The following is a 70768-nucleotide window of genomic DNA, read 5'->3' as shown; positions in this document are numbered from 1 at the left end:
AACAAAAGCCCCCGTTGACAACAATTAACAGTACACCACCACAAGGAAAACAGCATGGCGGCGACAAAAGCCCAAAACCCCCCAGGCCCCATAACCAACAGCGCACAACCCAGTCAACTGCGAAACACCCCCATCAAGGCTGCCAACCTACCGGGGAAAGGTAAAGAAAACAGCATGGCAAAGCAGAGCAGCGGCAAACCTCTCACCCACCGTGACTGCATGAGGGCAGATGACCCCATTGTCCGAGAACCAAAATTTCGACCACAAGCACAGAGAATGCGGTCTGTTAAGGATGAGTTAGTTGATTTGAGCTGGAAACATTTGATGCAATGGTGTCCTGTGGTTGGTTAGTTCAGTTGGTCAGAGCGTGGTGCTAATAACGCCAAGGTCACGGGTTCAACCCCTGTACTGACCATCCATCTTTATGTGCTCCAGGAACAACAAAAGCCCACGGCGACAACCCACTGGTCTCCATAACCAACATCACCCCACCCACCTGTGAAACACCCTCGACAAGACTGCCGAAAGACCGGGGAAAGGTAAAGAAAACAGCACGTCAAAGCAGAGCGGCAACAAACCTCTTGGTCACCAAGACTGCAAGGAGCAGATCAAAGGTGGCAGTGGACCCTATTATCCTCTACCCAAAATTTTACATCACAAGTGCGGAGAATGCGGACCGTGAAGGAACAAAAAAGCCCTCGTCCACAACACCCCGCCCCTCATAACCCCCCCGGTCCCCATAACCAACAGCGCACAACCCAGTCAACTGCGAAAACACCCGCATCATGGCCGCCAACTGACCGGGGAAAGGTAAGTATTTGCCCAAGCAGGGGCTTGTTGGTCTAGTGGTATGATTCTTGCTTAGGGTGCAAGAGGTCCCGAGTTCAATTCTCGGACAAGCCCTCCCTCCGTGGTGTAATGTTTAGCACCCCAGACTTTGAATCCAGTGGTCTAAGTTCAAGTCTTGGTGGAACCAAGGGATTGTCCTGTTGCCCTTGTATTTTGAGGGCAAAAAAGAGGCGTTTGCAAGTGGACCTGAGACCCTGTCACTGGTCACCTGAACAGGGACTTGAATCCGGGACACTCAGATCAAAAATCTAACCTTCAGGTGACTGGCTCAACCTTTGCTGATATTTGGCTTGTCCATGTGGGCAGTTTAAGACCTCATTCGATCTTGGAGGTGTCAATTTCGGGACCTGCCTCTTTCATTCCACTTCTTCTTCCTCCTCCAGTCATCCCCACCCACCGCGGCTGAAGCAGTGGCAATACAGCCTGGACAACAGTGTCAGTGTGAGCCCATAGAGGGTTACCTGAATCCCTCTTTGACAGAGCCCCTCTTGAAATTGATTTTTTTTTTTTTGGTCCGTCCAGCCATTGGGGCAGATAGTATTGTTGATCTAAATGCCCTTACATGCTAAACAGATTTGCTCTGTGTCAGGAAAGGTGTTGGCTACAACTTTCCTGCACCATGAAATTTTATTTGCCGTTATTTGATGTTTTTGTTATGCGCATTTGGAGCGACCGGACCGGAGCAAGAAGAAACACAGAAAAGAAGAAGAGAAGGTGGGGTGGGGGGGGGAGGCAGTAGAGAGAGAGACAAAAACAGCAGCAACAAGAATTCCCATAACAACAACAGTGACAAACAGAACAGTTAAATGTCAATGATGGCTAAGGGTCACAATAGAGATGATATCAGTGAAGTGAAACAGTCCAACTTACCAGCAGCAATAGTAACAATGAAGACATGAACCATGATAGTGAACACAATTACAGCCATACAGTTACAGTAATTAAAATCTCACTGCTTGACATCATTTTTACTGTAATAATAGCATACCAATAGCATATAGACATCAGGGATAAGATGGTAGATTGTGTAGAGAAGCACCCATGTGCTGTGAGTGTCCATATGGAGGTGTGTACTTCTGTGTATATATTCATATATGTGTGCGTAAGCGTGCTTGTGTATGTGAATGCGAGTGTGTGAATGTGTAATTGTCACTGAGAATGACAAAAGGAGAGAGACTGCCTTCTACCACCCAGCAAACCCCGCCCCGCGCAGCCAGGTCAAGCCCCCACCACCAGAGATCCTCCGGCCCCGTGGGTGTGGGCAAAGCCAGGGCCGACTCCCCAAGACCCGCCCCCGAAGCATCTCCCTGAAGAGACCAGCAAGAGGCCATGGAGGAGCAATCCCAACCGGCAACAGGGCGCCAGCAGGCCGGAGGAGAGCTGCACCCCCGAGACCAGCGGGAGACCATACCCCACTAGGGCAGAAGGGCATCGAGGGCCACACACCGGTGGGCACAGGGGCACCCTCGCCAACCGGGAGGGAGCCCATCCACGGCCGGAGGCGCCGCCCCCCACACACCCCCAGGAAGCAGAACCCGGCCCGCCCCAGGTAACCCCAGGCCTGACTACCGAAACAGGACCGCCCCGGCCAGGACAGAAGAGGCCCGGGCACACTGCCCCATGGAGGACCGGGCGGTAGAGATGGAACGCCCTGCGCCAGACCCCCGCAGAGCCCCCCCGTATATCTATATAGCCATATACACACACGCACACCCACACATATATATATAATTATAATAAAACTAATCATTATTTATCTAAGTATTTAAAACAATAAATACATAAAATAATCTCAGACACACACAAGCACACACTGTGGACGTCCCCGGGTTGGGCGTCCGGGGCATCACAGGGCGGGGCACCCAGGGGTCCCAGACCCACAACCATGCCCCGAGCCCAGGGAGGTACGGACCGCCAAGGCATAGCACCCCCAGACTCCCCTCGACCACGGCATCGGGGCTACGGCAGTGTGGCAGACAAAGGAGCGGGCGAGGGGAGGAGGCCCGCACATGAGCAAGCAGAGGGGGCGTGCAGGCGAGTGGTAAGGCGCTCCACCGCGCCGGCCGACACCCGCCGGGCAGCTCACCCCCGTGAGGGAGAGCCATAGCTCCAAGTCATGGGGAGGCCAAGCACCAGAGCCGAGGAGTTAAGACCAGGGCAAGGCCACCGACGGACCCCACCATCCACCGGGAGGGCCGACCTCCCCCCCGCCCCCAGAACCAGCAGCGCTCCACCCACGTACCGGAGAACCATCCCTGACGAGCCCTAAGGCAAGACTGGGGATGGGCAAAGACAGGGACAGCGATGCAGCAGAGCATAGGACCAGTGGCAGCAGACACCCAAACGCCCAGAAGAGCACCTTCCCCCCAGCAGGCCCCACTCCAAGGAGCATGTCCCCCATCCCCACACGCCACCCAGGCCCCTGTCCCCATGAGCAGGATCAGGCCCCCTCCCAACACACAGCCCGGTCCCCGCAGCAGCCACCACAGCACAGCAATGCCAAGCCACCACCGTAGACTTCAGGCCACCAGCAGCGCGGACCCCACTGCCTGGAGGCCGGTGAACGACCCCCAAGGGCACGTTGGTGCCCGCGACCCAGGACAGACCCAGGGAGGTAGCGCCAACCATGACCCTAGGGCAAGCCCCGGCATCAGCTGGTTTGAAATTGACTTTTAATTACTGAAGTGTGTGTGAGGGTTGCCTTGCTTTTATGCTTTTAAGGATGTTCTTTTTCGTTGGCAGGTGCTGAGGGCCCAGAGCGGCAGCGGTTTCCCTGTTGGTCCCCTTTTTTCCCATTTTTGGTTTACTGAGTCACGGGTGCAGTGTGGTTTGGATCCCTCCCATTATGTTACCGCTGTCGTGCTAAGCCCCAGCCCAGGCCTCTTTTCTTTTTGACTCCTCCCATCACCACTTTATTTGTATTATTCATGGTTTGTCACTCAATTTAAGATAATCGTTTAATAAAATAACTATTTTTATCATTGTAAATCACAATCTTGTTCTGTGGGATTTTGGGGATTAATGTAGAGTTTGTGATTGATCAAACCTGTTACATCCTGGGGTGAAAGTCCCCATGTGGCGTTGTCAGCAAACTACCTACCCCGCTCGCTTTGCCACACACGCAATGACACCACAGCCCCTCCATGCAGGCCAGTGATGCACCCAATCAGTCATCTGGGAAATATGGATTGTGTGTCCAAACTGGGGACAGATGCTTGTGTATACACCTTCAGAGATCAAGCACATGTCCTTGTTCCCATGTTTTTGTAAAAGTAGGAATTGAACGGCCATGTTTCACCCAGTTTCGAACCGGGGATCTTTTACATGTGAATGGGGATCAATGGGGAATGGGCTGTGAAGAGGACTGGCGAGGTCACAAAGCAGTTGCCAAACAATGAATCACGACGATGTGTCCAAAGTGGGGGCAGAATGACAATTGTCCAAATGGACTTCTCCTTTGTAGGGAAAATTGTAGTTCATATAACATGTTCCAGAAATAATGGGCTTTTTTTCAACAAAACAAGAAATCACAATTGGAAATGAGGCTTGAAAGGTTTAAAAGCCAGCTGTGAAGAAAGCACCTGAGCCAACCTCAGGCTCACCTTAATGTCTTAGTGAACTCAAGGTTGGCTGGATGGGCGGGATTTTGAAGTTAAGGTCCTTTTTCCAAACTATTTGCCAAGTCACAATGCAAATCAGGATTATGCTGAAAACCGTGCTTGAAACAGGGACCTTTAGATCTTCAGTATAACGCCCTCCCACCTGAGATATTTCAGCTGCTAAAGTGGCTCTCAGTCTGGGCTAAAAGTAGGGCAGTGTGACACTGGGTCTGTGCCACATAAGTTGCTGTGTACCTGGTCCAGTATGTTGTCATCTTGGGTTGGAATGTCCCCATGCTGGTAACGGGTGGGGAATACAGTCCGTTGATGAGAATAAGTGGTGCAGAAAATGGATGGATTTCATTGGTTGAAGTCTCCAGCTACCATAAAATTGTTCATGGTCCACAAGCCTCTGTTTTGAATTCCCCTTTGGCCAATTGACACCACATCAAAGATGGCGGCGCGCACAGACGCAGCGGCTCACGGCTCTCCCTTTCAGTGCTTTTTTGCTTATTTGTGTGTTTGTCTATGGACTCTATCCACGTATACATCGGCATTACTGTTGGAATAAAGCTGTATATATCATGTAATCACATTCAATAAGCTTGCTTCATATTATCCAAGTTACTATTACATGCACATAGATCACACGTTTGCATAACTCATCACATTCCTTTAGACACTCAATAACAGGATGTCTCCTTGAGACATTCTGCTTTCTCAAAATAAGCTTGATGTCTCCTATCTGTCTTTGCTTTCTCAAAATATGCTTGATGTTGAAACCAGTCTCAACCGTGTGAACTGTTCCCCCTCCCTTGATTGAGACCTATGTAATAGGGCACACCTAAACTCTAATTAATAAAAAGAAGGAGAGCAGAGACTGTTTTCAGAGTAGGTTGGATGAATGTTACTGAACAGTCTCTGATCACTCTCCTTGCAAGCCTATATCTCACGTCTTTGTGTCTTCTTTCACAGTTAGTGATAATGTTCTGGGTTTAACCCTAACAATTACACCACTACACCCGACAGGACCTTGACCGACCAACACAAACTGGCAGTTTGCAGAGACTTTCATCGTCGACACAACATCCCAGACGAACTAGCGAGACCACCGGGCGCCCCGTGGATTGTTGTCGGGTCTGGAAAGAGGCGCAGGCGGCGTCGGGAGCGCAAGCAGAAGCGGGGTCGCAGGTCCGGCCTACTGCTACGGCTACGAAACAACCCACATAAGCCACCCCTGCCCAGCCTGTACCTCACCAACGCCAGAGCCATTACCCACAAAAAGGACGACCTGGAGTTACAGCTCGAGGGAAACCGCTACATTCGTGACTGTTGTGTTCTAATCATCACGGAGACCTGGCTCAAACCGACGATCCCCGATGCTAGCGTGCAGCTAGCCGGCCGCTCTCTACACCGCTGGGATCGAACAGAGAACTCCGGTAAGAGCAGAGGTGGGGGGGTCTGTATTTACGTGCATGAGGATTGGTGCAACAACAGCAAGATCATAGAGACTCACTGCTCCCCTGACATTGAGTACATGTCCGTAAGATGCCGGCCGTATTTTCTCCCGAGGGAGCTAACTGTTGTGATCGTCACCGCTGTTTACATCCCACCGGATGCTATCGCTAGCACGGCACTCTCTCTCCTGTTGAACGTCATCAATGAACATCAGCGGGCCCACCCTGATGGCGTTCATATTATAGCCGGGGACTTTAATAAGGCCAATTTAAAGACTGTACTCCCGAAGTTTCATCAGCATGTCAAGTGTCCAACGCGAGGAGCAAACACTCTTGATCATGTTTGCTCAAACATAAAGCACGGCTACAGAGCAACACCACTCCCCCACCTCGGACAGTCAGACCATCTCTCCCTGCTGCTCACTCCTGTATACACCCCCCTCAGACGCAGATCCAGACCCACCAAAAAGATCATCACCACATTGCCAGAAAATGCACTCAGTGAACTTCAGGACTGCCTCCAACACACAGACTGGGACCTATTTCAACATCAGGACCTGGAAACATACACAGTGACAGTACTAGACTATATCAAGTTTTGTATGGGAACTGTGTCTGTGGACAAAGTCATCCGGATTCTTCCAAACCAGAAACCCTGGATGACCAGCCAGGTCTGCTCCCTCCCCAAAGCCTGCAACTCTGCCTTCAGGTCAGGCGACAGAGCTCTGTACAGTACGGCTCGAGCTGACCTGAGAAGAGGAATAAAAACAGCCAAAGCGGACTGCAACAGGAGGATAGAGTCCCACCTCTCCAGCAATAGACCACGAGAGGTGTGGCAGGGACTGCAGAGCATCACTAACTTCAGAGGACGTGATGTGATGTCAGGAGACCTGAGCGTGTCTCTGGCAGAGGAACTCAACAGTTTCTTTGCCCGCTTTGAAACACCACAGCCACACTCATCTTCTCCAGGCCTGCCCCCAGCCCCTCCCCCCCCCTCCCCCATTAACTGTAGGAGAGCATGACGTGACTTTCGCCCTGTTGCCCTCACATCCATAATCATGAAGTGCTTTGAGAGACTGGTCCTCCAGCACATAAAAGGCTGTCTCCTCCCCCCCACTTGACCCCCACCAGTTTGCATACCGGGCGAACAGATCCACAGAGGACGCCATTGCCATAGCCCTGCACGCGGTGCTGAACCACCTGGAACAACAGCACAGCTATGCCAGGATGTATATATATATATATATATATATATATATATATATATATATATATATATATATATATATATATATATAGTATATGATTTTTTTAAAATAATAATTTAAAAAAAACGCAGATCTGTGATGTACTGTTGTAAGTTCTATAATAAAAAAATAAAAAAACGTCCGATCTCAGACGCTAAGCAGGGGCCGGCCTGGTTAGTACTTGGATGGGAGACCGCCTGGGAATACCAGGTGCTGTAAGCTTTTTATGGTTTCTGCTCTTGCCTGACAGCAGAGGGCGCTGTTTGACACTTTTTGCTGGAGTCTAGTTTGGCCTGCGTCGCCTTCAAATAGGATCTTTTCAGTTGACCTGGTAGCTTATGGCCATGCTACCCTGAAAACGCCCGATCTCGTCCGATCTCGGAAGCTAAGCAGGGGCGGGCCTGGTTACTACTTGGATGGGAGACCGCCTGGGAATACCAGGTGCTGTAAGCCTAAAAAAAAAAAAAACAATCTCGGAAATTAAACAGGGGCGGGCCTGGTTAGTACTTGGATGGGAGACCGCCTGGGAATACCAGGTGCTTTAAGCTTTTTATGGTTTCTGCTCTTGCCTGACAGCAGAGGGCGCTCTTTGACACTTTTTTCTGGAGTCTAGCCTGCATCGCCTTCAAATAGAATCTTTTCAGTTGACCTGGCACCTTACGGCCATACTACCCTGAAAAAAACGGTGAGAGCAGTTGCAGAGTAGATCACAGAGAGATATTTTTTGAGTTATATTCAGTTTTTTCTTTTCTATTGAAAGTGTTTTTTTTTCTTAAAAATTCTCTTTTGTGAATGTCCTCCCCCACCCCCCAAATTTGTGGCTGGTGGGGGGAGGGGCACTTTTTGTTTTAAACAAGGAGCACAAGTCAAGCTGGTAGCCAGGGAGCCATCAGACAAGGCTGCTGCCTATCCTAGGCAATTAGCTGTGGCAGTGGAAGTCGTGGGTGAGGGGGCCATTGCACCACTGGACAAGGGAATTGTTCTAAACTGTGGAACCATGACAGGATGCAGAATTAAAGGAAGAAATAGATACGAAGTCACAATGAAGGATATGGAGGGTAAAAAGAAGCTCTTGGATGGTCTAAGAATCCAGAATTGCATGTTAATTGCCTCTGAACCATGCAGAGATGAACTGACTGTTTCTTTTTTAAGTCACCCGGTATATATTGTTGGAATTTGACCACCTGTTCTTAGGTCAGTGATTCCTGTGGGTGTCGTGTTGGAGGCAAGAGATGACAACGAACTTGTCAGTTATATGGTTTACTCTCAGACCAGTCAGATTACATATTATCCGCTCCGGGCTCATAAGTCTTTCCCTAACACCTGCAGAGACGTAGGCTTTACTTACAGGTCAGAACAAATGAGTACAGCTAACTGTCCCTGCCCAGCTTTTATTATGCTAAGAAATGTTGGTAGATCTCTGGCGCATCACAGTTGGCCCCCCTCCTCTCCTCGTCCGACGTCTTCTCACCAACGCAGGGCGGGCGGGGTGGAGCGGTGGAGCCAGCCGTTATCGACAGGCCGTGGCTGCCGACGTCATGCTCTCCCGTTCAATACTGAAGACAGTGAAATAATTAAGAAACTGGAGGACTGGGGAGTGACAGTTGTGTCACCAATAAAGAGGAGAAAGTGGCCAGGAATGGACATTTTGGATGGCACGCGCTTCTGCCGCGTCAAATGAAAGGGTCCGCTCACTCCCCTTCGCAACCGAATTCTCAACACTTGAAGGGGAAGAATATTTCAAGGTGATGCACGATAGGCAGGTCAAGGTGTGCAGGCTGTGTATTCAACCTGGGCACATCCTAAGAGAGTGCCCGGAATTCAAGTGCTTCAGCTGCGGTGCACAGGGCCACTACGCCAGGGAGTGCCGTCAATCAAGCGACCCAGCGGGAGATGAGGAGATGCCGGAAGCCAGAATCCAAGCAGAGGCGGTCAGCATGGAGGAGGAAGAGGGGCAAAGGCCTCAGAACGTCAAGATCACTGCAGCAGCAAGGATGGAAGACGAGGAATAGAGTCCGTGAGGGTTCGTGAGGACGGCGCAAATGAGACAGCAGAGCTGAAGCGCAAAAGGAGCGACGGGAATGAAGAGAGTGTGGAAGAGCTAACAGCAGGACGAGAAGACGAGACAACAGGAGAGGACACGGTCAACGAAAGTAAGAATGACATTGCTGACAAGAGGCATAATCATGGGGAGGAAAGAGGGAGGAGAGTGATTGATGGGTTCAAGGTGATTGAGGGAATCTGGGGAGAGGAAAGGGAGCTGGAAGTGTGTGGGGCAACAACGAGTAAAACTAGAGAGAGTCTTAAAGATGTATCGAGTGAGGGAGAAAAGGGTAACGAGGAAGAGACGAAGGGGACATTACATCATTCCCAAGTGAGGAGTCGGATAAGGGGCAGGAGGGTTTGACAGTGCAAGAGGAGATCAAGGGGAGAACAGCTGATCGGAAGGAGACAAAGAAACTGATCAGATTAATGTAGAATTAAAAGTGGGGGGTGTCAGACTTTTCTCCTTCTCACATGAAGTCAATGCTGACGCTTTCCTCATTCAATGGGAACGGACTAAGAAATAAAGAGAGACTGCTTTATGCAATGCAAATATGTAAAGAGGACATTGTTTGTCTGCAAGAGACTAACTGGGATGGGGGGGTTATAGATTATATTGAGAAAGAGTGGATTGGGGAAATATTTGTTAATAATGGAGAGAAGAATGCGAGGGGTGTGGCAATATTAGTTAGGAAGGGAGTGGTGGATGATGTAAAGGAGTGTGGGAAGGATGGGAAGGGGAGGGTTTTAGGGATTGAGTTTCATTATGGTGGCAAAACATATCAGCTATGGAACATCTATGAGAGGGAAAGGAAGGTTTTTTGGGAGTTTGAAGGAGTTCATGGAAGAGAACTGTGTGATGGTCTGGGATTTCAATGTGTGGTGTGGGAGGTTGGATGTGTGCACAGGGATGAGGTTCAGAGATGACAGCTTAGGGGGGTTCTACTGCAAAATATGAGAGCAAATGGAATGGTGGATGTATGGCGGGAACGAAACCCAGCAGGGAAGGTGTTCACAAGGAAACAAGTGGTAGGGGGGGGTGCTCAAACAAAGCAGAATAGATTTGGTTTGGGCAAAAGAAAACATCTTAAACAAGATAGGATCAATCAAATACAAGATGACTGCAATCAGCGATCATGCAATTGTGTGTTTGACTTTATCACAAGGGAGGGAGGGGAGGGGAGGCGGGGTGTGGTGTTTGAATGGAAGCTTACTGCACGACACTAAATATAAAAATCAAGTGGAGACATGCATTGCAATATGGATGAATGATAGTATGTATGAGGATAATGTTGGGGAATGGTGGGAAAGGGTCAAAAGAGCAATTAAAATATTGAGCATAAAATATGGGAGAGATAAGAGCAGGAGAGAGAAAGAAAGAGAAAGGTGGCTGAGGGATGAGCTGGACAAGGAGAATGAAAAAATAGACAATGGGGGAAGTGATCTAACGAAATACATAGCCCTAAAATATGAATTAGAGGATATAGAGGAGAGGAAGTGTAGAGGGGCGATGGTGAGAAGTAGAGCAAGATATGTGATTGAGGGAGAAAAATGTAGTGGATATTTTCTGGGCTTGGAAAAAACAAACCAGAAAAGGAGCTTCATAGGGGAGATAGAGGATGGGGACGGGGGGATCATCACAGATGGATTTGGAATAGTGGAGAGGGTAGAGCAGTTTTATAGGGACCTATTTAAAGAGGAAAAGGTCGACAAAAGAGTCATAGAACAGCTTCTAGAAAAGGTGAGGGTCAAGGTCAGCGAAGGAGATAAATTAATAAGTGAAAGAGAAATAGACAGAAGAGAGATAGATGGAGCAATTAGCGAATTAAAAAGGAATAAAAGTCCAGGTTCGGATGGACTGATAGGAGAATTTTACATTGAGTTTAAAACCATACTAACTCCAGTACTATATAGATTATTTAAGTGGATGGAGGAGACAGGGGAGATGCCAAATAGTATAAGAATGGGGGTTATAAGTTTAGTATATAAAAAGGGTGGGAGGGAAAAATTAGAAAACTATAGACCAATTAGTATGTTGAATAATGATTATAAAATACTGGCAAAAGTAATCACAAACAGGTTGAAGAGAGTCATAGGGAAAATTATAGGAAAAACACAATCTTACGGCATACCTGGGAGGGACATCACAGACACAATATGTACGTAGTATTAAGGATGTAATTGATTATATGAAAAAAGGCGGTGGAGGGATTATCATGAGCATAGATTTAAATAAGGCTTTTGACAGGGTGAATCACGAATATTTATTTACATTACTTAAAAGAATAGGGTTTGGAGATAGGCTGGTAGGCTGGATTAAAAGAATGTATAAAAATGCCGTAAGCGTTACAAAAGTTAACGGCGTTCTAACAGGGTTAATAAGATTAGAAAGGTCTGTCAGACATGGCTGCCCGATGTCGGCCTTATTATACTCTCTATCAGCCGAACCGCTGGCATGGCTATTGCAAGGGAACAATAATATTAGAGGGATAAATATACCAGGAGGACAGAGGAGCTTAGTATACCAATATGCAGATGACACAACTATCACAGTAAAAGATGAGGAGAATGTAGGAGAAGTACTGGAAAGTATAAAAGCCTATGGTAGGGCATCGGGGGCAAAGGTCAACATTGGGAAGTCGGAGATGATGTATATAGGAGTAAGTGAATCAGGGAAGAATGAGATGGGGTTAAAGGTGAAGAAGGACTATATATATGAAGATCTTAGGGATAAATGTGGGGATAGAGGGAGTAGAAGGAAGGGATAGAAAGTACGAAGGAATAACAAACAGTATGAAGAATACATTGAAATTTTGGAAAAAGAGAGGACTAAAATTAAAAGGGAAAGTGGTGGTGGTGAATGCACTGCTAATGAGTAAAATGATCTACGCAATGAGAGTGTTGGATGTGCCTGACAGAGTGGTGAAAGAAGTGGAGGGGTTGGTGAATGACTTTTTGTGGGACGGGAAAGGGGCCAGAATAGCACGGGAGGTTTTAGAGAACGAATACAAGGATGGTGGATTAAAACTAGTAAGTCTAGAATGCAAAAAGAAGGCAATGAGGGTGAAGACAATGGTGAACTATTTAGCTGCTAAGAATGATCACGTGTGGAAGGCTTTTCTGAAGGAAGCAATCAGTCAATGTGGGGGGTGCGGAGAGAGTGGTGTATACATGAAAATGAAAAAAGGAATGTTGAATGGAGTGAGTGAGTTTTACAAAGAGGTGTTGAGTGCATGGGGGGAGTTTGTAAAGAACATAAGCTATGAATGTCAAAATCTAAAACAAATATGGGAACAACCTCTCTTCTTAAATCCAAAAATCACAAGCGACGGAAGAATGATGGACAATATGCTGATCAGGAGGGCAGGTATAAGGAAAGTTAGAGATATAGTGTATGAATATGTACCTGGTTTCATGTCAGCACAGGTGATGGTGGATGAAGTGAAATTGAGGGGGGATGACATTGGGGTGGGAGAGGTGGAAAAAGTGATTATAAAATGAAAGATGGGATGCCGAGGGAGTGGAGAATGATGATTGAAAGAGGGCATAAGGTGGGGGATGACTGTGAGCTGGAACTCTATGTGGGAGAAGGGAAAAGTAAGAAAAGACTGGAGAATGTAAAAACTAAGATATTGTATGCATATTTTAAAGGAGAGAATGTTAGAAGGCCGGCATCGGAAAGAGTGTGGGAAAAAGCAATAGAAGGAATGGATGTAAAGAAAATATGGGCAAATATGAGAGTGAAATGGAACACCAGTGAATGTGAGCACATGGACTTCATGCTAAGACACAATAGAATATTCAATAATCTAATTATAAGCAAATTTGATGAGAATGTAAGCAAAGAATGTGAAGTATGTGAAAAGAAGGTAGAAACATTTATGCATGAGTTCATAGAATGTGAAGGGTTAATAACATATTTTGACAAAATGAGAAAGCTCATAATGAGTTGTTGGGGGGGTAGATTTGTAAGGGACATGGACTGGAAAGAACTGTGGGTATTTGGTGTAAATAAAAGGGTGGGAGAATGTAATGCAAATCTGTTGAATTATACATTGAGCCATGCAAGATATGCTGTTAAGGTACGAAGAAATATGATTCACTATGACAAGACAAATGTGGATGTATGGCAAATTTTTAAAAGTATAATGAAAAAAGACATTTCTATTTTGTATTATTACTTGGAGGAGGGGGAATTCTATCATGCTATTGTCAAAGGGAATACAATGGTGTATATAAATGAAGAAATGGGACTGAAATTCAGAATTGATGTGTAAAGTATGTTGAATGTATGAAAATAATAATAATAATTAAAAAAAAAGCATTCAGTGCTCTCACCGCCGCAGCCCGGTTTCGATTCCCGGTCAGGGAATTGACATTTGGATAGGTTTTTACTGGACATAGGATTTGTCTTGGGCCTCGGTGGAATGGTTGGGGTCACCTTGAAGCGCTACTTGGGAACAATAAATCACGAACTGGGTTTCTTCACTATTACATGACAAGAGACTGGATTAGGTTTGGGGGATTTGTCTGACACTGATGGATAGATCCTGGACTCATTTCCGATACCACATCTCTTTTACAAAATACAAAGGATTCCTTGGAGAATGCGGGTATCGATTCGGTGAGAGCACCAAGTCTTAGCCACTAGACAACCAGGGACTGCATCATGGCTGCACTCTGAAAGGCAGAGACTGTGTCGCTTTGACGTACTCCAGCAAAGGAACCAAAATAGTTCTGAGACTGGACCTTCTCTGCCAACATTGCAGCAGCAGGGGAATTACCTCAGATAGTAGAGCGCTTGCTTAGCATGTGAGAGGTAGCAGGATCAATTCCCACATTCTCCAAGGAGTCCTTTGTAATTTGTAAAAGAGGTGTGGGATCGGAAATGAGTCCAAGATCTTTCCCTTCGGCATCAGACAAATACCCCAAACCTCTTCCTGGTTGCGTTCTCTAGACCAGTCTCTTGTCCTGTAGTGAAGAAAACCAGTCTGTGATTTATTGTTCCCAAGTATCTCTTCATGGTGACCTCAACCATTCCACCGAGGCCGAAGACAAATCCTATCTCCAGTCAAAACCTATCCAAATGTCCTGACCGGGAATGGAACCCAGGCCGCGGCGGTGAGAGCACCGAATCCACACCACCAGACCACCAGGCACTGCTTTAGGTCTGCACTCAGAAAGGCAGAGACTGTGTCGCTTCTCTTTGTGTTGAGGATGAGAGAGGAGGAATCTTCTGGCATTCTGGACTTGACCACAGTAGGAGGATAAAAGAGGTTGGTTTCCTCCTTGATAGATGAGGACAACTCAATGAAGACAAAATGAAAACAAAATCTTCTGGACTACTGTACTTCTCCTTGCAGAGATGAAGAAGCCCCGGTCCCGAAATGTCCACCTCCAAGATGGACTGAGGTCTTAAACTACCCACATGGACAAGCCAAATATCTTCCGGAAAAAAAAGAGTTCATGGTCAGACAAGACAAAGGTTGAGCCGGTCACCCGAAATGGAAACTTTTGATCTGAGTGTCCACGATTCAAGTCCCTGTTCAGGTGACCAGGTCTGAGGTCCACTTGCAAACGCAAACTTTTTGCCCTCAAAATACAAGGGCAAAAGGACAAAAGGCCTTGGTACTTTATGGAAACTACATTTGGAGCCTGGCTTTTAAGTGGAACTGGAAAGACTTGTGGCCTTCGAACCCACGCCTCATTAGAGACTGCAACCTGAATGCAGCGCCTTCGACTGCTCGGCCATCCTGACCGTGCAGGTCTCGCTCCTTCTGTTCCCTTAGAAACGAGGTCAACTGTGGAATTAATCAAACATCAGGATGGCCACATCAATTAAAACAGAAAAAGGTCCGACTAGCTCAGTCGGTAGAGCATGAGACGCTTAAGCTCATATTGGGCGATTCAGCAGTTATATTGATACATCTGAAAGATATCTTTCCTGTTGAAAATTGTTCAACATGCTGAAAACATTTCATTCCAAATACACAAAAACAAATCTTCTGACCAAAGGCCTGGGGGCTCACTTCGTAGGGCATCAGACTCTGAGTATCAAGAGTTCAAGTCCCTGCAGAGATCAAGCACATGTCCTTGTTCCTATTTGTCACCTTGACTTTTTTTGTAAAAGAAGGACTTGAAAGGCCATCTTTCCACCCAGTTTCGAACTGGGGACCATTTGCGTGTTAGGCAAATGTGATAACCATTACACTATGGAAACCTGAAGGAAGGGGCTTTTAAGGGGACTGGTGAAGTCACAAAGCAGTTGCCAACCAATGAAACACGACGATGTGTCCAAAGTGGGGGCAGATTGACAATTGTCCAAATGGACAAAGATGTCTCCTTTGTAAGGAAAATTGTTCCAGAAATAATGGGCTTTTCTTCAACAAAACAAGACATCACAATCGCGGCTTGAAAGAAACACCTTAGCCACCCTTGGGGTCACTTTGATATCTCAACTTGTGCCCTTGGAGTCAATGGTTTGTAAATAGGCTTGTAACCTCCTCTAACCTTGTCTGGATGGCTGGATGTCTGGCCTTTTGAAGAATGAAGTTAAGGTCCTTTCAGCCAGCCAATAAGCATTTTCAAACTATTTGCCAAGTCACAAAATAAATAGGGATTGTTCTGAAAACCGGGCTTGAACCAGGGACCTTTAGAACTTCAGTCTAACGTTCTCCTAAGTGAGTATTTCAGCTTCTGAGGTGGTGTTCTGCTTTTTCAGTCGTGGGTAAATGTGGGGGCAGGGTGAAGCTGTGTCTGTGCCACGTATGTTGCTGTGTACCTGGTCCAGTGTGTTCTCATCTTGAGTTGGAATGTCCCCATGCTGGTAACGAGTGGGGAATACAGTCCGTTGATGAGGATAAGAGCTACAGAAAATGGGAAGGATTTCACTGGTTGAAGTCTCCAGCTACCATAAAAACGGTCATGGGCCACAAGCCTGTTCTGAATCCCGCTTTGGCCAATCAACACTACATCGACTCAGCTGCATTCCTTGTTAGTATAGTGGCCAGTATCTCCGCCTGTCACATGGAAGAGTGCGTGGTTCGATTCCCAGAAGGGGAGTTCCTATTTTGTATGTCACGTTGAACCTTGAGCAGGGTTGCGGTTGCAACAACCAGTCCGGGAGAACAAGACCTCTATTCAACTTCTTCTACAAGTGCTCAGCTGTGTTGTACAATCTGACAGTCCTTTGCTACCAAATACTTTCCAGTCGTGGATAATGGACCTGACCAGGAAAATGACAGCTGTGGGATTTCAACCAGTGGCTCCTGAGCGAAAGGAGCCTTAATCTGGTGCTCTAGACCACTCATCCACACAACCCAAAACGGTGCCCTGATCAGGAAAAAACTGTGACCTTGTGAGGTTCGCTGACAACGGAGGACACTGAAATGGAGCCACACAAAGGAGGGTACCTGCACTGTTTATGTGTCCGTTGACCAGGTTGCAGATGGATTGCCTTTGTTCCTTTTGAAAATCCACATTTTAACACCCCATTTATGAAAGACGTAAAGACCATCAGGAGGTAGACTGGGATTCGATTGGCAGACTTGGAATTGTTTTTATGTGCAGTGACAGCAGTTCACAGATAGCGCTGAAAGATGACCCGAACCGTTCGACCGAGGACCAAGAAAAATCCTATCTCCACTCAAAACCTAACCAAATGTCAGTTCCCTGACCGGGAATCGAACAACAGCCGCGGTGGTGAGAGCACCAAGTCCCAGCCACTAGACAACCAGGGACTGCATCATGGCTGCACTCTGAAAGGTAGAGACTTTGTCGCTTTGACGTACTCCAGCAAAGGAACCAAAATAGTTCTGAGACTGGACCTTCTCTGCCAACGCTGCAACAGCAGGGGAATTAGCTCAAATGGTAGAGCGCTTGCTTAGCATGTGAGAGGTAGCGGGATCAATGCCTGCATTCTCCATAAACTCCTTTGTTTTTTGGATGAAATGTTCCCAAGTAGCGAATACTAATCCGGGCCCCAATCCCGATATCTAGGCCAAACACAGCCATAGGTATCACCCTAAACCCAGTCCTAACTGCATTCTCCCCTCTAGCACCTTGTCTTATCTTGTTGTGGGATCAATGCCCACAGTCTCCAAGGAGTTCTTTGCCCTCTGTAGAAGAGTTGTTGGGATTGGATCTACCCCTTAGCATCCGACAAATACCCCAAACCAGGGGAATTACCTCAAATGGTAAAGTGCTTGCTGAGCATGCGAGAAGTAGCAGAGTCGATACCCGCATTCTCCAAGGACTCCTTTGTATTTTGTAAAAGAGATGTGGGATCGGAAATGAGTCCAGGATCTATCCCTCAGCGTCAGACAAATACCCCAAACCTAATCTTGGCCGCGTTCTCTAGATTGGTTTCTTATCATGGAATAGTGAAGAAACTCAGTACGTGATTTATTGTTCTCAAGTAGCGCATCAAGGTGACCCCAACCATTCCACCAAGGCCTTGCAGAGATGAAGAGGCCCCGGTCCCGAAATGTCCACCTCCAAGATGGACTGAGGTCTTAAACTACCCGCATGGACAATCCAAATATCTTCTGGACAAAAAGAGTTCATGGCCAGACACGACAAAGGTTGAGCCGGTCACCCGAACATGAAACTTTTGATCTGAGTGTCCGGGATTCAAGTCCCTGTTCAGGTGACCAGGTCTGAGGTCCACTTGCAAACGCCTCCTTTTTGCCCTCAATATACGAGGGCAACAGGACAATCCCTTGGTACTCTATGGAAACTATTTGAGGAGCCTGGCTTTTAACTGGAACTGGAAAGACTTGATGCCCCGCACACAAACCAAGTATCTTCTGATCAGCTGATCCTTGACATCAGCTGTCACAGACATTGGCGTCGTTTGGGGACCTCATCCTGATCCACGGTTACCACTAATTTGTAGAGTAAGTCAATAAGTCATCATACTCTTACTGTTAAAGGAAGACACAGTCCAAACACTCGATTGCTGCAAGGCAAGGAGGTTCCACCAAGACTTGAACTTGGATCACTGGATTCAGAGTCCAGAGTGCTAACCATTGCACCATGGAAGCCTGTGACTGGCACCTTCTGGCGTAACAATGGAGGCTTTGCAAACCAGGACACCAACTTTCCTCTTTGATGAGCACAAAGTATTTTTGGGTACAATCCAGGGGTCTTGTGCTCTCACGGAAATGGCTGTCCTTTTCCAACAGGAGTTGAGATGAAATGTATTCAAATAGACAAACTGCATTGATCACTCTATCAGAATTTCTCAGTTTGCCAATTTCAGACTGCGTGACAAAGACTCAAGTCCAACTCCATCGACAGGGAAGCGGAGGTCCTTCAGACAAGACGGTATTGCCATTTTTTCCTGGCAGACATAACATGAGCAAAGGGATTGTCCTTCGAGCCAGACTTGAACCAGCTACATAAGGATGCCAGCTTGAACCACTTCAGTACGCCGCTCTTCCAACTGAGCTATCGAAGGTCTTGCTGTTCTGAGGCTAGTGAGTACGGCCGAGCGTTCTACGGCGTCTCATTGAGGTTGTGGCTGAGAATGCCACTATTGACAGAATTTGGATTAGATAATCAAGTCTTGTGGTGGAGAGTCTCACGTGGAGAGTCTCAGGTCGAGAGGTGTGACGTTTCTGATCGAATTCAGAGGTCATCAGTTGGTCCTGAAAATGGTCTTGGCACTTTTTTTCACGATGAAAGGTATGAAAACAGCCCTGTTGCATTGGCCGGGAATCGGACGCGGGTCTACCACGTGGATCGATCCTGGACTCATTTCCGATCGTAACATCGCTTTTACAAAAGGCAAAGAACTCCTAGAAGACTGCGGGCATTGATCCCACAGCAAGACAAGACAAGGTGATACCTATGGCTGTATTTGGCCTAGATATCGGGATTGGGGCCCGGAGTAGTGTTTGGTACTTGCGAACATTTAATCACAAAAAACAAAAGCGATTTTGGAGAATGCGGGCATTGATCCCGCTCCCTCTCACATGCGAAGCGAGCGCTCTACCATTTGAGCTAATTCCGCTGCTGTTGCAGCATTGGCAGAGAAGGTCCAGTCTTATAACTATTTTGGTTCCTTTGCTGGACTACGTCAAAGCGACACAGACTCTGCCTTTCTGAGTGCAAGCCTAACGCAGTCCCTGGTGGTCTAGTGGCTAGGGTTCAGCGCTTTCACCGCTGCGGCCGGGGTTCGATTCCCGGTCAGGGAATTGACATTTGGCTAGGTTTTGACTGGAGATAGAGTCGCCAGATCGTCAACCTCCCACCTGGAGGCGAACTCGTCGCCCACAGTACCGAGGCCATGTCGGCGAAGACGGCAGTACATGGCACAGACACGGCTTCACTCTTCCCCCACTTTAGGCCCCGACTGAAAAAGCAGAACCCCCCCATCGCAGCTAAAATAGCCCACTTGGGAGAGCGTTGGACTGGAGTTCTAAAGGTCCTCACAATAAACCTCACTCCTCCTGATGGTCGTTACGTCTTTCAATAATGGGGTGTTAAAATGTGGATTGTCAAAAGGAACAAAGACAATCCATCTGCAACCTGGTCAACGGACACGTAAACAGTGCAGGTACCCTGCTTTGTGCGGCTCCTTTTCAGTGTCCTCCATTGTCAGCGAACCTCACAAGGTCACAGTTTTTTCCTGATCAGGGCACCGTTTTAGGTTGTGTGGATGAGTGGTCTAAAGCACCAGATGAAGGCTCCTTTTGCTCAGCGGGCACTGGTTGAAATCCCACAGCTGGCATTTTCCTGGTCAGGTCCATTATCCACGACTGGAATGATTTGGCAGCAAAGGACTGTCAGATTGTACAACACACCCGAGCACCTCATGAGCAGAGTTATCCTTTTCCGGGAAAGAACCAAAAACTCTGACTCGAAGGTGCTGATTGCTGCTCCCAGTTCCTTCTAATTCGTCTGCGAGCAAAAATTGAATTTTAGAGTCTGGTTAATTGAAAAGATTTGCTAGCTAGCCAGGAGTTGAAACTTGAATCTTCTGAGATGAGTTATCCTTTGCCCCACTATTCGTACAACAAAAGGACCTGTCATTTAAGGTTAGCTTCTGGATTGTCACTGTTTCGCCAAGACTACAATTGGGTTGAGAGAAAAGTACTTTTTAGACAAGACAATAACAAAAGCAACACACACCTGCCATGACCCAGGGTTGGTGCGGACACAACAATGAGTACGAACCACGATATGATTACAGCTGTCTAACCCGTAGACAACACGTCATCCACTGCGCCACTAGCCATTCAACAAAATAACCTGGAGTTTAAGGTTGGGTTCTAACTAGGCTACCACAGTTTCTGCATTACCAAACACTAATTCAGATGTTGGGACTCATTTTCAGTCAACAAGACCATGTCAACAAAGGTCCTGCAGGAGATGAGGTGACCGAGAGGTTAAGGTGCTGGACTGCTAATCCATTGTGTTCTGCGTGCATGGGTTTGAATCCCATCCTCATGGGACTATACCAATGCAGTAGTTTTGACACCACCTGTGTTTTTAGGAAACATCATTAGAATGCAATTAATCAAAGTATCAGGTACGATGTTGGAGATGGAGAATGCTTTTTTAGCAGGAAAAAGACACAATATACCATTTGGAGAATGCAGGCATCGATTCCACTTCATCAATGAAATGTTTTCCGCATGTTGCACAATTTTCCACAGGAAAGAAATCTTGACGATGTATCACCAAAAGTGCTGCACCGCCCAATGTGGGGCTGAAACTAGTTAAGTAAACCCTTTGGACCTTGATGACCCATCAAGAAGTCAACCTTTGTTGGTTCAGAACAGGCACAGAACATTCCTGCCTCCCTCTGAATATTGCAGGTCACTGGGAAGATATTCGGCTCGAAGGACCATTTGGTCCCGAACATGAAACTTTTGATCTGAGTGTCCGGGATTCAAGTCCCTGTTCAGGTGACCAGGTCTGAGGTCCACTTGCAAACGCCTCCTTTTGCTCTCAAAATACAAGGACAACACCTCGGTACTTTATGGAGAATTCATGAGGAGCCGGGCTTTTAACTGGAACTGGAAAGACTTGCAGCCCCGCACTGTCTGAAGTGGGATTTGAACCCACGCCTCATTAGAGACTGCAACCTGAATGCAGCGCCTTCGACCGCTCGGCCATCCTTCTGTTACCTGAGAAAATAGGTCAGCTGTGGAATTGATCAAACATCAGGATGGCCACGTCAATAAAAACAGAACAAAAAATGATATCGAGAGCAGCAAAAGGCCTGATTAGCTCAGTGGGTAGAGCTTGAGACTCTTAATCTCATGGTCGTGAGTTCGAGCCCCGTGTTGGGCGATTTAGCAGTTTTATTGATACATCTGTAAGATATCTTTCCTGTTGAAAATTGTTCAACATGCTGAAAACATTTCATTCCAAATACATAAAAACAAGTCTTTTGACCAAAGGCCTGGGGGCTCACTTCGTAGGGCATCAGACTTTAAATCTGAGTGTTCAAGTCCCTTCAGAGATCAAGCACATGTCATTGTTCCTATTTGTCACCTTGACTTTTTTTGTAAAAGAAGGACTTGAAAGGCCATGTTTCCACCCAGTTTCGAACTGGGGACCTTTTGCTTGTTAGGCAAACGGGATAACCACTACACTATGGAAACCTGAAAGCAGGGGCTTTTAAGGGGACTGGTGAAGTCACAAAGTAGTTGCCAAACAATGAAACATGACGATGTGTCCAAAGTGGGGGCAGATTGACAATTGTCCAAATGGACAAAGATGTCTCCTTTGTAGAGAAAATTGTTCCAGAAATAATGGGCTTTTCTTCAACAAAACAAGACATCACAATCGCGGCTTGAAAGAAACACCTTAGCCACCCTCGGGGTCACTTTGATATCTCCGTGGACTCAACTTGTGCCCTTGGAGTCAATGGTTTGTAAATAGGCTTGTAACCTCCTCTAACCTTGTCTGGATGGCTGGATGTCTGGCCTTTTGAAGAATGAAGTTAAGGTCCTTTCAGCCAGCCAATAAGCATTTTCAAACTATTTGCCAAGTCACAAAATAAATAGGGATTGTTCTGAAAACCGGGCTTGAACCAGGGACCTTTAGAACTTCAGTCTAACGTTCTCCAAAGTGAGTATTTCAGCTTCTTAGGTGGTGTTCTGCTTTTTCAGTCGTGGGTAAAAGTGGGGGCAGGGTGAAGCTGTGTCTGTGCCACGTATGTTGCTGTGTACCTGGTCCAGTGTGTTCTCATCTTGGGTTGGAATGTCCCCATGCTGGTAACGGGTGGGGAATACAGTCCGTTGATGAGGATAAGAGCTACAGAAAATGGGAAGGATTTCACTGGTTGAAGTCTCCAGCTACCATAAAAACGGTCATGGGCCACAAGCCTGTTCTGAATCCCGCTTTGGCCAATCGACACGACATCGACTCAGCAGCAGTCCTTGTTAGTATAGTGGCCAGTATCTCCGCCTGTCACATGGAAGATTGCGCGGTTTGATTCCCAGACGGGGAGTTCCTTTTTTGTATGTCACGTTGAACCTTGAGCAGGGTTGCGGTTGCAACAACCAGTCCGGGAGAACAAGACCTCTATCCATCTTCTTCTCCAAGTGCTCAGCTGTGTTGTACAATCTGACAGTCCTTTGCTACCAAATCATTCCAGTCGTGGATAATGGACCTGACCAGGAAAATGACAGCTGTGGGATTTCAACCAGTGGCTCCTGAGCGAAAGGAGCCTTAATCTGGTTCTTTAGACCACTCATCCACACAACCCAAAACGGTGCCCTGATCAGGAAAAAACCGAGGACTAAGACAAATCCTATCTCCACTCAAAACCTAACCAAATGTCAGTTCCCTGACCGGGAATCAAACAACGGCCGCGGCGGTGAGAGCACCAAGTCCCAGCCACTAGACCACCAGGGACTGCATCATGGCTGCACTCTGATAGGTAGAGACTGTGTCGCTTTGACGTACTCCAGCAAAGGAACCAAAATAGTTCTGAGACTGGACCGTCTCTGCCAACGCTGCATCTGCAGGGGAATTAGCTCAAATGGTAGAGCGCTCGCTTAGCATGTGAGAGGTAGCGGGATCAATGCCTGCAATCTCCATAAACTCTTTTGTTTTTTTGATGAAATGTTCCCAAGTAGCGAATACTAATCCGGGCCCCAATCCTGATATCTAGGCCAAACACAGCCATCGGTATCACCCTAAACCCAGTCCTAACTGCATTCTCCCCTCTAGCACCTTGTCTTGTCTTGTTGTGGGATCAATGCCCGCAGTCTCCAAGGAGCTCTTTGCCTTTTGTAGAAGAGATGTTGGGATTGGATGTACCCCTTAGCATCCGACAAATACCCCAAACCAGGGGAATTACCTCAAATGGTAAAGTGCTTGCTTAGCATGCGAGAAGTAGCAGAGTCGATACCTGCATTCTCCAAGGAATCCTTTGTATTTTGTAAAAGAGATGTGGGATCGGAAATGAGTCCAGGATCTATCCCCCAGCGTCAGACAAATACACCAAACCTAATCCTGGCCGCGTTCTCTAGATTGGTCTCTTATCATGGAATAGTGAAGAAACCCAGTACGTGATTTATTGTTCTCAAGTAGCGCATCAAGGTGACCCCGACAATTCCACCGAGGGCTTGCAGAGATGAAGAGGCCCCAGTCCCGAAATGTCCACCCCCAAGATGGACTGAGGTCTTAAACTACCCGCATGGACAATCCAAATATCTTCTGGACAAAAAAAGTTTGTGGTCAGACAAGACAAAGGTTGAGCCGGTCACCTGAACATGAAACGTTTGATCTGAGTGTCCGGGATTCAAGTCCCTGTTCAGGTGACCAGGTCTGAGGTCCACTTGCAAACGCCTCCTTTTTGCCCTCAAAATACGAGGGCAACAGGACAATCCCTTGGTACTTTGTGGAAACTACATGAGGAGCCTGGCTTTTAACTGGAACTGGAAAGACTTGTGGCCCCGCACACAAACCAAGTATCTTCTGATCAGCTGATCCTTAACATCAGCTGTCACAGACATTGGCGTCGTTTGGGGACCTCATCCTGATCCACGGTTACCACTGATTTGTAGAGTAAGTGTCAGGTTCAAACTCCTGTGACACTTGTAAAAACACTTAAATACAGAAATACAGAAGAGACAGGAGAGGAGAGTGAAACCACATACCCAGTGACATGCCGCTCCACTCTGAATATGCAGTTCACACTCCTCTTCTTTTATTCTCTTTCGGGGGTCCCTACTACACGGTCGTGAAACTCTAAGGGGGGGGGGGGGAGAAGGCAGTTGCACGAGCTGTATTTGTTTGTCTATGTGTGTGTGTAGGTGAGAGCAATTACTTTTAATGTTTTATGAGTTCTTATCTTAACACATTCTTGCAGGATTAACATGAGCATCTGCAGAGTCGCTGTTGGTGCATCCAAGCACCTCCAGGACCTGGGGGTCGCTGAGGGTCTCTGATTAGGGTCACGGGAACATTCCTTCTTCAGCACATTCAAACACTTTCTATTGTCTAAGCAAATGGATATAAGGGTGATAACTAACAAAATAATACCTCTATCTACATTTTATTCTAACACTCGCCCAATATGCGCTCCGCAGCGCCTTGTCATTCCAGCCGCTCTCTGTCGCTATCCAATCAACTCGACAACCGGCTGCGGGAGCGCAGCACACAGCAGAGGGCGGAGCCTCTCCGACCCACACGTCGGCTCCAAATCCCTCCTCCTGGGGCTCTTCCGGCACCACTCCTCCCTCCCTGCTCCAGCAGTGGAGCGCCGTCTGATGACGTCGGGAGTGTTGTCCTTTCGTCAGCGGAGAGGAGTCACCGTCCACGCCTGTGGCTGTGCCTGTACTGTGGGAGTCCTACACACAATTTCCCGCTGTCCAGTTCGCCCAGCACGCCAACGCTCTTCCTCCACCAGGGATATTCCCCAGCTGCTGGCACTGCCCGCTCCAACCACACCGGCTGCGTCATCCGCTTTGGTGGGCCGACTTCAGGTGGAAGCTACGATATCCTGGGCGGGGCAAGCTTCTCCTACCACAGCATTAATTGACTCTGGGGCGGACGAGAACTTCATTGATAGCGGACTCGTCAGTTCTCTCAACATTCCTACTGTTGAGCTTGTCCCCCACAAGAATGTCCGCTCGCTAGATGAACATCACCTGGCATGCATTACGCATCAGATGCGCACCATATCCTTGGTGCTGTCGGGTAACCACCACAAGGTCACAAATTTTTTTCTTATGCCCTCTCGCTCAGCTCTGTTAGTACTCGGCCTCCCCTGGCATCCCGTGTGTGTGTTGTGATTGTGCTGTTTTGTCATTCAGCGCCACTTTGCAGTTTGTTGACATTTGCTGCCAGCCAATCAGGATGCGACACTGACGTCAGACAAGTAAAGAGACTCGCCTGCCACGCGGGCATGATTACCATTACCATTACCATCGATCAGGGATGGCAACTGAATTAAGAATCAATGCCAGAAACCTGATAATGTTTTGATGCAGACTGGTCATGATGCCTCTGAAGTTCACCAAAGCAGACCTTACTTAAGGTGACTACACTTTCAAACTTCCCAGTGATGACTGAACCTCTCGCTTCTTGTGTTCCCCGAGAAACTCGGTCAGCTGTGGATTTGATCAAAAAGGCCAGGTTAAGCAGAAAAAGGCCTGCTCGCGGGAGACTGGGGTTCGATTCCCCGACGGGGAGTACCTCTTTTGTATGTCACAATGTCAACAAACAAACCCTTCTCATTAGAACAAAACCTCTCTTAATCTTCTTCTCAAGGTGTTCAGGTGTCTTGTACAATCTGACAGTCTTTTGCTGCCAAATCATTCCAGTCGTGGATAATGGAGCTGACCAGGAAAATGCCAGCCGTGGGATTTCAACCAGTGCCTCCTGAGCGTAAGGAACCTTAATCTGGCGCTTTCGATCACTCATCCACCCAACCTAAAACGGTGCCCTGATCAGGAAAAAAAACTGTGACCTTGTGAGGTTCACTGACAACAGAGGACACTCAAAAGGAGCCGCACAAAGCTGGGTACTTGTACAGATGTCAGCAGCAGAGTGGCGCAGCGTTAGCGTGCTGGGCCCATAACCCAGAGGTCGATGGATCGAAACCATCCTCTGCTATGGCTGTACTCTTTACGTGTCCTTTGAAGAGCTTGCAGATGTATGGTCTTTGTTACTTAGCTGACCTGGTCCAGTAAAGAGTTCACGCTTCCTTTACTGCTGTTCTCGATGCATTTATTGCTCTTGAGTGCATTCACACGCCATTGCGGGACATTGAAGCATCGTGAAACACCGTAACTGTCCTCACTAGTCCATTGTCACTCTTATGGACTTGAAAAATCCCAGCCAGTTTCCATTCGTTTCGGGGAACCTCCTCCTCTTTGACGATCACCACATCTCCAACTTGCATGTTTCTTCTTTGTCTCAGAGCAGTGTTGGTCAGATACTCCTTCCACCATTTGTTCCAGAACTATTCCGACAAATATTGCAATTATCTCCATCTCATTTTAGTATACAAGTCCATCCATCCATCCATCCGTCCATCCATTTTCCTCCGCTTATCCAGGTCCAGGTCGCGGGGGGCAGCAGTCTTAGTAGGGAAGCCTAGATTTCCCGGTCCCCGGCCACCTCCTCCATCTCCACCGGGAGGACACCAAGGTGTTCCCAGGCCAGCTGTGAGACATAATCCCTCCAGCGTGTCCTAGGTCTGCCCCGGGGCCTTTTCCCGGCTGGGTATGCCCGGAACACCTCACCAGGGAGGCGTCCGTGAGGCATTCGGACTAGATGCCCAAGCCACCTCAACTGACTCCTCTCGATGTGAAGGAGAAGCGGCTCTACTCTGAGCCCTCCCGGATGACTGAGCTCCTCACCCTATCTCTTAGGGTGAGTCCAGCTACCCTACGGAGGAAACTCATTTCAGCCGCCTGTATCCGAGATGTCATTCTTTCGGTCATGACCCAAAGCTCATGACCATAGGTGAGGGTGGGAACATAGATCGACCGGTAAATTGAAAGCTTTTTTAACCACGACGGTCCGTTACAGCGACCGCATTACTGCCGAGGCTGCGCCGATCCGTCTGTCGACCTCACGCTCCCACTTTCCCTCACTCGTGACCATACCTAAGATACCTAAACTCCTCCACCTGGGGTAGGACCTCATTCCCGACCCGGAGGGAGCACTCCACCCTTTTACGACTGAGAACCACGGCCTCTGATTTGGAGGTACTGAGTCTCATCCCAGACGCTTCGCACTCAGATGCAAACCGTCCCAGTAAGCGCTGAAGGTCACAGCCCGTAGAGGCCATAAGAACCACATCATCTGCAAATAGCAGAGATGAGATTCTAAGGCCCCTGAAACAGATTCCCTCAACACCTTGGCTGCGCCTAGAAATTCTGGGATGTCCATAAGTGCACTTGGCACCAGGACACCCTTGGCTGCAGGTCTATGATCGACTTTGCAGTCGTGTCATCAGACCTGCGTCCGCATGTTCTGGACAGGCGGGTGAAGAGAGGGGCTGAGCTGTCAACTGATCACCACCTGGTGATGAGTTGGATTAGATGGCGGGGGAGGATGCTGGACAGACCTGGTAGACCCAAACGAGTAGTGAGGGTGTGCTGGGAACGTCTGGCAGAGTCTCCCGTTCGTCGAGTCTTCAACTCTCACCTCTGGCAGAGCTTCGCCTGCATCCCGGGGGAGGACCGGGATATTGAGTCCGAATGGGCCATATTCCGTGCCTCCATTGCTGAGGCGGCTGACTGGAGCTGCGGCCGCAAGGCGGTCGGTGCCAGTCGTGGCGGCAGGCCCCGAACCCGATGGTGGACACCAGAGGTCAGGGCCGCCATCAAGCTGAAGAAGGAGTCCTATCGAGCGTTGATGGCTTGTGGGACTCCGGAAGCAGCTGACAGGTACTGTCAGGCCAAACGGTTCGCGGCTTCGGCGGTTGTCGAGGCAAAAACTCGGGTGTGGGAAGAATTCGGTGAGGCCATGGAGCACGACTTTTGGTCGGCCTCGAAGGGGTTCTGGCAAACCGTCCGGACCCTCCGAAAAGGGAAGCATTGCCCAGTCCACACTGTTTACAGTGGAGACGGGGCCTGCTGACCTCGACTGGGTATTTGTTTTGGTGAAGTAGGTGCAGACACATCTATTAAAAAGTGAAAATACAAAATATACAGTATACAGTATAAATATATGTACACGGTCTGTTTTTTGTTTGTTGTTCCGGAACTGCAGTCTGATTGTTTTTCCTAAGAGTCCAAACTGAGCGTTAATTTAACGCATATAGAGTGTCAAAGTGGCAGGATGAGGCAGAGGTGGGGTGTGAACAGTGTCGGGGGGGGGGGGGTTCCGGGACTTGTTGATGAGGCTGACAGCAGACGGGAAGAAACTGTTCTTGTGGCCTGAGGTTTTGGTCCTGATGGGCCGCAGCCTCCTCTCAAAGAGACTGTGTCCGGGTTGAGAAGGATCGGCCACAATCCTTTTCTGCACGCCTTAGCGTCCTGGGGGCGTACAGATCCTGGAGGGACGGGAGATTGCAGGAGGTGAGGATGGACTCAATGATGGAGCTGTAGAAGTGCACCAACATTGTCTTTGGCAGGATGAATTTCTTCAGCTGCCATAGGAACGTAGGAAGTACATCCTCTGCTGTGCCTTCTTGATGAGGGAGCTGATGTTCGGCTCCCACTGGAGGTCCTGGGAGATGATGGTACCCAGGATGCGGAAGGACTCCACAATGTCAATCGTAGACTCACAGAGGGTGATGGGGACAGGAGAGGCTGAGTTCTTCCTGTTGTCCACAACCATCACCACTGTTTTTAGGGCGTTGAGCTCCAGATTGTTCAGGTTGCACCAAGTCACCAGATGGTCAACCTCTCACCTGTAGGCAAACTTGTCGGCGTCAGAGATGAGTCCGATGAGGGTGGTGTCGTCCGCAGACTTCGGGAGCTTGACAGACTGGTGACTGGAGGTGCAACTGTTTGTGTACAGGGAGAAGAGCAAAGGAGAAAGAACGCAGCCCTGGGGGGATCAGGTGCTGACGGTTTTTGTATCTGAGATGTGTTTCCCCAGCTTCACGCACTGTTTCCTGTCAGACAGGAAGTCTGTAATCCACCTGCAGGTGGAGTCAGGCACGCACAGCTGGGAGAAGTTCTCCTGGAGCAGAGTTGGGAGGATGGTGTTGAAGGCGGAGCTGAAGTCCACAAACAGGATCCTAGCATAGGTTCCTGCCGAGTCCAGGTGCTGGAGGACCAACACACCAAGGCAGCCGTCCGCAGTGCCATTTTGGAAACACGTGGTGGCATGGGAATAAATGACTACATGGTAATCAGGTGGTTAGGTGTCAGTGGTTCCAGACACATGGGTTGTTTACATTGTCCACAGTAAGAGGGTGATTATTCACAACAGACATGGCTTCCTAAAGAAAGGTTCTCAAGGAACTGTCACTCAACCTGCCAGCACTGTTTGCTAGGACTGAAATGAGCACGCTTTTGATGGTTCTGATCTGGCGCTCCCAAACACCTCCCATATGGCTTGCATTTATGACAAAGTTGCATTGCTTGTCTGCCAGGTATTCTGTTACTCTTTCTGTGTTTATTTCCTTTAGAGACTTTTCCATTTCATTTTTAGTTCAAACTAAGTATGTTCCCTGATCTGATCGGATGTGCCAAACAGCACCTCTGATGGCAATGAAGCATCTTGGGGCATTGATGAATGAGTCAGTGGTCAAGTCCTCCAGCATCTCTATGTGAACACCTCCAGAACATAGACAAGTGAATAGTAGACTGTACTGTTTTTGTTCTTTACGCCCTTGTTTTGTGTGAAAGGGGCCAAAACAATCCATGCCACCATAGGTAATTGGTGGAGAAGGCTCAATGTGGTCTTGAGGTAAGTCAGCCATCTTTTGTTCATCTGTGGCTCATCGAGCTTTCCGGCATGGGATGCACTGTCAAATATGTTGAGCCACTGCTTTGCTCCCTCCCACGATCCAGTAGTCATTTGCTCTGAGTTAATTCAAGAACCAATATAGTTCTGAGACTGGACCTTCTCTGCCAATTCAGGAAAAGCAGGGGAATTAGCTCAAATGGTATAGCGCTTGCTTTGCATGTGAGAGGTAGCGGGATCGATTGCCTAAATTCTACAAGGAATCCTTTGTTTTATTGGCTAATTGTAGGCCATTCGCGCACCCCGAGGTTACAGATGTCAAAGGTAAGCTTATATTCAGCAGCACAGTGGCGAACGGTAAATTTATGTCCACAGGTTCCCGATTTGTACAACCCGGCATTAATACCTCTTAGTGTAATTCTACCTTACTGGTGGATGCCTTCTTCTGGTCGCTCCTCAGGGCTGACCTCTGGTAGTGGTGCGGTGGACCCGACGTGAGTGATAGGTTACCGACCGAGAACATGACTGGTGTTTGTGCCCCGATTTCTTTCCTTCCTCCAATGAACCCATGACCGTGGCTTTATTAGCACCACGCTCTGACCAACTGAGCTAATCGACCACAGGACACCATTGCATCAAATGTTTCCAGCTAAAATCGACTAACTCATCCTTAACAGACCGCATTCTCCGTGCCATGCTGTTTTCTTTACCTTTACCTGGTCGGTTGGTTGCCTTGATGGGGGTGTTTTGCAGTTCACTGGGTTCTGCGCTGTTAGTTATGGGGCCGGGGGGTTATGAGGGGCAGGGTGTTGTCGACGGGGGCTTTTGTTGTTCCTTCACGGTCCGCATTCTCTGCACTCGTGGTCTAAATTTTGGGTAGAGGATAATGGGGTCCACTGCCCCCATTGATCTGCTCCTTGCAGTCTTGGTGACTGAGAGGATTGTTGACGCTCTGCTTTGACATGCTGTTTTGTTTACCTCTCGAGGGTGTTTCGCTGGTGACAATTGACACTTTGGTCTCCCTCCCTTGTATGAACATGTTTCCCCATTGGTGAACTATTTTTGTGTCCGTGCCAGATGCACAGGATTTCCTTTTCTACTAAAGGCACCATTCAAGTCAAGTTTGCATGCTTCACAGGCACGATGCTTTAGTTGGTCAAATTACATGCCTAGCAAAGAGGGGCTCATTGGTTCCAATTCCAGCAGTCCTCTACTGGTATTTCCATACTTTTTTTTATCAGAGGTCATGTTGAGATACAAAGCCTGTTTTCAGGAGAAATGCAAGACCCCGGGATACAATAGGTCTTCTTTGTACACTTTTCAGCAGCAGACATTTTGAAAAGCACCCCTGGTTTACTGCCCAGGAGTAACAGCCTCGGCCACTCTAGAATGAAGGGTGACGCCACTTCAAGATGCAAGAAGCTGTCACTAGTGGGATTCGAACCCACGCCTCATTCGAGACTGCAATCTGAAGGCAGTGCCTTCGACCACTCGGCCACCCTGACCCTCCAGAGGCCACTTTTTAAAAGGCATTCACACACTCTGCGTTTTGTTTCCCATGTGGGTATTATGTTATGTTAGTCCAGATTAACAACCTAGTTATTTGTGTCAGTCCCAGGGACCATTTCCAGACCCTCGTGTGACACTTATGTTGGACTCTTTTGGAGAGCCCTTGCATTCTTCCCAATAGGTAAACCCTTTGTATCGGTGCCAAATATATACGGGATTCCCCACCTGCTGACCGAATGACACACGACAAATGCTGTTGTCTCAACAGTGCAAGCAGTTACTGTCTAGAAGAGTAAAGGCAGCATTGCCAGGTTGACATGCTCAGCTGGCACTATGGCTTAGCTGGTGAAAGTGCCTGTCTAATAAACAGGAGATCCTGGGTTCAAATCCCAGCAGTACCTGGGTGCTTGGTCCGTGAAACTTTGGCAGCTGAATTTTGAGCCACGTACCTCTTTTTGTCACTTGCCCTTCAAAAACGAGTCTACGGTGCATCCACACCTGACATGATTGTTGTGGATCCCGTTACGCCAGAAGGTGCTTGAATCCAAAGAGTATGACATTGTGATGTTTTGTCATTCAGCGCCACTTTGCATAGGCTCAGCCACTTTTCTCCGACAGTACAATCCCATGTGGCATTGGTGGTTCAGTGGTAGAATTCTCGCTTGCCAAGAGGGAGGCCCGGGTCCAATTCCCAGCCAATGCAGTGTATATCAGCTTGTACCTTTCTTTAGAGTTCATGTGAAAAAGTACAAAGGCTCTTTTTCCTGCAAAAGGGTAGAACTCAGAATGACACCTGAAACGTAAGAGAACGGACCACCTGACAGTTAAGGTGGACAGCACTTGAGTATTTGCACATTTCTGTCAGAAGTAGAAACTTATTGAAACCTTACTGCAGTGATGCTGATGTAGTCTCTGTGCAATTGCTTGTGTTGTTGACATTTGCTGCCAGCCAATCAGGATGCGAGACAGATGTCAGACAAGCAGAGAGACTTTGGAGAAATGAAGTCAGGTATTTGAATCCCGTCTAAGGCATCAGTCAAGTCACAGTTTTCTTCTCCACAATATTATTTTTTTCCAATTAATCCCTATATAATTACAAACTATTCATATCAGGCTTATATTGATAGCAGTGCTTGAAATAAAATACAAAATCAATGCAATGTCACAAAGAATATTTATTTATCAGGTTGCCACACTCAAGAACACTCTCAATAATAATAAAAAAAATCTACATGTAAGCAGTTATGAATAAAGAATATACACATTGTTCATTTATTTTGCCGCCTTTGTTTCTCCTTTTCATAAAACGGAGAGGCCTGGAACTCCCTCCAGCTCATCTCTTTTCCCATCCTGTGCTCTCTATAGATGGAGAACACTTTGGCAGGACAGTAGATGTACTTCTCTGAAGCCAGTGTGGATGCGGGGGCTTTTCCGGCCCTGCTTCAGCTGCATCCTGCAGAGGCACTTTCGGACAGGGGGTGGAGGAGATTCCTCCCTCTTTCTCTTTTTCTGCTGTTTTTCCTCCACCCTCTTTCTTGTCTCATCCACCTCTCGCTGGAAGAAGTCTGTTTGACTGAAATCTTTAAATGGCATCTTAGGGTCTGTCAGACCTTCTGCAGCAATAAGATTATCTGACAGGGCCTTGTTGATGAACGTCGTGGTTGATGTCCCATCCACTTGATATTTTCATTTTGGTTGGCCACAGCACAGACATGGTTTTTGTTTGAGTTTTTTGACACAGGAGGTGGTTGCTGCTGCTCCAATGGGGTATGAGCAGGTGGTGGTGGTGAAATAACCATCACTGCAGGCAGTGTCACTACAGGCACAAGATGCAACTATTCCAACAAAGGTACAAATTATTACGTTTTTACCTGGCTTTGCTTTGGCTGAGCGAGAAGTCCTTTCAGGCAAGAAAACAGCAAAAAGCAACACACACCAGCCGTGACTCAGACAGAACACAGAATACAAACAACAACACGATTACGGCTACAAGCTATCCTTTTTTAGGTGAGAACCATGAACTCCTACTCAGAGGTGCGGATTGCTCATTCTCGCTGCTTCAAATTTGCCTGCGAGCAAACCTTGAACTTTAGACTCAGATCAATCGAAATGGTTGCCGATGCCCCTTTCTCTGTCTTGTTGCCGTTTCTCATTGAGGTTTCCTGACTGAGAGCAGATCGGCCTCACGGCTGGTTGGTTGTCTCCCGTGGACGGGCAGACCTTTCCAGCAAGCATTGGTAGTGCTGGGCTGGTCGTTTCTTGCTCGGTCTGGCTGCACTCGCAAGCCAAGGAGCTCGGCGCGGTGCTGCACCTGCCTCTTGTTTTAAACACGGGATAAGGGGGGAGCGCGAACGCAGTCCCCCACTACCACAAATTATGCAGTCGAGATTCCCGCATTTGGGGAATTCGCAGAGGTCAGCTCAACCCATGTGCAATGGCTGAGCCTCGCCCTGGGTGAACCACCTTCTTGATCATGGTATCTCCCCTGGCAGGTAAGTATGAGTTGCACCGGTCCCGCCCGGACTAGTCTCTCGCACATGCCACATGCTGAGTGGTGGTCTCATCAGGTCGCCCACAACAAGCCCAGCCACTTGACCTTTGTCCAAATTCAGAGACAGGACTCTGGTTATCTCAAGGAGTCAGTCTGTATGGCACTCTTGTGACTTCATTCTGAGCAAAGGCAGCGGCAGCAAGTGGCTTAGTGCAGTTGCTGCAGACGTTCAATGCGGAGACTGAAGTACTGACTCCACGTCCCTAGTCACACCATGTAACATGAGAGGCCAATATGTTGAACCCTGACACGTGTAGATGTGCAAGGTCGTTGTGAGTCAGTGGGTTGTCAGGTTCAAACTCCTGTGACACTTGTAAAAACACTTAAATGCAGAAATACAGAAGAGACAGACAACAATATTCAAAGTTACTCGCAGCGAGGAGAGTGAAACCACATACCCAGTGACATGCCGCTCCACTGAGTATGCAGTTCAAACTCCTCTTTATTTATTCTCTTTTGGGGGTCCCTACTACATGGTCATGCAACTCTAGTGGTGGCAGTTGCACGAGCTGTATTTGTTTCTCTATGTGTATGTGTGTGTATGTGTGTGTATTACTTTTATTGTTTTATGAGTTCTTATCTTGACACGTTCTTGCAGGATTAACGTGAACATCTGCAGGGTTGCGGTTGGCGCATCCAGGCACATCCAGGACCTGGGGGTTGCTGGGGGTCTCTGATCAGGGTCACAGGAACATTTCTTCTTCAGCACATTCAAACGCTCTTTCTATTGTCTAAGCAAATGGATATAAGGGTGATAACTGATGCTATATTCATTCTATCTACATTTTATTCTAACAAGGATCTATCCCTGAGCATCCGACAAATGCTCTGTCTCACCCTAAACCCAGTCCTGACAGCATTCTCAGTCGAGGACCTTGTCTTATTGTGTTGTCCATTGTGTGTCCATGTTTTGTTTATATTTCTGTTGTCAGTCGCTTCAGGATGACAACGGTTTGTGCTTCAAGATGACAGTTTTTTGACAGGTCACAGTTTTTTCCTGATCAGGGCACCGTTTTGGGTTTGGTGGATGAGTGGTCTGAAGCACCAGATTAAGGCTCCTTTCGCTCAGGAGCCACTGGTTGAAATCCCACAGCTGTCATTTTCCTTGTCAGCTCCATTATCCACGACTGGAATGATTTGGTAGCAAAGGACTGTCAGATTGTACAACACAGCTGAGCACTTGGAGAAGAAGATGAATAGAGGTCTTGTTCTCCCGGACTGGTTGTTGCAACCGCAACCCTGCTCAAGGTTCAACGTGACACACAAAACAGGAACTCCACGTCTGGGAATCGAACCGCGTAATCTTCCATGTGACAGGCAGAGATACTGGCCACTATACTAACAAGGACTGCTGCTGAGTTGATGTAGTGTCGATTGGCCAAAGCGGAATTCAGAACAGGCTTGTGGCCCATGACCGTTTTTATGGTAGCTGGAGACTTCAACCAGTGAAATCCTTCCAATTTTCTGTAGCTCTTATCCTCATCAACGGACTGTATTCCCCACCCGTTACCGGCATGGGGACATTCCAACCCAAGTTGAGAACACACTGGACCAGGTACACAGCAACACACGTGGCACAGACACAGCTTCACCCTGCCCCCACTTTTACCCACGACTGAAAAAGCAGAACACCACCTTAGAAGCTGAAATACTCACTTGGGAGAACGTTAGACTGAAGTTCTAAAGGTCCCTGGTTCAAGACCGGTTTTCAGAAAAATCCCTGTTTATGTTGTGACTTGGCAAATAGTTTGAAAAGGCTTATTGGCTGGCTGAAAGGACCTTAGCTTCATTCTTCAAAAGGCCAGCCATCCAGCCATCCAGACAATGTTAGAGGAGGTTACAAACCATTGACTCCAAGGGCACAAGTTGAGTCCACCAAGATATCAAAGTGACCCCGAGGGTGGCTAAGGTGTTTCTTTCAAGCCGCGATTGTGATGTCTTGTTTTGTTGAAGAAAAGCCCATTATTTCTGGAACAATTTTCTCTACAAAGGAGAAATCTTTGTCCATTTGGACAATTGTCAATCTGCCCCCACTTTGGACACATCGTCATGTTTCATTGTTTGGCAACTGCTTTGTGACTTCACCAGTCCCCTTAAAAGCCCCATCCTTCAGGTTTCCATAGTGTAGTGGTTATCACGTTTGCCTCACACGCAAAAGGTCCCCTGTTCAAAACTGGGTGGAAACATGGCCTTTCAAGACCTCCTTTTACAAAAAAATCAAGATGACAAATGGGAACAAGGATATGTGCTTGATGTCTGAAGGTGTATACACGAGCATCCATCCCCAGTTTGGACACACAATCCATATTTCCCGGATGACTGATGGGCTGGGAATACATAACAGGTCAGTGTTGGAGGACCTGATGGACCGCGAGGGTTCATAACGTAAAAGAAATTCAGAAAAAATAAGAAGGCCCACAACCCCCAAGGCATTTAAAAACCATTAAGAGAACCTTCAAATGGATCCTGAAACATACAGGGAGCCAATGCAGTGATTTTAGAAGCGGTGTAATATGCGCCTGCCTTCTGGTCCTCGTCAGCACACGTGCAGCAAAAGTTGTTCTGTAAAAGTTGTAGACTTGTGATGTTTCTTTTAGGAAGACCAGAAAGCAGGGCATTGCAATAGTCAATACGACTGGAAATAAAAGCATGCATCAGCATCTCTCTATTTGCCCGAGAGAGGAACGGGCGGACTCTGGCTGTATTCTTTAAATGAAAAATAAAATCCTGTTTTTGTAACATTTTTAATGTGTGGAATAAAATTGAGCTCAGTCCCCTTAAAAGCCCCTTCCTTCAGGTTTCCATAGTGTAGCGGTTATCGCGTTTGCCTAACACGCAAAAGGTCCCCAGTTCAAAACTGGGTGGAAACATGGCCATTCAAGTCCTTCTTTTACAAAAAAAAGTTAAGGTGACAAATAGGAACAAGGACTTGTGCTTGATCTCTGAAGGGACTTGAACTCTTGACACTCAGATTTAAAGTCTGATGCCCTACGAAGTGAGCCCCCAGGCCTTTGGTCAAAGGACTTGTTTTTGTGTATTTGGAATGAAATGTTTTCTGCATGTTGAACAGTTTTCAACAGGAAAGATATCTTTCAGATGTAAAAGTGCTGAATCACCCAATGTGGGGCTCCAACCAACTACCATGAGATTAAGAGTCTCATGCTCTACTGACTGAGCTAACCGGGCCTTTTTCTGCTCTAGATATCATTTTTTGTTCTGTTTTTATTGATGTGGCCATCCTGATGTTTGATCAATTCCACAACTGACCTAGTTTCTCAGGGGAGAGAAGGAGCAAAACCTGGAGGGTCAGGATGGCCGAGCGGTCGAAGGCGCTGCATTCAGGTTGCAGTCTCTAATGAGGCGTGGCTTCAAATCCCACTTCTGACAGCTTCTTGCATCTTGAAGTGGCGTCACCCAGTAAACCAGGGGTGCTTTTCAACATGACCGCTGCTGAAAAGTGTACAAAGCAGACCTATTGCATCCTGGGGTCTTGCGTTTCTCCGGAAAACACTCTTTGTACTTCAACATGACCTCGGATGAAAAGTATGAAAACCAGATTCATGGAAATACCAGAAGAGGACTGCAGGAATTGAACAAACAAGCCCCTCTTTGCTAGTCTTGTAATTTGACCAACTATCTTTTCCCCTCCTCTGCTGAGTGTCCACTGAATGTAGGTGGCTGTTCTCACAGGGACATCAATTAGTTAAATTAGTTGTATCACTGGTTGAAATCCCACAGCTGGCATTTTCCTGGTCAGGTCCATTATCCACGACTGGAATGACTTGGCAGCAAAGGACTGTCAGATTGTACAACACAGCTGAGCACTTGGAGAAAAAGATTGAGAGAGGTCTTCGGGTTTGCTCTACCCGAATCGTAACCCTACTGAAGGTTATATGTCACATTGTGACATACAAAACAGGAACTCCATGTCTGGGAATTGTGCACCAGTTTTCCATGTGACAGGGGGTGACACTGTCCACTATACTATATATCTGGGGACGTCAACCAATGAAAACCATCCATTTTCTGTACCTTTTCTGTATCCTCATCAACGGACTGTATTCCCCACCCGTTACCAGCATGGGGACATTCCAACCCAAGTTGAGAACACACTGGACCAGGTACACAGCAACATACGTGGCACAGACACAGCTTCCCACTGCCCCCACTTTTAGCAAATGACTGAAAAAGCAGAACGCCACCTTAAAAGCTGAAATACTCACTTGGGAGAGTGTTAGACTGACGTTCTGAAGGTCCCTGATTCAAGCCTGGGATTCAGCACAATCCCTGTTCATGTTGCGACTTGGCAAACAGTTTGAAAAGGCTTATTGGCTGGCTTCATTCTTCAAAAGGCCAGAGATGAGGTTACAAGACAAACCAGTGACCTCAAGGGCACACGTTGAGTCCACCTGGCCGTGTTCTCTAGACGAGTCTCTTGTAATGCAATCGTGAATAAACCCAGTCCGTGATTTATTGTTCCCAAGTACCAAACACTAATCTGATCCCAAGTCCCGATTTCTATGCCAAAAAAGCCTTAGGTCTAACCCTAGACCCAGTCCTAACTGCCTTCTCCAGTCAAGCACCTTATCTTGTTGTGTAGTACTTACCAGAAACTCAATGCATAAGGCTAAAAATAAGCAATTAGCTAAAAATGTCATCCAATACTTCTCTACAAGAGAGGAGAAATATGATCTCAGGGAAGAAGTACATTTGAAACACTTCTATGCTAGTACTTTTATGCACCCAGACAAGGTTAGAGGAGGTTACAAGCCAAACCATTGACTCCAAGGGCACAAGTTGAGTCCACAGAGATATCAAGGTGAGCCCGAGGGTGGCTAAGGTGTTTCTTTCAAGCCGCGATTGTGATGTCTTGTTTTGTTGAAGAAAAGCCCATTATTTCTGGAACAATTTTCCCTACAAAGGAGAAATCTTTGTCAATTTGGACAATTGTCAATCTGCCCCCACTTTGGACACATCGTCATGTTTCATTGTTTGGCAACTGCTTTGTGACTTTGCCAGTCCCCTTAAGAGGCCCTTCCTTTGGGTTTCCATAGTATAGTGGTTGTCACGTTTGCCTCACACGCAAAAGGTCCCCAGTTCGAAACTGGGTGGAAACATGGCCTTCCAAGTCCTTCTTTTACAAAAAATCAAGGTGACAAATGGGAACAAGGATATGTGCTTGATCTCTGAAGGGACTTGAACTCTTGACCCTCAGATTAAAAGTCTGATGCCCTACGAAGTGAGCCCCCAGGCCTTTGGTCAAAAGACTTGTTTTTGTGTATTTGGAATGAAATGTTTTCTGCATGTTGAACAATTTTCAACATGAAAGATATCTTTCAGATGTATCAATAAAAGTGCTGAATCGCCCAATGTGGGGCTCCAACCAACTACCATGAGATTAAGAGTCTCATGCTCTACCGACTGAGCTAACCGGGCCTTTTTCTGCTCTATATATGATTTTTTGCTCTGTTTTTATTGATGTGGCCATCCTGATGTTTGATCAAGTCCACAACTGACCTAGTTTCTCAGGGGACAGAAGGAGCAAGACATGGAGTGTCAGGATGGCCGAGCGGTCAAAGGCGCTGCATTCAGGTTGCAGTCTCTAATGAGGCGTGGCTTCAAATCCCACTTCTGACAGCTTCTTGCATCTTGAAGTGGCGTAAACCAGCGGTGCTTTTCAACATGACCGCTGCTGAGAAGTGTACAAAGCAGACCTATTGTATCCTGGGGTCTTGCGTTTCTCCGGAAAACATTCTTTGTACTTCAACATGACCTCGGATGAAAAGTATGAAAACCAGAGTCATGGAAATACCAGAAGAGGACTGCAGGAATTGAACATACAAGCCCCTCTTTGCTAGGCTTGTAATTTGACCAACTATCTTTTCCCCTCCTCTGCTGAGTGTCCACTGAATGTAGGTGGCTGTTCTCGCAGGGACATCAATTAGTTAAATTAGTTGTATCACTGGTTGAAATCCCACAGCTGGCATTTTCCTGGTCAGGTCCATTATCCACGACTGGAATAACTTGGCATCAAAGGACTGTCAGATTGTACAACACAGCTGAGCACTTGGAGAAAAAGATTGAGAGAGGTCTTGTTCTAGTGAGACGGGTTTGCTCTACCCGAATCGTAACCCTACAGAATTGATACCCGCATTCGCCAAGGAATCCTTTTCCAAAATCTGTTTTTTGTAGAAGAGATGACAAAATTGATTTCAGGATCTATCCATCAGCATCAGACAAATACCCCAAACCTAATCCTGGCCGTGTTCTCTAGACCAGTCTCTTGTCATGTAATAGTGAAGAAACCCAGTCCGTGATTTATTGTTCCCATGTACCAAACAATAATCTGAGCCCCAATACCAATTTCTATGCCAAATACAGCCTTAGGCCTAACCCTAAACCCAGTCCTAACTGCCTTCTCCAGTCCAGCACCTTATCTTGTTGTGTAGTACTTACCAGAAACTCAAGTCCATCATTTATTGATGTTTTATTCAGTCGCCTCAGGATGACAGCAGTTCACAGATAGCGCTTCAAGATTACCCGAACTGTTCGACCAAGGACCAACCCAAATCCGCCACTAGAGCACCAGGGACTGCATCGTGGCTGCAGTCAGAAAGGCAGAGACTGTGTCGCGTTGACGTACTCCAGCAAAGGAACCAAAATAGGAATGACACAGGACCTTCTCTGCCAACAATGCATCAGCAGGGTAGCGCGCTTGCTTAGCATGTGAGAGGTAGCGGGATCAATGCCCGCATTCTCAAAAAGCACTTTTCTTTTTTGTGATTAAATGTTCCCAAGTACTGAACACTAATCCGGGCCCCAATCCCGATATCGAGGCCAAATACAGCTATAGGTATCACCCTAAACCCAGTCCTGTCTAGCATTGTCCTGTCTAGCATTCTCCTGTCTAGCACCTTGTCTTGTCTTGTTGTGGGATCAATGTCCGCAGTCTCCTGGGACTTCTTTGCCTTTTGTAGAAGAGATGTTGGGACCGGAAATGAATCCACGATCGATCCGCGTGGGAGACCCGGATCTGATTCCTGGCCAATGCAGCAGGGCTGTTTTCATACCTTTCATCGTGAAAAAAGTGCCCAGACAGTTTTCGGGACCAACTGATGACCTCTGAATTCGATCAGAAAGTCTCTACCTGAGACTTTCCACCTCAGACTCTCCACCACAATACTTGATTATCTAATCCAAATCCTGTCCATAGTGGCATTCCCAGCCACAGCGCATTAGAGAACCTCAATGAGACATCGTCGAACGCACGGCTGTACTCACTCACCCCAAAACAACAAGACCTTCCATAGGTCAGTTGGAAGAGCGGAAGACTGTAGTGGTTCTAGCTGGCATCCTTAGGTCGCTAGTTCAAGTCCGTCTCGAAAGACAAGCCTTTTGCTTATGTTGTGTCTGGAAAGAATGGCAATACCGTCTTTTCTGAAGGACCTCACCTTCCCTGTCAATGGAGTTGGACTTGAGTCTTTGTCACACAGTCTGAAATTGGCAAACCGAGAAATTCTGAATGAGTGGCCAATGCAGTTTGTCTATTTGAATACGTTTCATCTCAACTCCTGTTGGAGAGCACAAGACCCTTGGATTGTACCCCAAAATACTTTGCGCTCATCAAAGAGTAAAGTTGGTGTCCTGGTTTGCAATGCCTCCATTGTTATGCCAGAAGGTGCCAGTCATCCAAAACAAAGGGTTCCATGGTATAATGGTTAGCACTCTGGACTCGGAATCCAGTTATCCAAGTTCAAGTCTTGGTGGAACCGACTTGCCCTGCAGCAATCGAGTGTTTGGACTGTGTCTTCCTTAACAGTAAGAATATGATGACTTATTGATTTACTCTACAAATCAGTGGTAACCATGGATCAGGATGAGGTCCCCAAACGACGCCAATGTCTGTGACAGCTGATGTCAAGGATCAGCTGATCAGAAGATACTTGGTTTGTGTGCAGGGCCACAAGTCTTTCCAGTTCCAGTTAAAAGCCAGGCTACTCATGTAGTTTCCATAAAGTACCAAGGGATTGTCCTGTTGCCCTCGTATTTTGAGGGCAAAACGGAGGCGTTTGCAAGTGGACCTCAGACCTGGTACCTGAACAGGGACTTGAATCCCGGACACTCAGATCAAACGTTTCATGTTGAGGTGACAGGCTCAACCTTTGTCTTGTCTGACCATGAACTCTTTTTGTCCAAAAGATATTTGGCTTGTCCATGTGGGCAGTTTAAGACCTCCGTCCATCTTGGAGGTGGACATTTCGGGACCGGGGCTTCTTCATCTCTGCAAGGACAAGTACAGTATGCCAGAAGATTTTGTCTTCATTGAGTTGTCCTCGTTTATCAAGGGCCTGGATAGCTAAGCTGGTAGAGCATCAGACTTTTAATCTGAGGGTCCAGGGTTCAAGTCCTTGTTCAGGCAGTGAGGAGAAGTTTTAAATGTGAAACCAATCTCTTTTATCTTCCTCCTGTGGTCTGAGTGCAGACCAAAAGCAGTCCCTGGTGGTCTAGTGGCTAGGATTCAGTGCTCTCACTGCTGCGGCTGGATTGGTTTTTCCTGGAGATAGGATTTGTCTTCGGCCTCGGTGGAATGGTTGGGGTCACCTTGAAGCGCTACTTGAGAACAATAAATCACGGACTGGGATTCTTCATTATGCCATGACAAGAGACTAGTCTACAGAACATGGCCAGGATTAGGTTTGGGGTATTTGTCTGATGCTGAGGGATCGATCGTGGACTCATTTCCGATCCCGACATCTCTTTTACAAAATACAAAGGATTCCTTGGAGAATGCGGGTATGGATTCTGCTACTTCTCGCATGCTAAGCAAGCACTTTACCATTTGAGGCAATTCCCCGGGTTTGGGGTATTTGTCGAATGCTAAGGGGTAGATCCAATCCCAACATCTATTCTACAAAAGGCAAAGAACTCCTAGGAGACTGCGGGCATTGATCCCAAAACAAGACAAGACAAGGTGCTAGACTGGAGAATGCAGTTAGGACTGGGTTTAGGGTGATACCTATGGCTGTATTTGGCCTAGATATCGGGATTGGGGCCCAGATTAGTGTTCGGTACTTGGAACATTTAATCACAAAAAACAGAAGAGACTATGGAGAATGCGGGCATTGATCCCGCAACCTCTCACATGCTAAGCGAGCGCTCTACCATTTGAGCTAATTCCGCTGCTGTTGGCAGGGAAGGTCCAGTCTCATAACTATTTTGGTTCCTTTGCTGGAGTACATCAAAGCGACACAGTCTCTGCCTTTCAGAGTGCAGCCATGCGGGCATGTGGGTGTATCAAGACAAACTGTGAGATGAGTATAATAAATTAAAACAATATAATGAATAATCACCTTCAAGATGTATCAATAAAAGTGCCGAATCGCCCAATGTGGGGCTCGAACAAACAACACTGAGATTAAGAGTCTCATTCTCTACCGACTGAGCTAATCGGGCCTTTTTATGCCCTGAACATCATTTTTTGTTTTGTTGTTATTGATGTTGCCTTCCTGATGTTTGATCAATTCCTCAGCTGTCCTAGTTTCTCAGGGAACAGAAGGAGCAAGATGTTCAGTCATTGCTGAGAATTTTGTTCTGGTTTAAGGTATTTGTCGGATGTAGATCCAATCCCAACTTCTCTTCTACAAAGGGCAAATAACTCCTTGGAGACTGTGGGCATTGATCCCCCTACCTCTCACATGCTAAGCAAGCGCTACTTGGGAAAATTTCATCACAAAAAACAAAAGAGATTATGTAGAATGCATTGATCCCACTACCTTTCACATGCTAAGCGAGCGCTTTACCATTTGAGCTAATTCCCCTGCTGGAGCAGCGTTGGAAGAGAAGGTCCAGTCTAACAACTATTTTGGTTCCTTTGCTGGAGTACGTCAAAGTGACACAGTCTCTCAGAGTGCAGCCATAACGTTCGATTCCCGGTCAGGAAACTGACATTTGGACAGGTTTTGAGTGGAGAATTTGGGTTGGTCCTCGGTCGAACGGTTAGGGTCATCTTTAAGCGCTATCTGCGAACTGCTGTCATCCTGAAGCGACTGACGACAGAAATACGAATAAAACACATCAATAAATTATAGACTTGAGATTAATTATCATACTCCCTGTTGGTCTACCATTTTAAGCGCGTCTTAGAACGGCGCAGCTGCAAAAAGCCCCCTTCTCTTCCTGCCTAGTTGTTTTGACATATTTCAGATTGTGCAGATGCGGCATAGGCCGGCCAATCAGAAGTTGCCACCGCCCTGGACTGTGGCAGATGTTGTCCAGTTGGAGAAGGACCACCAAATCCTCCTGCAGGTGGATGCCGCTGGTCCTGGCTAGCTTGCAAACCTTTTCAATGAACCTGACTCTAAAATTCAAGTGTTGCTCACAGACGAATAGGAAGCAACTGGAAGCAGCAATCAGCACCTCCAAGTCAGAGTTTTTGGTTCTTGCTTTTTCAGTTGGTGCCAAAAGTGGGGGAAGGGTGAAGCTATGTCTGTGCCAAGTCCTGTCGTCATCACCGATGTGGCCTCAGTAATGTGGGCGACGAGTCTGCCTACAGGTGGGAGGTTGACCATCTGGCGACTCTATCTCCAGTCAAAACCTATCCAAATCTCAATTCTTTGACCGGGAAGCGAACCAATGCCGCGGCGGTGAGAGCTGCGAATCCTAGCCACTAGACCACCAGGGACTGCTTTATGGGAGCACTCTGAAAGGCAGAGACTGTGTCGCTTTGACGTAGTCCAGCAAAGGAACCAAAATAGTTCTGAGACTGGACCTTCTCTGCCAACGCTGCAACAGCAGGGGAATTAGCTCAAATGGTAGAGCGCTCGCTTAGCATGTGAGAAGTAGCAGAATTGATACCTGCATTCTCATAGGAATCCTTTTCCGTAATACATTTTTTGTCGAAGAGATGTTGGGATCAGAATTGAGTCCAGGATCTATCCATCAGCGTCAGACAAATACCCCAAACCTAATCCTGGCCGTGTTCTCTAGACTTGTCCTTGTTGAGATGAAGAAGCCCTGGTCCCGAAATTTCCACCTCCAAGATGGACTGAGGTCTTAAACAGCCCACATGGACAAGCCAAATATCTTGTTCATGGTCAGACAAGACAAAGGTTGAGCCAGTCACCTGAACATGAAACTGGATTCAAGTCCCTGTTCAGGTGACCAGGTCTGAAGTCCACTTGCAAACGCCTCCTTTTTGCCCTCAAACTACGAGGGCAACAGGATAATCCCTTGGTACTCTACGGAAACTACATGAGGAGACTGGCTTTTAACTGGAACTGGAAAGACTTGTGGCCCCGCACACAAACCAAGTATCTTCTGATCAGCTGATCCTTGACATCAGCTGTCACAGACATTGGCGTCGTTTGGGGACCTCATCCTGATCCACAGTTACCACTGATTTGTAGAGTAAGTCATCATACTCTTACAGGAAGACTCAGTCCAAACACTCAATTGCTTCAGGGCAAGTAGGTTCCACCAAGACTTGAACTTGGACCACTGGATTCAGAGTCCAGAGTGCTAACCATTACACCATGGAACCCTTTGTTTTGAATGTGACTGGCACCTTCTGGCGTTACAATGGAGGCTTTGCAAACCAGGACAACAACTTTACTCTCTGTTGAGCGCAAAGTATTTTCGGGTACAATCCAGGGGTCTTGTGCTCTCACGGAAATGGCTGTCCTTTCCCAACAGGAGTTGAGATGAAACGTATTCAAATAGACACTCAAATGATCACTCAATCAGAATTACTCCGTTTGCCAATTTCAGACTGCGTGACAAAGACTCAAGTCCAACTCCATTGACAGGGAAGCGGAGGTCCTTCAGACAAGAAGGTATTGCCATTCTTTCCTGGCAGACATAACATAAGAAACAGCTTGTCCTTCGAGCCGGACTTGAACCAGCGACCTAAGGATGCCAGCTTGAACCACTACAGTCCTCCGCTCTTCCAAATGAGCTATCGAAGGTCTTGTTGTTTTGAGGCAAATGAGTACAGCCAAGCGTTTGACAGCGTCTTCACTGTGTACTGCTTTCCTTTCCTGAGACGCCGGATGGTGGTCCAGAATCTCTTCGAAGCCGTCCGGAAGTCCTTCTCCATGGCTTCTCCAAACTCCTCCCATGTCAGAGTTTTTGCCTCAGCGAATGCCAAAGCCGCGGACCGCTTGGTCTGTCGGTTCCTGTCAGCTGAAGTCCCATGAGCCAAAAAGGCCCAATAGAACTCCTTCAGCTTGACGGCATCCCTCACCAACGGTATCCACCAACGGGTTCTAGGATTACCGCCACGACAGGCCCTGACCACCTTAGGGCCACTGCCGCCTCGACAATGGAGGCACAGAACATCCCTGCCTCCCTCTGGATCTTGCAGGTCACTGGGAAGATATTCGGCTCGAAGGACCATTTGGTCCCGAACATGAAACTTTTGATCTGAGTGTCCCGGATTCAAGTCCCTGTTCAGGTGACCAGGTCTGAGGTCCTCTTGCAAACGCCTCCTTTTGCCCTCAAAATACAAGGGCAACAGGACAATACCTTGGTACTTTATGGAAACTACATGAGGAGCCGGGCTTTTAACTGGAACTGGAAAGACTTGCGGCCCCGCACTGTCAGAAGTGGGATTTGAACACACGCCTCATTAGAGACTGCAACCTGAATGCAGCGCCTTCGACCACTCGGCCATCCTGACCCTACAGGTCTCGCTCCTTCTGTTCCCTGAGAAACTAGGTCAGCTGTGGAATTGATCAAACATCAGGATGGCCGCATCAATAAAAACAGAACAAAAAATTGCCCTGATTAGCTCAGCCGTAGAGCATGAGACTCTTAATCTCATGGTTGTGGGTTCGAGCCCCATATTGGGCGATTCAGCATTTTTATTGATACATCTGAAAGATATCTTTGCCTGTATGTTTCAGGATCCATTTGAAGGTTCTCTTAATGGTTTTTAAATGCCTTAGGGGTTGTGGGCCTTCTTATTTTTCTGAATTTCTTTTACGTGATGAACCCTCGCGGTCCATCAGGTCCTCGAACACCGACCTGTTATGTATTCCTAGCCCATCAGTCATCCGGGAAATATGGATTGTGTGTCCAAACTGGGGATGGATGCTCGTGTACACACCTTCAGACATCAAGCACATATCCTTGTTCTTATTTGTCATCTTGATTTTTTTGTAAAAGGAGGTCTTGAAAGGCCATGTTTCCACCCAGTTTTGAACTGGGGACCTTTTGTGTGTGAGGCAAACGTGATAACCACTACACTATGGAAACCTGAAGGAAGGGGCTTTTAAGGGGACTGGTGAAGTCATAAAGCAGTTGCCAAACAATGAAACACGACGATGTGTCCGAAGTGGGGGCAGATTGGGGCTGACTCCAAATGAGTCTTAATTAGTGTTTTGGTGTTGCAGAAACTGTGGCAGCCTTCTTGTGCACCGGCGGGAATGAACTCAAAGGACAGAGCTCTTGCTTTACATGCAGGAGATAGTGGGTTTGATACCTGTATTCTCCAAATGGTATGTTATGGCTTTTTCTTGCCAACAAAAGCGTTCTTGATCTCCGACATCGTACCTTATACTTTGATTGATTGCATGTGTGAGGGAGCTGCCAATCATCCCTCTTTGATCAGGTGTATGTCCCACATACACACGGCCATGTTTCCTATTTGTGTATATAGCTGGCTTTTGTTATTTACACATACATCCTGGTTAGTACTTTAATTATATTTGTTTGCCATTTAAGTTGTTTCATTGCCACCTTAGTTAGTTTTCATTTAGAAGTCATTGGTTTGGTTCCTAATTTCTCATCAGTTTCTCCTTTCTTACGAGAAGGTGATTGATCGGGGCACAAGCATGGAGGTGCGCCCATGGGAGTGCAGGCTAGAGGCTGATCACCTTGATTGGACTCTCCCAAGTGTCACCTGGAGGAGGGGGTGGGGTTAACTGTATAGTTTCTGGGTAAATGTAGTTAAATGTAGTCTAGTGCTTAAAATGTATCCAGAAAGTGGAACTTAAGTGTGCTAATATTGAAAGGCCTTTGGAACATAAAAGAAAAGTGTTGAAATTGTAAATATGGTACCTTTTAGATAAATTGCCTCACCCTCTCATTGGGGAATTATGGTTGGCCCTTCACGGGTAAAAGGGGCTGGTGAATTGCTGGGTGGAAGGCCTGTTGTGTGTGTGCTGGGGAAAATACTGTTGGACTGTCTGGTCTGGGGTGCGCTTCAGAGGCTATGGCTATCCTGGGCTAGTAAGAGGCCATTTTAAAAACTAAAATCTTACAGCATGCTAATGAATCATTAGCATCAGCAATGAAGCCCCACGAGGCTTGGAACCATTTCAGTCAACTGGTTAGAGAATGGATTCATTTCTTGAATCTTCATGTGCACACGAAACCACCTGCTGGCCGTGGATCGAATTACAGGCGGATGTATCTTCATATGTGATGCATTGAATGCTGATCTGTTTTGGCTCTTGGAAATTATGTACCACAAAAAAATGTATAACCGAATGATTAATCTACAAAGTGTAAGATAAAATATACAGTATATATAAAATACTGAATGTTTTCTTGTCCATAAATGCCATGTATCATGTGATATGGCTAGCTTCATCATGGTTGTGTTGTTTATACTGTAATATGTTACTATTATAATGTAGTACTATTAACCTTACCATGGATGGGTGAAGGTCATGTGGTACAATTCTGGCCCCTCCCTCAAATGAATCAAGCCTTGGTACACGCTTTGTAGAAGTGCCCACTCGATTTTTCGACACACACTTCGAAGCCCTGGCACCTCATCACTACTAATGATGTTTACTGATGTGATACAGGTGTGGTCAAAACTAGTGTATTTGTATATCACCACACAAGTGGACAGACAATACAATTCCAAAAGCAACACACACCTGCCATGACCCTGATTCGACCAGGGTTGCTGCGGCCACAACACAGAGTACGAACCACGATACCGTTACGGCTGTGAGCTATGCTTTTCTGGGCAAGAACCATAAACTCAGATTCGGAGGTGCAGATTGCTCATTCCAGCTGCTTCAAATTTGTCTGTGAGCAAAGCTTGAATTTTAGACTCAAATCAATTGAAAAGGCTGTCATGCACGTTTTCCTTTTGTTAGAATAAAATGTAGATAGAATGAATATAATGTCAGTTATCACCCTCATATCCATTTGCTTAGACAATAGAAAGTGTTTGACTGTGCTGAAGAGGGAATGTTCCTGTGACCCTGATCTCAGACCCCCAGTGACCCCCAGGTCCTGGAGGTGCCTGGATGCGCCAACAGCAACCCTGCCTGCAGATGTTTCTGTTAATCCTGCAAGAATGTGTCAAGATAAGAACTCATAAAACAATAAAAGTAATAACTCTCAAAACAAAACAAAACAAAAATAGCAGTAGTTTGAGGTTAGGATCTGGATTGTCACTGTTTTGCCAAGAGTAAAATGGGTTCGAAAGAGAGGTCCTATTTGGCAAGACAAGAAAAAAGCAACAATCCAGAAGCTAGAGAGAGATGCTGATGCATGCTTTTATTTCCAGTCGTATTGACTAATGCAATGCCCTGCTTTCTGGTCTTCCTAAAAGAAACATCACAAGTCTACAACTTTTACAGAACAACTTTTGATGCATGTGTGCTGACGAGGACCAGAAGGCAGGCGCATATTACACCGCTTCTAAAATCACTGCATTGGCTCCGTGTATGTTTCAGGTTCGATTTGAAGGTTCTCGTAATGGTTTTTAAATGTCTTAGGGGTTGTGGGCCTTCTTATCTTTCTGAATTACTTATAAGTTACGAACCCTCGCGGACCCTCAGGTCCTCCGACACCGGCCTGTTATGTATTTCCAGAGTTAAAACATGGACACACACGATGAGGCATCTTTCCAGTTTTATGGCCCCGTTTGTGGAACAGCCTGCTGGAGGACCTGAGGGCCGTAGAGAACGTTGAGATTTTTACAAATAGGCTCAAAACCCGCCTATTTAATTTGGCTTTTAACTCTTGCTCCTAGTATACTCTTTTTTTAACTTTTGAACTTGACTTTTATTTAATGATTATTTTATACCCTGTACCTTTTATTTTGGATCTTAACCAAATGTTTTTATAGTTTTACACATGCTTATTTTAGTTTTTATTAATGTTCCTATAGATTTCATTTTTATGTTTATTTCTATATATACATTAAGGGAAAAGACCACAAGGAAATGCGCACAAGGAATAATTCTCACTTGTGGCCACTCAGACTGGCATTATTTCACCAATCCTGTTCAAAGCTCAGCACTTCATATGATTTCCATAGTGTTGTGGTAACCATGTGCCCCTAACCTGTGAAAGGTCCCCAGTTCAAAACTGTCATAAATAAGCAGGGTGACATGGCAGTCATAGCAGAGGATAGTTTTCATCCATCGATCTAAAGCACCAGATGAAGGCTTTCGCTCAGGAAAACCGAAATCTGTGACACCGTGGTGAAGTTAGTTTCACGTTGGATATTCTCCTCCATAGAAACGGCGGTCGTTCCCCTCACTGTGCCGGCCGGGCTGCTCTCTCCTGCTGCGGGGAGCTCACACGGAAGTCCCGCCCTCTATGCCGCTTGTTCGGACTAGGGACCGTCAATAAATTTCCATTCATTTCTATTCCATTGAAGAGAGTTTGCTAAAAAAAAAATTAAATCACACCAGAAATTGATCCACAACCGTGTCAAATAATAATTTGGTGTGCAGAGAAGGTGATTGGCTGCAATTTCCCGTCCCTCCAGATCTGTACGCCTCCAGGACCCTGAGGTGTGCAGAAAGGATTGTGGCCGATCCCTCTCACCCCGGACACAGACTCTTCGAGACGCTCCCCTCTGGCAGGAGGCTGCGGTCCATCAGGACCAAAACCTCACGCCACAAGAACAGTTTCTTCCCGTCTGCTGTCAGTCTCATCAACAAAGCCCGGAACCCCACCTGACACTCTTCACACCCCACCTCTGCCTCATCCTGCCACTTTGACACTTTCATTATATGCGTTACATTAACGCTCAGTTTGGACAATCAGACTGCACTTCCGGAATAACAAACAAAACACAGACTGTGTACATATATCTATACTGTTATTCTGTATATTTAGTATTTCTCATATTTTGTATTTTTCATTCTTTTTTAAATAGATGTGTCTGCACCTACTATACCAAAACAAATTCCTCGTATGTGTTTGATCATACATGGCAATAAACCTTTTCTGATTCTGAAGCCCATTTTTAGAAGTTTTATATTTTATTGGGCTTCATATGACATTTTAACATTAAAAATTGAAAGATTTTGTATTATAGCATGCAGGCCATGCGACCTTGGCACTTCAAATCACTTTATGTTAATCACCTTATATTAATATTACAATGCATACCTTAAACTGTTGGTGAGCTATAATAGATTAATTATTTGAGTGGTGTTCTCGCTGCCTTCAGGGAAAAGACACTGGTCTATTTGCTCCAGGGCCACCAGACTGGTTGACAGCCTGTATCCTCAAAACAACTGGAACTGCTAAAGGGACACCATTTGTCGGATTGTTTTCATTGTCCCCATCTCATGTCCTGTGCTGCCCTGTCCAGCCGCTGAACTTTGGGTTACTGTGTTAATACCTTCTGCACAAAGTATTGCTGGAGTATTAAAAAGCAGTATATTAACTCCATCTGTGAAATTTGGCTGTTATGCACGTGCTATGCTGCATAAAAAAATCATTGACAAATGTATTGATTGAATTATTGGGCTAATATTTTGAATGACTTACAATAAATCCATTTCAAGTGAAAACTGGCCTCGTAGTACTATGCACACCTTTTTGTTTTTCAAATAATGTTTAATCAGATTTAATATGAATTTGTTACACAAGTCATTATCAATACCTTCCAGGTCATATGACCTTTGACCTACAAACCACTTTGTATCAGAAGGAATTGTCTGTTAGTACCATACACACCTTTTTGATTTGGTACTTAACTTTACTAGGATTCGTGATTATTTTTTTACACAAATCATTATCAATAGCTTCCAGGTCATGTGATCTTTGACCTCCAAACCACTTTGTATCAGTAGGAATGGTTTCCTAGTACCATACATGCCTTTTTACTTTGCTACTCAACTCTGCTAGGATTTTATATGTATTTTTTATATGAACTATTATCAACAGCTTCCAGGTCATTAGACCCCTGACCTCCAAACCACTTTGTATCAGTAGGACTTGTCTGCGAGTACCATACACGCCTTTTTGCTTTGCTACTCAACTTTGTAACGATCGCGGCCTCCTATGGAGGTAACGAGGCTACAACGCTAAAAGGAAGGTCGCGGGGGGAGTGGATATCAGCTATAAGAAAAAAAAAGGGAAACTGTCGAAAATGTTGGGTTGCCACACCACGGCAGTTTAATTACACCAAAACCAACCCCGCATGTCATCCCCTCCCAACCAACCTAACTAACTAACCAACTAACTAACTCAACGTCCCACCCGCCAACAAAGACAACCATGAAACACCCAAATTAATCCCGAAAGTGTACCCCCCACCCCGCAAGTGTCCCAAAGTTCCCGAAGAGTCAGTGCTTGTCCACAAAACAGAGGTGAAAGCCGCGGTTCCACTCACGGACGCGCATCCACTTCTCCGTCCAATCCCTGGGTCCGGAACCTTGCCCAAAGTCCAATTGCTCAAGCCAGGAGGGAAAAGGAAATCCCGTCAGCTGTCGCTTGACAAAGTTGGCCCTCGTGGTGTTGTGGAAAAAATTTCTATCATCCTAAGTAGGATAGAGAATGCCTGAAATAAATACATAGCTCTGGCAGTTTTTATTACCTTTGCAAAACAAAGGGGTCAGACAACACACAGTATGCATGGTGGTCTGTAGGTGTCTGGCCAAGAGTGGTCTCTTGGCGGGAACTTTTATACTCCATAGCATGCAAATGAATTACATTACAAGAGAAAAGAGACTTTCTTGTCACTCCCCCGATGCCACCCTCATGTATGGGGGTTAGTCTACACACCCAATCTTCTGGCACGGTTTGTCACACCCATGCGAGACAACCTCCTAGGGTCAGCCATTTGGTGGGACATCCTGATGTCCCCTTATCCCATGAAGGTAAAGCTTTGATCAAAGAATGACCTCCTCTGACACTGCCCCGACACTGTCCCTAACCCCAGGTTACAGATAGCCTCCTGCTGTGCCACCATCTTTGAAGGGACAGCAGGATGTGCTCGGATGCAAATGTTGAAGCTCTACAAAAGGCCTTAAAGTAATTCACACAATGTGTAACCTATGTTATACCTGTGAAATATAAATTTTTCCATCACAGTGGCTAAAACGCCGGCTCTCAGCATCCCCTCGCGTGTGTGACGTCACAATTTTTCTCTTTCTCCAACCACCCCGGCGCGCTGGAAGAGCCTCCTTAAATACGCGCCACCTACAGGCGTGTCTGCTCACTGCAGTCGCTCTTGCAGATGAGGAGGATGCATGGTAACAATGATGATGCACGTATATATGGTCCTGTACCTGTTTCCCCGTACACAGATCATGGCAGTAGTTTTTCTTACAGCTGAGTATATCGTAGCGAAGCACTTATGGACCCCACTACCTCAGCTGATGGACTTCTGTGCCCATTACACCCCCCCCCCCCCCCCCCAGCCAGCGGCTTACCGGGGCCATAATAGGGCTTCATGTCTACCACATTTATAGTTTACAGGACCTAATTTCTTCTCTACCCGAGCAGGGCCTACCCATCTGGGAGCAAGTTTGGCATAGAATTTTGCCGAAGCTTTGGATAGTGGGTGTGCCCTAACGCAGACCAGATCCCCGACAGCGAAGTGTACATCTCTGCGACCTGCATTACAATATCTGGCTTGTCGAGCTTTGGCCGCACCGACATGTCTCTCCACTTCATTGTGCAACTGTGTGTGTGTGTGTATTGTGTGGTATGCGGATGTGTGTGGTGATGGAGCTTTGTGTACCAGTCGTTCCAGCGGTCCCATCAAGTTCCTACCAAGGGCCAACATGGCGGGAGTGGTGCCTGTTGTCTCGTGGACTGCGGTGTTGAGAGCGAGACGGAACTCAGGCAACCATCTATCCCAGTCTTGATGATGGTTCCCCACAAAGGAGGCAATCATTGTTTTTAAGGTCCGATTGACTCTTTCAGTCATGTTTGTTTGGGGGTGGTAGGCTGTGGTCAGCTTATGGGACACTCCCCAAGCTTCACACAACTGGGACATCAACTGACTAGTGAATTGGGGGCCACGGTCGGACACCATGTATTTAGGAACCCCCCATCGGGTGAAAATGTCGTTCTTCAAGATTTGGCATACCTTGGGGGTTTTAGCATCCCTCTGTGCAAAAAGCTCCACCCACTTTGAGAAGTAGTCCACCACTACCATCAGTACCGAGTTCCGGGCCCTGCTGAGTGGAAATGGCCCCATGAAGTCCACTCCAATCATCTCCCCAGGGGCCTTGACCTCAGGGGACTGAAGATGTCCGGCAGGCTTGCTGTTAGGGCTTTTGTACTGTTGACATGTACTGCATGCACTGACGTGGCTCCAAACATCTCCTCGGACCGTTGGCCACCAAGCCACTTCCAGAACGTTTAGGACGGTCTTTGTCCTCCCCAGATGGCCACCGAAGGGGCTGTTATGGAAGTAGGCCAGGAACACTGGTACCAGGGCACCAGGCACTACGAGTTGGTACTTGAAGCCACCGTGCTTTGATGGTATTCCTCGGTACCACACACCTTGCTGAAGTTGATAGTGGATGCGCCCCGGCTTAGGATGGTCAACCGAGCGAGGGTCCACATTCCAGGCAAGTTGGATCCATTTTCTGGGCTTCCGCAATGTGGAGCATACCTGGGAGGTCTGACCAGTAATTCTTTGGGACAGCTAGACATACTTCCCCCTCTGATGACTGGGGTGCACGGGACAGGGCATCGGGCACCACGTTGCAGCATCCTTTCTTGTAATTGATCCTAAAGGAGAAACCTTGCAGCCTCAGAGTCCACCGGGTAAGCCGAGACGACGTCTTGGGGCAGTTGAATGCCCATGAGAGGGCGCTGTGATCTGTGAATACATCAAAGGTGGTCCCCACAAGAAAGTGTCTCCACCTTTCAACAGCCCAAACAACAGCCAGGCATTCCTTTTCTGCAGTGGAGTAACGGACTTCCGCACCATGGAGGGCTCTGGAGGCAAAAGCATTGGGCCGTTCCTCGCCTTCCACGCCCTGCATCAGGACAGCTCCCAGGCCTACATCGCTGGCGTCACAGTGGACCTGGAAACTGACGTGTGGATGGGGTCGTGCAAGGACTGGCGGTGACTGCAGCAAGGCTTTGAGGTGGTTGAAGGCCTCTTGGCAACTTGGGCTCCATTCCCAAGACACATCCTTCTTTTTTAGATGGTTTAAGGGCGCTGCTAAGTCAGCGAGCCTGGGGGTGAATTTATGGTACCAGCCCACCAACCCCAGAAACCTCTGGAGACTTTTCAGGTTGGTTGGCGGCGGGTAGGCAGTAATAGCAGAGAAACCAGATGTCCCAAAAAGGTGAGCTGGCGTTGGAGTAAGTGGCACTTTTTCACGTTGAGCGTTAAGTTGGCTTGATGTAATTTTCGAACACAGCGTCAAGGTCGAGGAGATGTTCCTCTGTCTTCGAGAATACAATGATGTCGTCAATGTACATGAAACAGGTCCTCCCTCTCAGCTCACCCAAGACGGTCTCCATCAACCGCTGGAAGGTAGCCCCAGCGTTCTGCAGTCCAAAAGGCATAACCTTGAACTGGAACAGGCCTAGGTGGGTGGTCATGGCAGTCTTCGGCTTGCACTCCACATCCATGGCCACTTGCCAGTATCCACTCTGCAAGTCCAGGGAGCTGAAATAGGTGGCGCCGAGCAGGGACTCCAATATCTCATGGACCAGGGGCATGGGGTACGCATCATGCAGTGTTTTAGCATTGAGGCCCCTGTAATCCAAGCAGAACCGGGGTGTCCCATCCTTCCGGGGAGTCAGCACTACAGGCGATGCCCACGGCGATGTTGATGGCTCAATCGCTCTTCGATTATCTGCTGTTTTTGGCAGGACACCCTGTAAGCCCTCCGCCTCACCGGCACCTCATCGGCCGTCCTGATTTTATGGGTAATGATCCGGGTGGCACCAGTGGTCTCAGTCCAAACGTTTGGCCACTTCTGCAGCAGCGGCCTCACAACTTCGGGCTGAGCCTCAAAGAATGGAATGTTGGATGGGTGGCCTTTGGGCTCCTCGTCAACAGCCATGTAAAAATTCACAGAAGATTGAGTATGATTCCAGTGTAGTTTATCTCGGGTTTTGTTGAGAAACCTAAACTCTTTCCCACCTGACATAGCATACTTGCGGAGATGAGGTTTGAGTCACGACCTAGGAGCAGCGGCATACACAAATGGTTGTCAGGCATCACATGTACTACCAGAGTGCCGTGGAAGTCCTGCAGGGTGAGGAGCAGGGTGGCTTTTCCAAGTGCCCTTTTCTCTTGCCCATTGGCCATGATGAACCTTGGAATTCTGCTTGGCTCTAGGATTTCCCCCTCCTTCCTTATTGCCTTCCACAAGGAGTGACTCATCAGGGAGTAGGAGCACCCTGAGTCAAGGACTGCATCCCCATGCGAACCTCGCAGGCTTACAGGCACGACCAAAAGGGCTTTTTCTCCCACTGCAAAGGCGAGGTCAGCTGCTGTGCTTTGGCTTGACCCCTGCTCCGCCTTCTTGCCCGGCCTTTTCACTGGGTTAGCCTGTTGTACACGACTCCAATAGTCTTTGGTGTTGCTCCAGTCCCTCTCGATCAGGGAGACAACCTTAACCATCTGGTCCACTGTGGATACGATACCCCGCAACACGCTGGCCAGCCTTGGGTTACAGGCACCGAGTATGCGCCGCACGATTTCCTCTTCCTCCATGTCGGGTCTCCATTTCAGGCACAGGGCGCGGTAATCATACGCAAAGTCACGCAGACACTGATTGGGGGTTTGCACATTGGAACGGAGCTGCTCTTCGATCTCAGATTGGTAGTCGGTGGGTAAAAAAGCCTCAAGAAAGGACTGCTTGAAGGTAGCCCAGCATGTTATTTTACTGCGGGCAGCCAACCACCAGCTTCGTGCAGGTCCCTTTAGGACTGCATTGAGGGTTCCCACCAGTTCGGCATCACTCAGAGGCCTGAGAGCCAGGAAGTTCTCACATTGCTCAATGAATTCTGTTACATCATCAGAACTCCTGGACTCTCCAAACTGGGGAAACTCCATCCTCGCTGTGACAGCCGGCGGAATGGGAAAGGTGGCATCGATGCTGCCTGACGCTGGAGGTGCAGGGGTGGAGAAACTAGCAGGTCTCCAGGGCAGGCGACTCTTGGTCAGAGTCTTCTTAAGCGCTTCGTCCCACCTTGCATCTCGGCGTTTCAAGCAGGCTACCACAACTTGATCAAAATGTTGTAGCTTAGCCCCTAAGCTAAGCTAAGCCCCTTCTCTTGACTGAGTGTGCTGAGTGTACAGCCCTGTTTCGTCATCGCCCTCATCAGCCTGTGCGGCGTCCTGATCTGGCTGGTCCAAATACATGGACCCCAACAGGCTGGACAGTTCAGTGACTGCTGTGTGGCTATGCCTGTAGGTGACATGTCGGCAAGGCTCAAGGAGCGGTGTCAGGTCCTGGGCTGTTTCAGCCCCGTCCACTCTGTCGTCCTCGTCTGACACCTGCTGGCTGGAAGCTGACATAACTCCGGTTTATGTATGCAAATGTATTATGCTGTGTGTTATGCTGTGTGTAAAAGTAGATGAGTGACAATATGCTTGGATGGAAAACAGTGGAAATGCCGCACTGATGGACCCCACTACCTCAGCTGATGAACTTCTGTGGCCATTACATCTTTACTAGGATTTTTGATGAATTTTTTACACAAATCATTATCAATAGCTTCCAGGTCATACGACCCTTGACCTCCAAACCACTTTGTATCAGTTGGACTTATCTGCTAGTACCGTACACGCCTTATTGCTTTTCTACTCAACTTTGCTAGGATTTTATGTAATTTTTTGAAATGAACTATTATCAATAGCTTCCAGGTCATATGACCCTTGACCTCCAAACCACTTTGTATCAGTTGGACTTGTCTGTTAGTACCGTACATGGTTCTTTGCTTTGCTACTCAACTTTCCTAAGATTTTATGTAATTTTTTGAAATGAACTATTATCAATAGCTTCCAGGTCATGTGACCTTTGACCTCCAAACCACTTTGTATCAGTAGGAATTGTCTGCTAGTACCATACACGCCTTTTTGCTTGCTACTCAACTTTGCTGGGATTTTATATAATTTTTTTAAATTAAATATTATCAATAGCTTCCATATCATGTGACCTTTGACCTCCAAACCACTTTGTATCAGTAGGAATTGTCTGCTAGTACCATACATGCCTTTTTGCTTTGCGACTCAACTTTTCTGGGATTTTATATAATATTTGGAAATTAAATATTATCAATAGCTTCAAGGTCATATGACCCTTGACCTCCAAACTACTTTGTATCAGTTGGACTTGTCTGTTAGTACCGTACAGGTCTTATTGCTTTGCTACTCAACTTTGCTAGGATTTTATATAATTTTTTTTAAATGAAATATTATCAATAGCTTCCAGGTCATGTGACCTTTGACCTCCAAACCACTTTGTATCAGTAGGAATTATGTGCTACTACCATACACACCTTTTTGCTTTGCTACTCAACTTTCCTCAGATTTTATATGCATTTTTTATATGAACTATTATCAATAGCTTCCAGGTCATATGACCCGTGACCTCCAAACCACTTTGTATCAGTTGGACTTGTCTGTTAGTACCGTACATGGTTTTTTGCTTTGCTACTCAACTTTCCTAAGATTTTATGTAATTTTTTGAAATGAACTATTATCAATAGCTTCCAGGTCATGTGAGCCTTGACCTCCAAACTACTTTGTATCAGTTGGACTTGTCTGTTAGTACCGTACAGGCCTTATTGCTTTGCTACTCAACTTTGCTAGTATTTTATATAATGTTTTGAAATAAACTATTATCAATAGCTTCCAGGTCATGTAACCTTTCACCTCCAAACTGCTTTGTATCAGTAGGAATTGTCTGCTAGCACCATACACGCCTTTTTGCTTTGCTACTTACCTTACTAGGATTATTGATGAATTTTTTTTACACAAATCATTATCAATAGCTTCCAGGTCATGTGACCTTTGACCTCCAAACCACTTTGTAGGAATTGTCTGCTAGTACCATACAGGCATTTCTGCTTTGCTACTAAACTTTCCCAAGATTTTATATAAAAAAAAAATGTTTACATAAATACCAATAGCGCCCAGGTCAGGATCCTTGACCTCCAAACCACTTTGTATCAATAGGACTCTTATGATGGTACAATAGGAGTGGCAGTCAATCAGGCCGGGAATACTATTAACTAAATGCTAAAGTGTACAAATAAGTCTTGAGTTGAGACTTTAACATTTACACTGAGGTAACAGCTCTAGTATCAGCAGTTAGGGCATTCCACAATGCTGGAGCCCCAATGGAAAAGGCTCTCGGGCCCGCATTCTTCTTTCTTGTCCTTGTTGGGGCATTGTTGCTCAAATGGTAGCGTGGTCGTACCTGAAGGTACTAACGGCAAGCTTTACAAACTAGACATTGGAAGACCAGAAAGCAGCACAAGCAGCACACAGTAATAGAGGTGAGACATGACAAATGCATGGAGTAGGTTCTCTGCATCGGAAGTGGATAGAAGTCGATACATAGAACAAGAGGTGTCCAAACAATGAGGCAAAGTTGCAACAAAAGCACAACTCAGGGAGCATTCATTCTTTCATTAATTTTCTACTGCTTATCCTCACAAGGGTCGCGTGCATGCTGGAGACTATCCCAGCTGTGTTAGGGAATACACCCTGGACTGGTGGCCAGCCAATCCCAGGGCACATATAGACAAACAACCATTCACACTCACATTCATACCTATGGCCAATTTGGAGTGGCCAATTAACCTAGCATGTTTTTGGAATGGGGGAGGAAACCGAAGTGACCAGAGAAAAACCCACACATGCACAGGGAGATCATGCAAACTCCACACAGAAGGTGGAATAGAACTCAAGTTTCCTAGCTGTGTGGCCTGCACACTAACCACTCGACACAGTGCAGCCTACTCAAGGAGCAGTCCAAGTTAAAACAAAAATACTGTAGTTAAAGGGATTCAGGAAAATGACGCGTTAGGTGCTGGAACCAAAAACACGGATGCAGAAACCAGCGGGCAGGTACTCAGTACAATACAGGTAAAAGCCAGAAAGTGAGGGGTCAAAGCGTTGCTTTCACCAGATTGTCCCAATCTGGTGGTTTGCAGCTAGGAGCAGGGATGATAAGTAATCCCAGGGCTATTGGGCTCTGGTGTGCAGAAGAAGCCCGCCTGCTGCCAATCAAGGTGTACTAAAAGAGAAGAGGCAGCAGGAGGCAGCAGAGCAACAACACAGATCATGACAGTTTTATGTAACATGGTAATTGTAGCTTACACTTTTCCCTGGCATAGTAAATCTGTTTAGCATGGAGGGGTATCTAGATCTGCCGTAAAGGCTGGACAAGACACAAAAACACTTAAAACACAATGTTCTGCCAACATCAACTTTTATTGGCACAGAGGACAAAGCCAGTGATTATCTTCCGCTTTCTTGAGATCGTCAATTTTTATTCCAACGCATTCCCCGTGAAACCACCGGTCACATATGTCACATTAAATCTGTCATAATGGGAAAAAATGAAACTGTCAAAATCAACAATTAATGTCCTGTAAATGTAATGTCATTCTGCATTATCAATCTTACCCAAGCAGTATCACTCTTCACAGTCTATGTAGCTGTGGCAGCAGTAGATGTAGGTGGGTCTTTGGAGGCACAGATCACACACCAGGAATCCATTTGGAAAACTACAAAATCCTTATATTTTCAATGAGTGCATTACAAATGTACCTTATAAATTGATGACCTATTAGCTACCTGATCCCTGCAGAAGTTCAAGGGCCATTGTTTTTCTTTCAGTTCTCATGCTGTCTGTCGTTGTAGAAAACATTATATTGGGGATCCTTAGAAACGTCTGAATAATTTCCTTTGCCATCTAGACATAATTTTGTTAATAGAGTAGGTTTCAAGTCCAATTATGCTCAATTGTATCCCGTAAATTACCTTGGCTACGATGACACCACAACTGCTTCCATCCTTTTGCAGTGGATGTTTCATCACCGCCCCTTCCCAATCAATATCAATCCAGTCTTTTGCTTTGTGGCGCACCCTTCTCATGTGCAGGTATTCCCTGGAAAAACATGTATTATTTTACATAATGTGAGTTGTAAGCATAAATATTTACTTTAGTTTTGTTTGCAGCCATTTTTGACGCCTTCTTTTCTGCAGCATATCCACTCGGATCTAACAGGTACACTGTTTTTTGTTCCACATGAACAAACTGAAATCATTACACAAATAACTGAGCAACGACTTCAAAAAATATCTGTGTACACCTACATGCAACTACACTGAGCACTAGGGAGAGGACTAGGGAGAGGACTAGGGAGAGGACTAGGGAGAATAGGTAACATATTGTATCAACATACTGTGTGACACCCCTTCACCAGATGGTGCCATCTGCTGTGCGTTAGAGGAAGCACAATCTGCTCCCTTTCTTGTTGGTCAAGACGCAGGGCTCACTGCAGCAAGCCAGAAGGCACAATTTGCCTCTTCTGCTGCTTCGTCAGTGTCTGGTGGAAAAGACGCATCCCGCTTCTGCTCCATGTCATCCTGTTTCCGTCCAGACCAAGGCAATCTCCAGTTTGTCTCTTAGTTGCACGTTATCCACCTGCGCTCCTGTGTCAATGCCATGTTTTTGTGTTGCCCTGTTCTGTTCTTGCCTGCAATCGAGTGTCATTCCTCGCATCCCGGGGTTGCGCCACAACACCACCATGCCAATACATTACAAGATGGATGAACAGACAGCAAACACACAAGTCAGGGCCACAAGTGACAGTTAAACTGCCAAACCCCCCACAACATGCAGTAACGGTCTCATGAAAACCCCTTGACGTGGCCAAGCTTCCTTATTTTAAAAATGTTTTAATAAACAAGGTGAAGGAAGGGTTAATATTAATTAGAACCATACCTTTTTACAAGATACTCAAAGTGCTTCACAATGAAGTGAAGCCATTATCCATTCACTCCTCAGTTACACACAAGTGGTGGAATCAGTAGGTGGGTCTTTGGAGGCACAGATCACACACCAGGAATCCATTTGGAAAACTACAAAATCATTATATTTTCAATGAGTGCATTAAAAATGTACCTTATAAATTGATGACCTATTAGCTACCTGATCCCTGCAGAAGTTCAAGGGCCATTGTTTTTCTTTCAGTTCTCATGCTGTCTGTCGTTGTAGAAAACATTATATTGGGTACACTGCTGTAGTACACTGCTGGAAAAATGGTTTCCAATTTACGCCTATGGCCTCTTCGACCACCAAGAAACATTCATTCACATTCATACACCAGTGTGGGCCGCTCTGGAGACAAGGTGGGTGAAGTATCTTTGTCAGGGGACACAAGAGCGACTACTGGGTGGAGGGAGCAAGGATCGAACCGCCAATATTCCAGTTTCTGGATGACTGACTAGCTCTACTTCCTTAGCCAATGACACCCAGCAAAAAATATCATCAAGGATTTGTTAAATGTCAAGTGACCCATAATAATTTAACCCATAATGTCCTCTTTTAAGAATTGCAGTCTGGCTTCTGTAGTGTCCTCTTTAGGACAAAAGATAATCTTTTGTGCGACAATGTGTAATTGCACCCCCAGCACAGCACTGAAAATGCACTGAAAACCCCGTGCAGCCACAAATTATCATGACAGTTAAAATTTTTACTTATTTGATTTACTTATGAGTTTTTCCTATGATTGTAGGTATGTCCTTGGGATCCTTAAAATCTTACAAAAGAAAATGCATTATTATTATCATCAGTGGTTCAAGTGGTCCATCATATAAATGTGGTCCAGTACCCCTTTCTTGTGGGCAGCAAGGTGGAGCATAGCCTCAATTACCTGAGAAATATGCAATTAATGTCTATCCATATATGTATATGCAGAGATACATACAAACACACACATGTATACCTCTCCAACCAGCCATTCATGAGGTCTGAGGGTCTGGAGCTCACTCTGGCGAATAAGGATACTAGATGCTACATTTTGAGAAGGGATGGCGGCCACAACAATCTCTGTTTCCTTTTTTTGCCACAATAAAGTTAACTGTAAAACATAAACAAAACTTTTTGGATTGATGAATACCATATTCAAGTTGTGCATTTTTGATAATGTGCACACTGTTAGAATTACATTTCTATACAATATAATACTGCAATTACATAGATTCACATTGGCTTGCATTGAAAAAAGCTTACCTGTGCCTCGGTTTCTTTCCTCGGTTGTGTTTTTGAAATACTTTGACCTGGCAGACTTAGCAGTACTGCTGCGTTTATTCCAGGCCTCCTGATGGTCATCCTCTGGCATTAAATGAGAGTCTTTTCCTCTGTACAGTATTTCTATTGGTAAGTTGTGCTCGTTTAGATGTTCCACATACCGTCCCTGCAGTGCACTGTACATGATGTTCACAAATTCCGCTGGTCTTAAATGCCTTCTTCTCTGTAAAACAGAGTTTTTTACCAGCCCAAACCACATCTCCACATAACAGTTGGTTTCTCTGCTTTTTTTGGTTTGATTAGTTTTTTTGACAGGCTTATCGTATCTTTTAAGATCGCCCAGTGCAATTCCACTCCAGAGAGGAAAGAGGCCCATGTATTTCCTCAAAAGAATGTCCACAACACCTGGGCAGAAGTATGCATTGGCCTGTCCATTTTTTTCTTGATGAGAAATGTCAGACTAAGCTTGGTCCCTTTTTTGCCAGAAGGCTTTGGTAAAGGGTGACTGATCCACAAACTAATTTGCTGATCCAGGGTCTCCCTTCTCACAGACCTCGGTCAGAGGCTCAGCTTTGTGGATCTTCATGACCTTCTGCAGATGCTGTAGACTCCCCCGAAGCAAGTTGTTTTCTTCTTCGCTGAAGAAAACAACGCACATATGATGAAAAATTTGTAGCGCTGTTTCAACATCTGTGCTGTTTTGGACAGCAGCAAAACAGTAGGTAGCAAATTCCTTAGATTTTTTGCATTTGGTTTTGCTGCCGATTGCCTGGCTAACAGTTTTTAAAATATGGGCTGCACAGAGATGAAGGATAGTGAAGGGTCGGTTGAAGTCACCTTGATGGTGGACAATGGCGTACACTTTTCGGATATATGCTGAGACGTCTTCTCTATTGAAGGCCAGTAAAACACTGTTTATAAGTGCCCAACTGAAGTCTGTCTCCACCTGACTTATTTTCCTTTTGGTGATGTGTGACAGCTGTCGATGAAAGTTCATGAGCCAGTGTGTTATTGAAGGGACGGCATGGTCATTTGTTATTACCTCCGAAACTGGCAAGGGGGGGTTTCCCATTCCTGGTAATACCAGAGCATAATATAGAATGCGCTTCCCTTTAGGTATTTTTTGGATAACGCCTCCTGTTGCATCCAAATGCAGGGTTACGCTTTTTTTTTTAAATGCTCAGCCAGAATCTGAAGTCCAGTATCTGTTTGCAGGTGTATTGCCAATGGATCGACCTGTAAATTTGTTAAATATCCTTTTGACGTCGGGTGACTACCATTCTCCTTTACGATTTTTTGAGTGAGCATGAGCTCAAGCAGCGTATCGTTATGCAACCTATTTGCTTGTTTGACCTCTGCATTGATGGTTTTTAGAACATCCTTGGTCAGACTCTTTGTGATGTTCCCGGCAAGAAGCTCTTCTTTGGTTTTTTGGAGTTCAGAATAGTATTATTAGTTATTAGTTTTTAATTATTAGTTACTTATTCCTTTTCTCACGGCTTTGACAATAGCTCCTCTTCTGCTGTATTTTGCTGGACGGAATTTTCTTCCTTTTTTATGGTGAAGGAAGATGATGGTTCAAATTTTCTTTTAAAGTGGTAAACAGCATTGCAGCTATCAAAAGCACAGATTGCTGTTGCATGAAAGTAATTGCTGTTTTTTTTTCTGCTTGATATTTTCTGGACATGTTGGTATTTGAAGGACAAAGGACAGCAGGGGTTTGTTTGAACAAACTGGTTATAAAACATGTCTGTCCATGGGGCGCTTAACTTGTTTGACCCGGATCCTGGTTTTATTTTGGTCCACTGCTCTTTCGTGATAAAAATTGTAAAAGACAGCGGCCCAGAATTACATCGTCGCATATTTGCCTTCTGCACATTTGTAATTTGTGGCTGTGGTGACTGATGTGAGGAGACATTATGTGACACTGGTGAGGATGGTTGAGGCCATTCCGGTGTAGATGGCAGCTGTGGCTGAGAGGGATGTTTTCTTTGTCTCTTTGTCTGCCTTTCTTCATCTGTGCCATTTCCCTCTTGTATTCCTAAAATAATAAATTACATTACATTTTTGTATTTGGCTTTCCCCTCAAACATCCCCAGTTACAGTAGCAAATCATATTTGTATCTGTATTTGTATTTGTATCATATATACACATTATGAAGCACTACTAAAATTGTGCAGTCATAATGACAGTAATTGCACAGCATATAGCTATAATCAATGTATTTTCTAGATATTTGAATTATATTTAATACAAAATGTCCCCACTAACACTGTGTCCCATGAAAGCCACATTCCCGGTGTGACACATATCAGTGATGCTTGCAAGTGTAGTTATGCAAATGGATGATGTATATCGCCATAAACTCCCTAGTAAATAAAAAAAAAAGGGTCATCTTTTTTGCACGGCCAACTCAAATATGTGTTTGGCGTGGTTAATGTTTGGGCTTTTTTTTTTTATATGAAATTGTCTTTATAATATTACACCCTTACCTACATCTAAATTGATACATGTTTGGTGTATGAAGACGACTTCACACTACAAGCTCATAAAAAGCTCATATTCAACAACAACAGCCTGTTAAGAGATCCCCATAGGTGATCACTCAGCACAACAGTCTCAGTCATGGTGTGACAAAAATGAAAACAAAACATCACACAGCAACGCAACAAATGAATAGAAACCAACGAGACACTCTTTCAGGTTATATAGAACAATAACTAACAACAGAGTGACTTTGAACAATCAACTGAAGAGCTATTTACATATAGACAGTGAACCAGAAATTGCTCCCAGCGACGCCACTATAACTTAAGTGTGTTTTGGGGCAGAAGGGGAAAAAATACTTTTGGCCTTACATTGCTTGTCTTTACTAGCTGCCGGCTAACATTTACCTGATAAGTTAACAAGTTAGAAACAAGTATACATGTAAACGTAAACATAAAAAAAAACCTCTGCGGATGGGCGCAATAACATATCGGTATACCCCAAGACTTGCACCCTCGTTGAACCCAATTAACATAAAAAGTTCCTTTATGTTAAGAAAAAAACATCTAAAGCATTATCTTCTTGATTTTGAACGTCACTTCGAATTCCTCTTCGGTTTCAAACCAAATAGTTTTTACCCATTTCTGAAACTGTGGCCCACTTCTCCGAGCAAGGGGCGTTGGGCCCTGCGAATCCATTCGCCACAAATGAATGTGTCACAGAAGCTTTGCCTCCGGCCCTTGCCCAAAGGTCTTTTTTTCTTTTTTGTCCTTTTCTATAGCGCCCCATTTTAAATGTTTAACGAGATGCACAAAATGAAATCTTTGTTTTCCACACCTGTTTGTCTGCCTGTAGGTCGCTATAAGTTTGCTAATAAAATCGCCCCCTACAGGTTTTTGGTACGTGTAGAAAAACATTTCAAGAAACATGCAACTGAGCTGTATGAAGGCAACCAAAAACACACTGAATAGCCTGAATCCAAGTTAAATCAGCAAGGTTAATGCCTGGGGTTGTGGGAATTCTATTTTTAAGTAAGTAATTAGTAGTGACATGTTACTTCTGAAAAGTAACCAAATCAGTAACTAATATACTATATAGTATATAATTAAAGTAACTACTTACAAGACAAAGTACTTAAACCGCCACTATGTATACTAGTGTTATACGTATGTTATGTACAATATGTATATGTAGGCCTATATCTATAGAATGAATCCTCTCAGGCCTGAAAGGTGACCCATTATGCTTTTTCCACTTTTCTGACCTATTTAGAATGTTATATTCTCGTCTTAAATGATCCCAAAGTTTCAGATAATGAGCTTTGTGTACTTCGAAGTGAATCCTGAAAGAAGTTTAGGATGGCTCAAAATGCTCAGTTGTAAAAGTCATGGTAAAACTGCCCCTTAGTGATGTCACAGAGGGGCGAACTTCCTTATATGGTTCATAGTTCAGCCGCACTTTGGCCGTGTGACCAATCGCAGCGTAGTGGGCATGCCTGGAGGCAGGCCGTAGGTGGAATAAATGACAACACCCCATTTGGGCAGGAAGCACAAATGAAAGGTAATACAGATGGAATAGGTGCAGATTCTGCTAAATCTAAAAAGTTTTCTGTGCGGGTTATTGGATTATTGAGACCACAACTCAATATAAAGGGTTGCAAAATTAGTATAAACGGTCCCCTTTAAAGGGGAACTGCTTTTTTTTTTTATTTTACCCATCATTCACGATCCTTCACATCATTCACAATGTGAAACATGAACACATATTTCTTTCCCTTTTCTGTGCATTCTAACATGAGAAAATGAGTTAGCTCACAACATACATCATGGGAAATATCTATTTTGACCACAAAAAACGCCAACAATGTCCATTTACAGAACTGCCTAGTGTATTAACCAAGCCACAGCCATATTGTTGTTATGGCAGTTAAAATGTAAAACAATATTTATCTTGGGGACGAACACGGCGTGTCACTAATCGCTGGTCTCAGCATAATTCACAGACAAAAGAGTGGATACTTGGCTCTAAGTTCCACTACAAAGACTCAACAAGATGCTCGTTTTCCAGCAGCATTTGCCTGAGGACTGGAGCACACGTCTTGTGCTGGAAGACACAGCCATCCCACAGAGAGTAGACATTGGAAGTTTTGTCGCTGTATGTATGCCGCCTCATATCTAATGCGCTTAGAAACAAAGTTTGGGTTGTGTTTTAAATCATCAAAATATGGAAAGATACAGCAACTATTATATGTCATCATTAGTGTACGTGTTATTGTATGATCACAGCATGGATATCAAACCATGCAACTTTGTTAGAGGTTTCTTAAGAGGGCTTCACAGGCCAAATAGGTGTATCCCAATGACGTGTCATGAGCTGTGTCGTCACTCTGCTGCCACCTGCTGCCTTTTTCTTACAGTGCATCCTGATGGGCAGCAGGCTGGTCTTTTCTGCACACACCTGAGGCCACTTATCCCCTGGACTACTTAAGCTGCACTCAGAGACCAGCACACCACCAGATTGTTCCTCAAGCTTCTTTTATGACAACCTGTTGCACACCTCCTGTCCACTTGGCCTCGTGTGTGGACTCGCAGGCCCCTTGTTTTCGGGCTTTTAATCTTAGTGTCGTGAGTACTCGCCAACTGTTTTATGCCGTGGTATTTTACGTTACCTGTAGTGGCTATTTGTCCTTCACTAAAATAATAAACGTAACTTATAATCAAACGGCCACTGATGCACCATGGGTTTTGTTTTACGCAGGCAAAAGAGTCATTGTCCAAACAATCCTGTTCCATTTCTTCTTTCCTTTTATTACCAAGCAAGCAAACAAATAAAAAAGGAACAAGGGCCTTTTCCTGTTGCCTCTCTTGCGCTGGTACAAAAACCATAGGCCCACCCCGGTGCATGCTGGTCCTGTGAGCACTGCCTACCTAAATATATTGCAGGTGCCCAGGGTGTTATCCAATGAAATAAACCCAGAAATTAACTACTAATTAACCCCAACAAAATATGATAGATAAACAAATAAATAAATAACTAACAAGAAAATATTATCAAGTAATCCAAACAAAACAACAACAACAAAAAAATAAATCAACAGATATCAGAAACCTAGGAACACACTAATAAATAGCTCCTACATTACCCTTACCCAGTTTTTACCCGCAGACTTTCTGTCAGCTCTGTTTTTTGTTCTTGTGCCTTGTGTCCTGCTTTTTGCCTGTGAGCCCTTTTGCTGAAGTGTTTTTGTTTTTTTGTATTTAGCATTGGACAGTGTTCTCAGCTATACTTTTTGCTTACCCTTTTGGTGTTTGTTTGCCCTTCCCCTGTAAGGGCACCTTCTCTTTAGTAAGCATTTTTGGCCCACATTTTACATCTCCATTTTGGGTTTTAAAACAGCTCACTAGTTCAAACATGACATCCTTTTTTTATATCAACTTATCTCATGGAGTAATACATAGAAAAAGGAAAGAAATGTGTTCATGGTTCACATCAGGATTGTGAATGGGCCAAATTCCCCCCAAAGTGCTGCCCCCCTTTAAAGTGTTATCACAAGTCTTGTTGTTGTTGTTTGCAGAACTCTGCTGCTGCTTCTTGGCTTCGGTTACAGCCACCAGCACCCAGGAGGTATGTGAGCATCCTACAGGCCAGCGACAGTCTATTAGTTTGTGGCTGGAGCAGGGTCTGAGAACGGAAACCGCTCAATGTGACGACTCTCATAAAAGGAGAAACACCTGGAGGATTGATGCATAAAAAAGCTTAATGTTGAAATGGTAACAGCCTTATTAAAATGAATGGAGGAAATACATTCAGGTTTCACAAAGGTTGTCAAGATTAACCAAATGAACTCACTCAACACTTCTCTTTGTCAGTCGCCCTCCTGCAGCAGGACTGGTATGTCATGTGAAGGAGCATCTGTCATCACCATGGTTACCACGCTGCCCGCACCAGACTCTGCTGCATATACAGTGTAGAAATGCCTGGAGAAATTGGAGTTAATTTATCAATAAAATACCTCTACTACTAACAAGATTATTTGATGTGGAAAACAGCCATGTTACCATCACTCAGGTGAGAAAGGTAGTTGAGCTATTAACGCTGCTAGCCCAGACTGTATTGGAGCAAAGTAAGAAACACTAACTTTGGTCCTACACAGTACATCCCTGATCCCTCTGCTTCACCGCACAGGCCACTGGCAATCTAACAACTAGCTTACCAACTCCAGTCACAAATCATCACCTAACTGCCGTACCGCTCTGAGCTTTTTTACTTTTGCACTCTACAGTCTGGTCAGGTCAGCTGATCAGTTGCTCCTGAGGAAGCCTAAAACAAAGCGGAAGCTCAGGGGGGGATCGTGCCTTTGCTGTTGCAACCCTAAAACTTTGGACTAATCTGCCACAGTGTATCAAACAGGCCGCCTCTCCGTCTGTTTTTCAATCTTAAGACCCACCTCTTCTCCATGGGTTTTAACACTTAGTCGGAGGCTGACTTTTGACTGTTTTGGGGGTGGGGGTTATTTTTTATGACTTTGATCGTACTGTATTATCTTATTTTATTTTATGGATTTTATATTTTTATGCTTTATTTTTTTTAGATTTTATTTGATCTTATATTACTCTAATTTACCAGACTGACATTTTCATTGTCCTTATTGTGCTTGTGCAGCACTTTGGAAACCTTGTGTTTGTTTAATTCTGCTACATAAACAAAATGGATTGACTTGGA

The 70768-nt window shown here is 46.0% G+C and overlaps 1 long non-coding RNA gene and 16 other non-coding genes across 17 annotated transcripts; 8 read left to right on the top strand and 9 right to left on the bottom strand.

The window, feature by feature from the left end:
* The first annotated feature begins 831 nt into the window (after positions 1–831).
* trnap-agg (transfer RNA proline (anticodon AGG)) lies at positions 832–903 on the top strand. Its single transcript has one exon. It is a non-coding gene; the product is annotated as a tRNA-Pro (tRNA).
* Positions 904–7486: 6583 nt separating this feature from the next.
* Positions 7487–7605, top strand: LOC131119377 (5S ribosomal RNA). The gene has a single exon (XR_009126331.1). It is a non-coding gene; the product is annotated as a 5S ribosomal RNA (ribosomal RNA).
* A 7737-nt stretch (positions 7606–15342) lies between these two features.
* trnav-aac (transfer RNA valine (anticodon AAC)) lies at positions 15343–15415 on the bottom strand. The gene has a single exon. It is a non-coding gene; the product is annotated as a tRNA-Val (tRNA).
* Positions 15416–18167: 2752 nt separating this feature from the next.
* On the bottom strand, positions 18168–18240 carry trnaq-cug (transfer RNA glutamine (anticodon CUG)). The gene has a single exon. It is a non-coding gene; the product is annotated as a tRNA-Gln (tRNA).
* Positions 18241–21739: 3499 nt separating this feature from the next.
* On the bottom strand, positions 21740–21812 carry trnav-aac (transfer RNA valine (anticodon AAC)). Its single transcript has one exon. It is a non-coding gene; the product is annotated as a tRNA-Val (tRNA).
* A 12069-nt stretch (positions 21813–33881) lies between these two features.
* On the bottom strand, positions 33882–34045 carry LOC131119397 (U1 spliceosomal RNA). Its single transcript, XR_009126346.1, has one exon. It is a non-coding gene; the product is annotated as a U1 spliceosomal RNA (small nuclear RNA).
* Positions 34046–36209: 2164 nt separating this feature from the next.
* On the top strand, positions 36210–36282 carry trnav-cac (transfer RNA valine (anticodon CAC)). The gene has a single exon. It is a non-coding gene; the product is annotated as a tRNA-Val (tRNA).
* A 611-nt stretch (positions 36283–36893) lies between these two features.
* On the top strand, positions 36894–36966 carry trnav-aac (transfer RNA valine (anticodon AAC)). Its single transcript has one exon. It is a non-coding gene; the product is annotated as a tRNA-Val (tRNA).
* Positions 36967–37401: 435 nt separating this feature from the next.
* trnal-cag (transfer RNA leucine (anticodon CAG)) lies at positions 37402–37483 on the top strand. The gene has a single exon. It is a non-coding gene; the product is annotated as a tRNA-Leu (tRNA).
* A 1657-nt stretch (positions 37484–39140) lies between these two features.
* Positions 39141–39213, top strand: trnav-cac (transfer RNA valine (anticodon CAC)). Its single transcript has one exon. It is a non-coding gene; the product is annotated as a tRNA-Val (tRNA).
* A 438-nt stretch (positions 39214–39651) lies between these two features.
* On the top strand, positions 39652–39733 carry trnal-cag (transfer RNA leucine (anticodon CAG)). The gene has a single exon. It is a non-coding gene; the product is annotated as a tRNA-Leu (tRNA).
* A 2063-nt stretch (positions 39734–41796) lies between these two features.
* On the top strand, positions 41797–41868 carry trnap-cgg (transfer RNA proline (anticodon CGG)). The gene has a single exon. It is a non-coding gene; the product is annotated as a tRNA-Pro (tRNA).
* Positions 41869–45563: 3695 nt separating this feature from the next.
* Positions 45564–45635, bottom strand: trnaq-cug (transfer RNA glutamine (anticodon CUG)). The gene has a single exon. It is a non-coding gene; the product is annotated as a tRNA-Gln (tRNA).
* A 337-nt stretch (positions 45636–45972) lies between these two features.
* trnay-gua (transfer RNA tyrosine (anticodon GUA)) lies at positions 45973–46059 on the bottom strand. The gene is given in 2 exon segments: positions 45973–46008; positions 46023–46059. It is a non-coding gene; the product is annotated as a tRNA-Tyr (tRNA).
* A 631-nt stretch (positions 46060–46690) lies between these two features.
* Positions 46691–46772, bottom strand: trnal-cag (transfer RNA leucine (anticodon CAG)). Its single transcript has one exon. It is a non-coding gene; the product is annotated as a tRNA-Leu (tRNA).
* A 505-nt stretch (positions 46773–47277) lies between these two features.
* trnav-cac (transfer RNA valine (anticodon CAC)) lies at positions 47278–47350 on the bottom strand. The gene has a single exon. It is a non-coding gene; the product is annotated as a tRNA-Val (tRNA).
* A 13463-nt stretch (positions 47351–60813) lies between these two features.
* LOC131119369 (uncharacterized) lies at positions 60814–62081 on the bottom strand. Its single transcript, XR_009126327.1, has 3 exons — positions 61284–62081; positions 61098–61215; positions 60814–61027 (listed from the first exon to the last, which is right to left on the bottom strand). It is a non-coding gene; the product is annotated as an uncharacterized LOC131119369 (long non-coding RNA).
* Positions 62082–70768: the final 8687 nt, after the last annotated feature.

Source organism: Doryrhamphus excisus, unplaced genomic scaffold (assembly GCF_030265055.1).
Source record: "Doryrhamphus excisus isolate RoL2022-K1 unplaced genomic scaffold, RoL_Dexc_1.0 HiC_scaffold_26, whole genome shotgun sequence".
Classification (NCBI taxonomy): Eukaryota; Metazoa; Chordata; class Actinopteri; order Syngnathiformes; family Syngnathidae; genus Doryrhamphus; species Doryrhamphus excisus.
This window is presented reverse-complemented; position numbering and strand designations above follow the sequence as displayed.